At 49.5% G+C, this 64,338-nt stretch overlaps 2 protein-coding genes across 3 annotated transcripts; one reads left to right on the top strand and one right to left on the bottom strand.

Moving 5' to 3' along the window:
- Positions 1-3,661: 3,661 nt before the first annotated feature.
- LOC144164708 (ELAV-like protein 1-B) lies at positions 3,662-4,309 on the top strand. The gene has a single exon (XM_077695011.1). It carries the CDS (start codon positions 3,662-3,664, stop codon positions 4,307-4,309), a length of 648 nt encoding a protein of 215 aa, XP_077551137.1.
- A 21,865-nt stretch (positions 4,310-26,174) lies between these two features.
- LOC144164705 (uncharacterized) lies at positions 26,175-34,993 on the bottom strand. 2 transcript variants are annotated; one of them, XM_077695008.1, is made up of 4 exons: positions 34,904-34,993; positions 33,616-33,702; positions 33,275-33,371; positions 26,175-27,558 (listed from the first exon to the last, which is right to left on the bottom strand). In XM_077695008.1, the coding sequence occupies exons 2-4, from the start codon at positions 33,683-33,685 to the stop codon at positions 27,336-27,338; spliced, it is 390 nt and encodes a 129-aa protein (XP_077551134.1). In that variant the 5' UTR covers positions 33,686-33,702; positions 34,904-34,993; the 3' UTR covers positions 26,175-27,335. The 2 variants fall into 2 exon arrangements, with proteins under 2 accessions (XP_077551134.1, XP_077551135.1); XM_077695009.1 differs by lacking the exon at positions 34,904-34,993 and having other exon boundaries at positions 33,616-33,944.
- Positions 34,994-64,338: the final 29,345 nt, after the last annotated feature.

Here is a 64,338-nt window from a genome sequence, read left to right as displayed (position 1 = left end):
AAGAAGGACTGTTGGTACGCTGACGTGTTACAGCGAGGCACGTTGACCTTTTGTGAATGATCACGTCCAGATGATATGAATCGCGCAGGTTCAATCCAAAGCGAACGCAAAGAAATATTGTGATTGTATATCTCGTGGAAAAGAAGAATTCGAGACGGCTTTTGGCGGGTAGCAAGCAATAGAAGATGTAACGTCGCTTTCATGACAGTTACGCTAGCTAACTCCGTCTAAGCCTTTCCGACAGATCGGACAGCCACGATACGCCTGGGACCCATACAATCTGACCTATTCCCCACGCCGGCAAAAGGCCTCCGTCAAGGGACTGTCCTTTCCCCCTTACTTTTCAATATCGCCCTCCTTCAACTTCAAGCCAAACTCTCCAGAATCCCCAATCTCCATCACGCAATCTACCCTGATGACTTAACAATCTGGACCAAAATCGGATCGCGGGACAACCGCAAGACAATACAGCAAGCCATCGACTACATGCTCGAAAATCTACAGCGCCGAGGCCCACAAAATCTGCATCATTTGTTGTCCACGCACGCACACGCGGCCGTCCTCCACAAACAACCCCTGACCCATCCGTCACCATAGCCTCTGTTCCTGTCCCGCAGGTGGCCACTCTTAGAATTCTCGGCATTCCCTTGCAAGCCGACATTTCGGCAGCCGCTGTTCTACCGCAACTCCATCTGACCGTCACGCAGCTTACGCATCTTCTCCGAAGAGTCCGCAGCTAGCACCATGGCGTCCGAGATAAAGACACCTTCCAACTTATTAATGTGGTCCTGATATGTCGCATCATATATGGGGCACCGTACGTCCAACTGGAAAAAAAGAACACTCGAAATTCAACGCACTAATTCGCAAAATATACAAAATTGCTCTTGGACTCCATGCATTCACTCCAACCACGCACCTACTGTGACTCAGCATCCACAATACACTGTCTCTCCTATAAGCACAGCAAATCGGTCAGATCGCTCGCCTATCCCTCACCGCCACGGGCCGAACCGTTTTGACACACCTGGGTTGTTGCGTTCCTACTTCATTGGACGTACCACAACGCATATGTCCCCCAAATCCCCACACACATCGAAGTCTCTCCAATTCTGCGCCATATGCACCCTACCCGCCGCGGTGGCAAAGTGGCTAAGGCGTTGCGCTGCTGAGCACGAGGTCGCGGGTTTGATTCCCGGCCGCGGCGGCCGCTTTTCTGATGGAGGCGAAAAGCAAAAACGCCCGTGTGTACGAGATTTCGGCGCACGCTAAAGATCCCCAGGTGGTCAAAATTAATCTGGAGCCCTCCACTACCGCGCGCCTCATCGCCTGCGTTGCGTCGGCGCGTTAAACCCTACAATCAATCAATCAACCTAAGTGAGGCTAAAACGGGTATTAGTTGGTTATACATATTCTTGAACCGCGCTGGCTATCAACTGGTTTATTTTCCACAACACACAAAAATGTACATAAAAAGACACTGGTGCGAATCAAGGTTATAAATAGATAACAAGAAAATGCCAACCCGTCAAAAACACCCCTCTCGTCTCAGCGCCTCTGCGTATGTGTAAGCAATTATACCTCACAATCTGTGAGGGTGACTGACGGCATACTTATGCAAGCGTCTGTTTTCATGATGGCGAAGGCTTCTAGAATCTCCCTTTCTATCTCCTCTCTGCCTCGGCCGATGACACTTGTTTTGGGGAAATCTGGAACGCTGGGGCATTGGCGGCAATGATGACAATGATCGCCAAGCCTCCCTGGGTAAGTGATGTGCTGGCAGTTGTTACTGTGCTCTCTGAGCCTAGCATTGACGCAGCGGCCCGACTGTCCAACGTAGAACTTTCCGCATGGTAGTGGTAGATGATAAACAATATCTTTTTGGCATTCTACAAACTTGGGCTCCAACAATTGGAGCATTCTACAAACTTGTGCTCTAATTATTGTATTTACGTGAGAAAATGGGACGTTTCGCAGCGGTAACACATCTAGAGCTTGTATGACGCCCGTGGAGCCTTGAATATTGCGCTCAATACGAAACGGGCGCCGAAGATCGCGTTCGATTTCCACGCATCTTTCACTGCAACTCTCGAGCTTCCCGCTTCCCGTAGATGCGAAATATTTGGTGGAGGTGTCCCTAGCAGTGTACAAAATAAAGATAGCACCGATGTTCAAAGAGTGTTGTTTCAGGGGACATTAAAAAAGTTTTACGTCCTTATTCCGGGAAGCATAATTTACGACGTCGAAATCTGGTATAGGCAAGAAGCTTGGGAAATTTCCTGGTGAAGTACGTTTCTGGGAAGGAAAGTTCCTGGGGGGAGTCAAAATATTTTCGTTCCCAAAAATTTGTTTTACCACCACTAAACGCGTTTCCCGTAGTGATGCAAGGGAAGAGCGATTCTTATCGAGACTATCATCTTCATCTCAGGACGAGCAGACCGAGGAGAACTATGAGAACACAGCGGGGGAACCTTTACCTATTTCGATTTCGGAATTCTACACCCGCCGCAAGGTGGAAACGAAGTCGCAGCTACGAGCGGCTCTAGGTGTGAAGCGTCCTGACATTCCCTAGCATTGGCCCAGGAAATGGCACACTATCAATCACAGGATTAGAACTGGGCCGGCAAGGACGCGACATTTTCGCGCTACAAGATACGGTGTCGCTGTCTAGATAATCCTTAGTGTTCACATTGCTCAGCGAATAAGAATAGTGCACACGTTCTGTGGGACTGCCCTCGCTTTGCGCACTGTCGACAACAAGCCTTCAAAAATGTTAATGGCAGGCCCACCGAGTCTTAATGCTTGGCTTTATTTACAAGTCTTCTTAATCCAAGCGAAGAACAGCGTCTGCTACGCTCTACGGAACTTCCTCGAAACATCCGGCCTCCACCATTTCCTTTAGCTTCCTACCCCATTGAATCTATGAAACTTTTCCCCCATTTCCTATACCCTACCCCTCCTCCACTAGACACCAAAATTGGCTAAAGCGTAACATGGCGTCACTGTATCCTTGTAAATAAAAAATTCGTGTTACCCCCCACCCCTTATCGCGACTATCATTGTCGCGGAAGCTAGCGCGAGTCAAGAACCCTGTTGAGGCACTAGACCCGCATAAGCAATAGCTGCACAAAAGGTTTTTGCTTACACCTTTAAACTTCCTAATTATACCACTATTTTTCACGCCGATATTCAGTCAAGATGTCAAGATGCGTTTTACCACTATCTTATCGAGACTATCATCATCCGCAGTAGCTGCACCAAATTTTTTGCTTACGCCTTTAAACTTCCTAACTATACCACTATTTTTCATGGCACTATTCAGTCAAGATGTCAAGATCCGTGTTACCACCACCTTATCGAGACTATCATCATCACCAGTAGCTGCACCAAATTTTTTGCTTACACCTTCAAACTTCCTAATGCTGTGAATATTTTTCACGCCGATATTCATTTCAAATTTTGTTTCGTGTTTCTTCGGGCGACGCAGTCATAATTTCGGCAAAAGGAGGAACTGCTGCGCTAATCGCCCGGGTTCTGGCTCAATACCCCTGTTTAGTAACCGCGTCATTTTTGACAGGCAGCCAAGACAAGAAGAAGGACGAAGAATTTCGCAGAGTAGGCGTAGCCTCTGAATCACTCCCAGCCCCCAGCTTTCAGCAGTATGCGGATCGCTGAGGTGGCCCCAGACAGCAAAGACCCGAAATCGACTGGCCCACCGCTACAAGAAGAGGTCAAGCACGACAACGAAGGCAACGAGGGCAAAACTAACCTCATCATCAACTACCTACCCCAGTGCCTAACAGACGAGGAGTTCTGCAACATTTCTGCGACCGGCCAAAGCTACGGCTTCAGTTTCATCGACTATCGGGGCGCCGGCGACGCGGCGCGCGCAATCGAGTCACTCAACGGCCTGCAGGTGCTCAACAAATCAGTACAGGTATCACACGCGAGGCCAGGCGGCGAGACCGTTAAGCGTGCCATGCTTTACATTCCCGGCATCCCCAAATTCTGCGCGCATGATCAAGCCGAAGAGTGTTTTGCCAACGTGGGAAAGATACTACAATTCCGAATCATCAATGACAAGTCCTCCGCTAGCACCGAGGTGGCATTTGTGCTCTATGACTTCCGTCAGAATGCCGAAGCCGCGATGGCGAAGCTGACAGGAAACGCACGACCTGGCGCTACTAAGCCACTGGTGAATCAGTATGCACAGCCAAAGACCCCGCGGAAGGATTCTGCTGGCAGCGGAGTATCCCGACAAGTCGCCAGCGCTCCCAATGGTGCCATCGGCGGAGGGTACCAGCACTAACCTGTTAACCACAACACGCAAGACGCGGTGGGTAGCAGTCCCCAGGGAGCAGGCACTGTTCATCTTTGACATTGGGGTCGATTGGGACGAAAGCTCGCTCCGTAGGTTACTCTCCAACTATGGCAACGTGCGCAATGTGAACATTGTCCGCGACACAGCCACTAACTAGCCTGTCCGGGGGATATGGACTTGCCACCATAGCCAACTACCAGGACGGCGTGGCAGCCGTCGAAGCCCTGAACAGGTCCCGCTAGGCTGCACGACCCCACCAAGCCTCTTTCAAACAGCGCAAATTTTACGGCAAAGAAAAGGCTTCTGGCAGGAGCTGCAAGGGTTTGATATGCCGAATTTGCTTGGGAATCTTGGAAGATCGTGAGGGAAGGAATACATATCTTGTATGAAGGCATAGTGGACATTATGTACCATTTGGAGCCCTTCGCACGCATCGCCGTCTGAATGTGGCGCTGTGAACCAAGCTCCGATTCCTCACCTGTGCCCCCAGTGACTTTGTTAATTGTCATTCTTAAAAATAATTTCCTGCCTTTAAAATATTCATGCCGTGTCTGCTGTTCTACTTTTTTTTAAAGGCTTTGTTGGCTACACAATGGAAGAAGTTTGTGTGCAAAAAATGAAGGGTTGGATAGAGCTGAACAGGGGATAGAGCTGAAAGAATAACCGGACTGTGGAAACTACGCAAGCTTACGTACCCTTCGCTCGCGTTTTCTTTTACGTTGTATTTAGTGAATGTGGCATTTTGTTTTTTACTCTTTTATGCAAAAATGTATGAGTCTATTGCAGGCTCTTGCATATTTGGTGGTTACCTTTATCAAGCCCTGGTGCAACGAGCTCTGGACGCAGCTCGGACTCGCGGCCTCCTGGACTTGGAAGGCTGAGCACATCGTGGTGTGCACAATAAAAGTTGATTCCTCCTACTCCTTATGCTGACGTTTTTATCCTTTCACTTGTGAGGAATGGTTTGTCACTAAGTATAGCACCGAAATAAACTTTTCTTTGGGCACATACCAGAAGGAATGTCAACAATAATCCAGGGTTTACAGAAAACCCATCCGTCAGATAGATTACCTATCGTTCGTTTGCGGACGCACAGCCAATTACGCCCCACGAGCCAAGTCCTGTATCGCTGGCCGGTCGACGTTGAGAAACGGTCTCTTGCAGCAACATCAGCAACGGCAGTGTCCTGTAAAGGCTAGAGGCATGGCGGGTCAATTCCAAGTAGCACAGATAACTGAAGAGCACATGACATTGCAGGCACAATCGGGCTAAGAAGGGCGAGTTGGGTGGTGGGTGAGATGCTTACCACCACAGTTGCTTTCAACACCTATTGTGATGCAAATTGGCCCTGGCCCTCTTGCATTTTAGACAGATTAGACACCAGGTTACAATGGTGCCTTAGGAGGAGAGAATGGTGACAGAGTCCCAAAGATCTTGTATGAAAACTAAAAATGCCATAACTTGCGATATGTCTACGTATTTAGTATAATTATAACGTCTGCTTATAGTGCACGCATGCGTAAACATGAGACAACGTAATTAAGCTACAATGTGTTCATGCATGTGTTTATTACAGTCACGCATACATCCTTGGCCACCTTTCCTTATAAGCAAAACGGACAGTCTCCAATTGAAAAATTCGACCAAGTACAGCAGTACAGCAAGTTCTTAACGTACGGACAATCGGCCAATCTTTTGCCAGAAAATGCGATTAAATGCTTCCCTCCAGCACATGTTTCTTGAACATACATACGTTATATATATATATATATATATATATATAGCAGAACAGAGAGATACGGGACGAGAGACTCGGTAAAGATACATATCAAGGTTGCAGTCGTCATTGCCAGTGCTATTCGGCTTTTTTCGAAATATATAATAGGGCCGAATGACGTGTGCTTGTCACGTTTCTTTGATTCATTTGATAAATAAGCGAAAATATAAGTCGAGAAAAAATCCGCCGTTTTCCGGGAGCGGGACTCGAACCCACATCTCCGCATAACCGGTGCGGTGCGTTCGCCATTACGCTATCCCCACAGCGGCTTCTCTCTCGACTTTAAAGCGGGGGTTTATATTTACAAGAGCTCTGAGGCCGGTCAACTAGCGCCGCCCCTCGACTACCGCGGGAGACGTAGAACGTCTTCTTTCCCAGCGGCCGCCACGTAGAACGTGGTCGGAGGTCGGGGTTAGCAATTGGCATATCCGAACTGCTGGAGCCAGTGCCTCGTAATGCATGTAGCAGAACAGAGAGATACGGGACGAGGGACTCGGTAAAGATACATATCAAGGTTGCAGTCGTCATTGCCAGTGTTATTCGGCTTTTTTCGAAATATATAATAGGGCCGAATGACGTGTGCTTGTCACGTTTCTTTGATTCATTTGATAAATAAGCGAAAATATAAGTCGAGAAAAAATCCGCCGTTTTCCGGGAGCGGGACTCGAACCCACATCTCCGCATAACCGGTGCGGTGCGTTCGCCATTACGCTATCCCCACAGCGGCTTCTCTCTCGACTTTAAAGCGGGGGTTTATATTTACAAGAGCTCTGAGGCCGGTCAACTAGCGCCGCCCCTCGACTACCGCGGGAGACGTAGAACGTCTTCTTTCCCAGCGGCCGCCACGTAGAACGTGGTCGGAGGTCGGGGTTAGCAATTGGCATATCCGAACTGCTGGAGCCAGTGCCTCGTAATGCATGTAGCAGAACAGAGAGATACGGGACGAGGGACTCGGTAAAGATACATATCAAGGTTGCAGTCGTCATTGCCAGTGCTATTCGGCTTTTTTCGAAATATATAATAGGGCCGAATGACGTGTGCTTGTCACGTTTCTTTGATTCATTTGATAAATAAGCGAAAATATAAGTCGAGAAAAAATCCGCCGTTTTCCGGGAGCGGGACTCGAACCCACATCTCCGCATAACCGGTGCGGTGCGTTCGCCATTACGCTATCCCCACAGCGGCTTCTCTCTCGACTTTAAAGCGGGGGTTTATATTTACAAGAGCTCTGAGGCCGGTCAACTAGCGCCGCCCCTCGACTACCGCGGGAGACGTAGAACGTCTTCTTTCCCAGCGGCCGCCACGTAGAACGTGGTCGGAGGTCGGGGTTAGCAATTGGCATATCCGAACTGCTGGAGCCAGTGCCTCGTAATGCATGTAGCAGAACAGAGAGATACGGGACGAGGGACTCGGTAAAGATACATATCAAGGTTGCAGTCGTCATTGCCAGTGCTATTCGGCTTTTTTCGAAATATATAATAGGGCCGAATGACGTGTGCTTGTCACGTTTCTTTGATTCATTTGATAAATAAGCGAAAATATAAGTCGAGAAAAAATCCGCCGTTTTCCGGGAGCGGGACTCGAACCCACATCTCCGCATAACCGGTGCGGTGCGTTCGCCATTACGCTATCCCCACAGCGGCTTCTCTCTCGACTTTAAAGCGGGGGTTTATATTTACAAGAGCTCTGAGGCCGGTCAACTAGCGCCGCCCCTCGACTACCGCGGGAGACGTAGAACGTCTTCTTTCCCAGCGGCCGCCACGTAGAACGTGGTCGGAGGTCGGGGTTAGCAATTGGCATATCCGAACTGCTGGAGCCAGTGCCTCGTAATGCATGTAGCAGAACAGAGAGATACGGGACGAGGGACTCGGTAAAGATACATATCAAGGTTGCAGTCATCATTGCCAGTGCTATTCGGCTTTTTTCGAAATATATAATAGGGCCGAATGACGTGTGCTTGTCACGTTTCTTTGATTGATTTGATAACTACCGCCCCCTCACACGTCTCTTCCTTCACCCTTGGACAGATTATGGCGACAATTACAGACCCATTCCCTCCCCACCAGACACGTCCTCCACCACATCTATCCCACATTATATCCCCGCCCAAACTGCCCGGCATGTGGCGCTCGAGACACCACGCCACACGCCATTTGGGAATGCCCCTCTTTACCCCCGCTCCGTTTACCCAACCCTTCCACTACCTGGCTGGAGGTGACCGGGAGCTCCTCGTCCGAGCTACAGCTCCTGACCGCCACTAGGGCTCAGGATTACCTGGCGCGCCTCCCTCACCTGAGGGACACTCGCTAGGACTGAGCCTCGTCAGAAATAAAGTTATTCTCTCTCTCTCCCTCCACGAACTAGTTCACAGAACGCGCACAGGCTGGCAGTGGCGCGCTAGCGAGTTCTCATTGGCGTGCTGTTGCCATAAGCACCGACTGCTTGCGGGCAGTGGGCACAGGCCAGAATCAACAGACCCTTGGCCTGGTGCGAACACGCTTTTTACGATACAGGCATGAGTGAGGCAAGCTCCAAATATGTGGGAAAAGCGCATGGCATTTGAGCGTCTGCGGGGACGCGGAGGGCGTTCATGCACTGCGTAGGCTTCGGCTAGTGAATGCTACGATTCTAAGCGGTCCTGGGAGGCTTATCTTATGCATTTTACAGCCGACAACATGGCAGAAGCGCGGTATGGTGATTACTGAGATATTGAGAATGCCCATCCAACAACGCCATCGGTTGTGTTTTACAGAACCGAAACCGAAACCGAAACTTGTTTGATTGCTAACCTTGGGCATCTTCAATCACGGTGCCCCCTCCTCCCAACGTGACAGCCTTAGTTGGTGCGGCCGCCGCAAACCGCGCATGGTAGTTTTTCTTCTTTCGCGCTTTGTAAAATAATTACCGATTTGTCAACCGGATGAACGATGAAAAGTGTGCTAATTTGAGCCAGTCTACGCAGTGCAAGCAAAAACGGGAGCTTGACAAATTCACTTCAGTGTCCCTTTAAGAACGCGTTGACTACAAAACGTTGGTTCGTCGGCTAAAAAGTATGATGGGTGCAATGGAATGTTCCGTCTGCACAATTCAGGGAAATGTTTGTGTCGTGTTGTGTCAAATGCCTTGCATGTGATTAGTATGTGGACTACGGATAGGTCCCTTCCACACCTGCTACACGTGCGTCGCGAAGATCCAGTGAGCAGGTGGGAGTGCGTTACATGTGTGTGGCCTATCCGCAGCCTAGCCAGGGTGACTTCAGTGTATCTGTTGTGCGAGTCAGTTATGTAGCGTCCCAATTGTGGTTTTATTACGTGCAGTTTGTTGTCTGTTGACTCCAGTGTAGTTGCCATGTGTTACGAAGCTGCCGTCTGATGTGTTGCTATAGGTCGATGTAAGTTACGGTTGTTATGTCAACTGCGGAGATGAGAGCAGCAGCACCGAGCCATTTGATCAGCGGTCGCATTGCCAGGGCAGGGTTCCCACAGTGCCCTGGTACCCAGCATATAGTTATTTCTAAATTTGAAGCATATGCAGTCATTATAAACTTTAAAAGAACAATGATCACATAGTTTTCAGACGCCTTCCTGCCTGTACAACGCTTAGAGAATCTGTGTACACGATGGACTTGGGAATTTTATGTTTGATGATGTGATTTGAAACAAGATACCATACGCTTCTGCCGTGTAAATACTGCTATGAAAATTCATTGTTTTAGTAACGCTAAAATTTCGTCCGTGCGCTGGACAAGAGGCAGTAGAATCAGTTTTCGACGCGTCGCTGAAGAATTCTGCGCACCTATACTTGTCCTGCAGGAACAGGAAGTGCTGCAGAATCGCACTCCTGGGTACCATATTTTTTTCTAGTTGCGTGAATGACAGGTCGCATGGTATAGGACGAAGATGCCATGGTAGAATGAAATTATGGATGGGTGTCCTGTGCGTGTCTGAAAGGGGGGCATTGAGTGCAGAAGCCTCCTCCCTCACTCTGAGAGAGAAAGGTAAGAAAATAGATGGCCTGTTTAAAAATAATTGCAAGTTTGATGTATCGTTCATGATAGGACTCAAAGGATGGTTGGTGAGAGACATGATCTTAGATGCATACAGCAGTTGAACATACTTTCGCTAATGCCCTTGGCACCATTTGTCCCACTCGACATACAGACTCTCGACAGGGCTAGTGCGGAAAGCGCCGCATGAGAGACGATCAGCCAAGATGCAGCACTGAGTCGAGCATTTTCAGTGCTGTTTTTTAGCCGACCCATACAAGACACTGCTGTAGTCAAGCCGAGACCCCACCAAGGCTGAATAAAGGCGCAGCAGGAGTTGTTTGTCGGCTCCATATGATTGGTTTGAGAGGACCTTAAGAATGTTCATTGTTTTTGAGCATTTGCATTTTAGCTGTTTGATATACAAAATGAATGAAAGCTTTTCGTCGAATAAAATACCCAAACACTTGTGATCCTTGTTCACAGGAATCGACACGCTGTTAAGAGTGATGTCTCGGTCGAGGTGGACCCCACCCTTCCTGGAGAACACAACACCAGAGCTCTTCTTTCCAGGATTAATTTTAAAACCATTCTTGTCTGCCCAGCCGGCAAGTTTCTTGAAGCCAAGCTGGACTTGACGTTCGCAGATTGACATATTACATGATTTAAAGGATATCTGGACGTCATCTACATATATGGAATAAGAGATTGTAGGTGGCAATGCTTTTCCAAGAGAGTTCATCTTTACTATGGAAAGAGTGCAGCTCAACACTCCCCCTTGTGGCACACCATTTTCTTGCACATGAACCTTTGACAGTGCAGAACCAACTCAGACGCGAAAGGTTCTCTCTGACATGTAACTAGCAAGGGTGTTAAACATATTACCCGAAACACCGAATGACTTCAGGTCACTGAGTACCCCATAACGCAAAGCTTTGTCATATGCCTTTTCTAGGTCGAAAAACACAGTTAAACAGAACTGTTTTCGAATGAAGGCATCCTTGATGTATGACTCTAGTGCAACAAGTTGATCGTTTGTGGATCTCCCCGCCCTGAAGCCTGCCTGGCAGCTCTCGAGAAGGCCGTTGTACTCCAAAACGTACACGAGCCTCCGGTTTATCATCTTCTCGAGAAGCTTGCACAGGAAGCTGGTCAGGGCAATGGGTCCGCAGCTAGCTGGAGAGGAAGGGCCCTTCCCTACTTTCAAGAATGCTACAACTATGGCCTCCCTCCAAGACTTTGGAATGTGCCCCGGAAGCCATATCTTGTTGTAAAGGTGAAGGAGTGTTACAAGAGTGTCTGCATGTAAGTGCTGTATCATTGTATATGTGATGTTGTCTGGGCCTGGAGCTGAGGTTTTACAGGTACTCAGAGCCCCCTCAGCTCATGAAGCGAAAGCTCGGCGTTATAAGTGGAGGCTGACTTGTCGTTATCAAGTAAAGACTTCTTTTTGGCCGATTGTTTGTGTTTTATGAAAGTGTTTGTGTAGTGTGCTGAGCTGGACCCGTGCTGAAAGTGTTGTGCGGGTGTTAGCCTGGTCTTCCAGTGTGTCTGTCACGTCAATTAGCTGGGCAAACTGGACGCAGAAAAAACGAGACGTTTAATATGCAATGAAAATAACGCGCGCGACTCCACACATTACAGCGCTCCTCACTGCAGTAGCGTAAAACGTTCGGGGCACAAGCACTATGCACAGTTAACTTCTGCTCACTTTCCACTTGATGTCCGTTGCTGGTTGCAGCTTTAGTCACTAGGGTCCGGTAGTCGATGACCACTTGAGGGGCTTGCCGGACACGCTGCCAGAGACCAGGGTGCGTAGCCCTGGGTGCGGTGGGGACCTTGTTTCGGGTGCGCAGCCCGAGCGTTCAAGCCAGGTAGCCCCGCTGGTGGTCGTCTCTGAAGCCGCCAAGGGTGCGTTGTTGCGCTCAGGATCGTTGCCGCGCACAGGAGGCCGGCTGGGCGCCTTTCCAGGTTCGGTGCCTAGAGCTTCCGTGCAGGCGTCGCCATTCCTCGCTCTCCTCTGTCCACGCGCCTCTCTTCTTCTTTTCCTTCTTCCAGTCCCCTCCTTGAGGGGGTTGCCCATGACATTCTCCATGTCTCCTTTTTCCTCCTCTTCTTCTACTAGTCTTCTTCGGGGAGTTAGTCTCTCGGGGGGATTGCTCATGACAGTGTCCCTGTTGTACTAACCAGGGGCAGGCTGTGTGTTTGTTGTCCTTTGAGTTTGCGTATTCGTGTCCATACTTTTCGTGTGTCTGTGTAGAAGTTTATTGATGTTATGAATAAACGCCAACTATCTCGTTTTGCCTCACGGCGCACACGTTTTCCTAACGCATTTGCCCTTTTGAACGAAAGAAGGTTACCCGACGTGGGGTACCAACGAAGGATACCCCACGCCTTGTTCTGGGTCTCTCGCGCCCGCCTACAGTCCTCATTCCACCACGGCCTCCTCTAGTTGCGCGGGGCACCAGAGGCGTGGGGAATGGACTTTTCGGCGGCGTCGAGGATGTGCGCCGTCAGGATTTGGGTAGCTTCTTCAACGTGTAGGTGTCCTATGGATGTGTGGTGTAGTTGATGTCTCTGTAAATGTATTCCAGTTAGCTCTTGCTTCATTGAACCTGTTTTGGGAATATGGACTGCGTGGGCCTTTACCTATATATGTTAGTTAGGTGGGGGAGTGTTCACTGCCCTATGGGTCAGTGCCCCCACCCCACACGAGACAAGGAAAGAGAACTGCAGAGCCAATAGCCAAGTCAAGAAATGAGTGTGTGTTGTGTCCTATGGTATGTAGGCTGTTTCGTGTTGAAGAGGCGTGCTCCCGAAGATGTTAAAAACGTCTCTATCAGGCGACCTCGGGCATCTGTGCGGGAGAGCCCCAAAGAGAATTGTGTGCATTAAGGTCGCCTGTGAGGATGTATGGTTCGGGAAGCTGGTCAACCTGCGCCACGAAGTCGAAGCTCGAAAGTGCAAGATCGGGAGAATGTATATGAAGCATACCATTATCAACCTAATAAATATTATTGTGCGGATTGCTGCAGCCTCAAGGGCGGTGTTCAAAGTGATAGGGTGGCATGCTAAGTACTTCCAGGCGATTATGGTCACACCGCCAGAAGAGTGTGTGCAGTCATCCCTGTTCTTTCTGAACACCATGTAACTATTCAAGAAATTTGTGTGTTTGGAATACAAATGTGTTTCCTGAACACACATTACTATTGGCTGATTAGGATGCAGTATTTCGTATACATCGTCAAGATTTTAAGAAGGCCTCTGCAGTTCCATTGGATTATGTTTTCTCTTATGAAGTGTTTGGAGCTACTGGAGTGTGTTGTTTATGTATCGTCTTTCGGTGCTTGGACTCTCGGAGGGGACTTTTTGGCCTCTCTACAGTCTTGGATGCAGGGACCCGTTCCTTCCGCTGCGACAAAGAGAGGAAGGGTCCCACATCCATCTCATCCTCGGAGGTACTAGGTGTGCCCGATGGACCAGGCCCACTGGACTTGGCACCCATTCGGGTGCCTTTTGTTTTTTGAGCCGCTACCGCCGAATGTGTCGAGAGCCCACAGGTGGCACGGGTGGTGCGGCAGAGGTGGGAGCCGATGCGGGATCCCCGGTGTCCATCACCTCCGCAGCCTCCAGTGGAAGCAGGGAGGGTGAGAAAGGTGGGGTCGGAGGGGCATCGGTCCCGACTGTCACTGTTGCCACCATAGCCGCTGCTGGCTCAGCAAGCGCTGTGGTGACGGGTTGGGCTGCCTGAGGCAACCCAGGGGGAGCGGGGGCGGGACCTAGTCTGACTCTCGGTACTGGGTCCTCGCCGAAACCAGAGGCCGCTCCGCCCCCCGGCGAGCTGCGTCGGCGTACCTCCCCAGGGGGAAAGAGGCGAACCTCTTTCGCGCCTCTCGGAAGGTAAGGTTCTCGTTGATTTTCAAGGCAATGATCTGTTGCTCCTGCTTAAACTTTTGACAGATCCTGGAATAGGCAGCGTGCGGTCCCTGGCAGTTTGCACAGGTGAAGTTCTCGGATTCGCAATTGTCAGTTGGATGATCTTGTGCTGCACATTTTGCGCACGTCAATTTACCACGACAAGAGGCTGTGCCGTGCCCAAACCGCTGACTCTTGAAGAAGCGGCGTGGGTTCGGCACGTAGGGTCGGACTGGACATCTCATGAAGCCTGCGGTGACCGACTCAGGAAGTGTTGAGTGGTCAAATGTCAAGATTATATGTTTGGTTGCTATTATCTGGTCATTTCAGCGTATGGTTATTCGCCTCACTGCCGTCGCGCCCTGATAACGAAGGCCCTAGAGCAGATCGGCTTCGGTTTCACTTATAAAATCCCGATCAGAGATCCCACCATGGCAGCTATTAAGGCTATGATAGGGCGTGATCTTGGTGTCAGCATCGACCATGCGTGTTTGTGCAATGAGGTTAGCGGACTGCTGTTGGTTGTCTACCTCAATCAGGAGTTCTCCCGTTTTCAGTTTCTTAGCCTTGTACGACTTGCCGACACGGCTTTTAAGATACTTGGAGATTAAAAACACGGACTGGGAAGTTATTGGCTTTTTCTTATAAAGAGATTCCATGATCAAAAAGCGCGAGAAATTATCGGGCTTTGGGAGCGAGATTGATTGCAAAGGAGGAAAAGATACTTCCGTGCGGCCCCTTTTCAGGGACCGATCATGGTGGGGTGGGGGTTAGAAAATACCATATAGCATAGTATATAAGCAGGGGACTGGGGTACTTTCTTCGCTCGGGTTACCCTGATACCGAGAGAGGTCCCGGAGCTCGCTGCCTGGTAAACAGACAGGGAGCCCATCCGCCGGACCTTGACCTGGGCTCCGACGGCCTGTGTTTGAGGTTTGTACCCTTCACCTTAAAATACATCGCCACGGTTGGTTCCAGCTTATGCTTGGTGGCTCGGGGTCAGCGGTGTCGCCAATACCGCCACCAAGATTACTCAAGGTGCCCCGTGCGGGGAGGTGGCACGTAGCATTCGGCACATAGCCACTAAGGAAAATGTCCACATAGGGCTGCTACTGTCTGCCTTAGTGCTTACAACATTTCCCTCGGGACTGAAGAGGCCGACTCGGGCGCTTATGGCGGAGGCCGGGAGTTAGAAGGCTACAGCCGGGAAACGTGTACAACTTCAGTGCTATGACTACGGCGGTCGGTGACAGTAGAGGTGGGCGTAACGCGGTAATTTACCGGTGAAGTCTGCTCTTGGATAGTGTAAGGGCCTACGAAGCGGGGAAAGAACTTCTCGCAGAGTCCTGGGGTCCGGAGCGGAGTGGAAAGTAAGACCTGATCCCCTGGGTGTAAACGATACAACGCGGTGGGAAGCATCGTAGTTTGACTTGCGGTCTTCCTGTGAGGCTGTCGCCCTGAGACGAGCGAGATGGCGGCTATAAGACAGGCGAGAAATACAGCCATCGAGAATTTTGGATGCAGAGGGCACAGGTGCAGTCAAGGAAGAATTATCGAGAACAGATGTAGGTGGGTGCCCATGAACAAGGATGAATGACGAAAATCCAGTTGTTCGTTGAAAGGCTGTATGATAGGCGTAGGTGGCGAAGGGGAGAATTCGTCCCAGTTTTTATGGCCGGGCTGAATGTAATAGGCAATCATATCGGAGAACGTGCGATGAAAACTTTCGGTCAGACCATTAGTTTGAGGGTGGTAGCTGGACGTAGTTTTGTGTACAGTTTCGGTACCGCGAAAACGTTCTGCAAGCACGGCCGAAAGAAATACCCGGCCTCGGTCACTAAGAAGCACTTGGGGCGGTCCATGCCGCAGGAATATTGTCTTCAAAAAGAATTCAGCCACTCCTAAAGCACAGCCCGTGAGAATAGGAGCTGTTTCCGCGTATCGTGTCGAGTGATCTACCACGGTAATGATCCCCCGATGTCTAGCCAAAGTGACGGGTTGAGGAGGACTGTAGAGGGCTATTCCAACGACTTCAAAAGGAGAGGAGGGCCACGGCAGTGGTTAGAGCGTGCCTGTAGGCCCCGAAGTCGGACGTTTGCGATGCTGACACAATACGCACGATGCAACGTGTTTGGCAACAGAAGTGGATAGGCCGGGCCAGAAGAAGCGGCTTTTGATACGATCATAAGTTTTGTGGAAGGCAAGGTGGCCCGCGGTAGCGTCGTCGTGAAATGTCTAAAATTTTACGTTGGAGGCAGTGCTGCCAACTCTAGGGAAATTTCCCTAGACCTAGGGGATTTGAGTCGTCTTTAGAAAAAAAAAAATTTGCCAACATCTAGGGATTTTTTTTGTGTTGAAGTGGCCTTCAGTCGTGTAATGGTGACATTTATAAATTTTAGCAGTCATTATTTATCATGTACCGATCCATTTCAATTTCTGAATGACGCGCAGATACGTATGTAACAAATGTGCAACCAGAAAAACTATCGCTCCTACATTTGACATTTTACTGCAAAGCAGTAAATGTCTAACCCCCCGGGTTTTCATTCCGGTGTCATAAATTTACTCTGCGCCGCTCCGGGGCTACTCCTCACCACCGCTGACACCTCTTTCACAACTATTTTCCCCCTCGCCTCCACCGATGCCCCTTTGGCAAGTTGCGCAGTCATCAGTTGACGGGGGTAGTGCGGTGACCAGATGATTGAAAATGCACGTAGGTCGTTAGTAAAAGCGGGCGCAGAGTGAACGCCGCTAATGATTCACAACCATCGTAAGACAGGCGAATGCATGAACGCCAGGGGAGCGCTCGAACTACGGCATTTGGGAATGAAGCGCTCTGTATAGTGCCGCGAATCGTGCGAAAGCCCTCTGTGCAGTGATTGCAACTACCGTAACAGAGCAGTTTGAAATGTCCACACTCGATCCTTTCGCATTCACGAGCTATCCCGAGATGTTACAGCATGCCGCACACGTAAACAAAAACCGCGCTGTGCTTATGCGCCAGCGGCATCCACCCCGCAAATATCCCCTTGTAGACAAAAATATAAAACAAAACACCCTAACTCAGTGCGTGTTGGTAAAACGGGGCTCTAGAAATCCTATAAATGCTACCAATGAGCGATTGCGGTGCGAAAACAAGAGCAAAATGCACTAAGAACTGCAGTGAGTGGCCCGAAGCGTTGCGAGGGCGTCTGCGTGGCGTCTGCTTTGAAGCAGCCAACAAAAATGGTGGCACCACCGCGGAGTTAAAGGGACCGCGTAACCGCGTAACCGCGGCGCCGCGGGCGAGGGGAAAGAAAAAAGAGGAGGGCAGCGCAGAAGGAGGGGGCAGTTGGCGCTACCTTAGTAATTTTAGGGACCCTACACACAGTGTACTTACGCTTCCCTCTGTCGTGAGCCTCTGGAAATGCGCTATCTCCGCTACTCTCTCTCTCAGCCACCTCGCCGCGCTGCTGGGCCGCAACCGTCGCCTCCGACTCGCGCTCCCGAGCGTCTGCTACTGGCAGCGCTGGCACGGTGCTCTCCTCGCAACCGAAGTCTTTTTCGAGCAACAATTCTAACTCAGGCTTCACTTCTTCCTGTTCGAGTTAAATTTCGGGCCCTAGGTTCTTGTTCTCCCTTTGGAGTCTCTCTTTTTCGAGCTTCTTTCTTTCCCTTCGGATTCGCTCGGTCTCGAGGTCGTACCATCGCATCTTTTCCTCGTGTTCTCTCTTTCTTTCCTCGCTTTCCTCACGCTGGCGCTCAGCCTCTGCCTCTGCGGCCTGACTTTTCGCGGTCTCCCTGCCATTGATCAGCTCAATGCATTCCGACAGCTCCTCATCGTCAGCCCCAACAGCGAATATAGCCTGTATCAGCTCTGGCTTTCTCAGCGCGTCCGTAACATCCAAGCGCAACTCTTTTGCAAGCTCCAACAACTGCGGTTTTTTCAACGCCTTCAAATTCATGGCCGGTCTGGAGTACTGCTTTCCCACTGCTCCAAAAATGTTTTGCGGAATAAACCACGCGACAAAAACACACGTCCTACCAGCAATCCTCAGAAGCCTAGTAAAACTCAGTGAAGACAAGTCCCGCACTCACCATTGACCGCCGTGAATTCTGCGAAGTCCGAAGCCGCCTCGACGTCAGTGGTGTTGGATCTCGCACCGCTGGCTCCAGGTGTTACGAAGTTGCCATCCGACCGCTGCCAACCAGTTGTTGCGACCGGGGAGGCCGACCCGAGCCGAGCTCCGTCGCCTCCGACATACGTGTGGTAGCGTGGTGTGAAGCGAGCGGCCAGCTGCTGTTGCAGCCGTGAAGAAGTCCAGAAGCCGTAGGCTAACGTACCTGTTTACTTCATAGCGAGAGGTGAGCCGCAGCCAAAAAACAATGCTCCGACGGGCGAGGCAACAGTACAGGACTCGAGCAGAGTGACAGCAATGATTCACTGCTCAAACAGGAATGAAAATACAGCGCTTAGGCGGGGTCTATTTATACCCAAAGCGCTAACGGTCAAAACAGCGTTCCCTCTAGATTGTGCACACGCCACGAACGTCACAGACACATACAACACTCTTTCCAGAGTTCGTGAGCAGTCGGTAGTAGCGGCGCACGCTGAGTCCGAGAGAGAGGAGAGAGGAGGACTCCGCTGCGAACGCGGGGCTTTCGTGTCCTTAGGGCGCGTTGAGACGTGCCTCGCCGGTAACCGTCGAAGTTTGAAACGTGCCGAAAGCGAAGCGTCTGACTCGGGCTTGTCGAGGCGTGAAAACATGAGTCACCGACACTGTGGGGCTTGTCTGAAAGCCGCACGTAGTCGAGGTTTCTCCGCACAGCCGAGGAGTATTGAAACGAAGCCCAACAGCGGGCTCAATCGTAACAGACCCATCTATCTAACATCATGTCAAGGCAAGTTATTAGAACGCATCATCTTAAAAGGTTAGTACGATATTTAAACGAGACGAATTGGTTACCGTTCCAGTGGATTGGCCTCTTGGAACATATTTCAACCCAGGGTGCCCTCATTCAGATTAAAGAAGATGTGATCAACAATCCAAGCGCAGCTCAAAATAAAGCCATCTTAGCGGTCGATTTAGCCAAAGCATTCGATAATGTCACACATAGCGGCATCCTTGACTACGTATCTATCACTACGTGAGAAATTTTTTGAAAGACCACACTCTACGCATTGTCATTGGATCGGTACTGTCACCCATGCTTTTTAACTTAGCGATGTGTGGAGTCGCCAGAAAACTGGATAAAATTCCAGACATAAAGTACACCTTACACGCGGATGACATAACAGTATGGATAACTAACCCGCCGCGGTGGCTCAGGGGCTAAGCCGTTGCGCTTCTGAGCACGAGGTCGCGGGTTCGATTCCCGGCCACGGCGTTCGCTTTTCTGATGGAGGCGAAAAGCAAAAACGCCCGTGGGTACGAGATTTCGGCGCACGTTAAAGATCCCCAGGTGGTCCAAATTAATCCGGAGCCCTCCACTACGGCGCGCCTCATCGCCTGCGTTGCGTCGGCGCGTTAAACCCTACAATCATCATCAGTATGGATAACTAAGGGTTCATTGGTGCACATTGAAACACGTTGCAAGTAGCACTAAATAAAATCAAAGAGGAGGCTAAAATAAAAGGCCTATATTGCTCCCCTGCCAAATCAGAGGTTCTTCTCATAACTAAGCATACCAAAAGAAATGCCCGAGGAAAAGTTAATCTGATCTTAGGAGAAATTGCCATCCCACAAAGAGCGGAAATTAAGGTCCTGGGGCTTCGCATCCAGAAAGGCGGCATGTCTTATATAACAACTCCGCAACTTTTGAAGCAAGGCAATCAGATCATTCACATGATGAAAAGAATCACCATCCATACTACCGGACTGAATGAGAAGGAAGCCCTGAGGCTGAGGGATGCCTTGATAATTTGCAGGCTTATATATCCGCTTCCGTACTTAAACCCATCAGAAGCAGAAAAACGTAAGCTAGAGGCACTCATCAGAACGGCTACCAAGATTGCCTTAGAAGTACCAATCTCGAATAGCAACGTGGCCCTATTCAGGACAGGTGCTCACAATACGATTGAAGAGATCGTTTCCATTCATTTAGCAAACCAAGGAACATCCTCACCAGCATCGATTTCGATCCCACACCTCGAAACGAGTCACAGGGAATCAAGGACCCATTTCTCGACAGCCAAACTCGAGACCTGCTCAAAGTTGCCCCTTTACCCCGGAATATGGATCCCGAAAGGAATGAGGACCGAAGACGGCAAATAGTTAATTTTTTACAGAAACTTGTGAAAAGATCTCCAACAAGCCAAGGAATATACTATGTAGATATTAGTCCCAGCAGTGGCGAGCACAGCATCGTAGTGCTGAACAGAGACCTTCATCCGGCAGTAGCATTCTCAATGGTAGCGCCAACATCACTCAACAGGGATTGAACTCCACGCCATCGGCAGAGCCATTATCCCACTACACCTTCCCACCGTATAGTCCCGATGGTTCAGAACTCCCGGTGATCATTTTCCCAGATTCTCAAGAAACATGCAGGCAAATTATACTGAACGACATGAATAATGATACAGCAGATTTATTTAATAGTCATTGTCATAATCACTACGATATTATTGGACACCTGGCCACGCGGAAATGTTTGGCAACGTTCGGGCAGACACGCCGTCCGTGATTTAAGAATCCGGGCACCGAACATCTCCCTGGAGAGGCCCAATTTTTCGTGACATCACGAACAATACACTAAGAGACCTTCAACTGAACAGAAGGGGAGTACCTCCGCCTCACCCTAACCTTGACAGGAAGCAATCAGTATTACTGAGACAAGCACAGGCCAACACTACATGCACTCCAGCTAGAAGACATCTTTTGTCTAAAGGAAGGGCAGAAGAACGACCATCGTGCAAACACTGTGCTGATATCCCAGTCAACATGTCCTATGGGGACCGGGCGGCCGTTGTATGGTACCACCGTCGCTTCAGCGAACAGCGCCGCTTGTGGCAAACCGCTCGTCAGTGGAATGCCGGTGTCGGTCAGCGCAGCGTTGTTGCGCATGGCTTTCTGTCATTCTGCAGCGGTGCGGCTTGCAAAGCGTATATAACCACAAACACTTTTTCAGATCGGTAAATCTTGAGCGTGGAGGTGACCTCTACGAGGCATGCCATGTGTGTGATTTACGCCCATACTCAATAATTACAAATAGCAGACGACGCTCAATGCGCCAAGCTGGAAGTCAAGCTGGAAGTGCAAGTCCGCTTCTTGGTGCAGTTTTTTCATCTGCATGCAGTTTGGCTTATCGAGGCCCATATTGCAGCTAAATGCTCCTACAAAGCTGGTGCGTGCAGCCGATCCAGAAATGCTGCGGTGCTGGCATTTGGCAATTGAGGACGAAACGGCGTCGTGCACAAGAGAAAGACCAAGTTGGGGGTGCCTTCTAAGATTTACCTCAAAACAGGAATTGTGACGGACGACGCTTCCGTAACTTCATTAACAACGGCAGAGAGAGAGAAACAACGTTTATTCAGGCCTGCGTAAACCCGGTGGGTTACCTACTGGCGCTACTCGCCGGACCCCGTGCAAGGGGTGGTGGAAAGTCGCACTTTCGGCCGCTGGCGTTCGATGGCCGCGAGCGCGAGCTCGGCAGCCATCTTTTGGAGTTCGTAGTTGACGCTGGTGACCGCGTCCCTCACGCTTGGTGGGAGCGGATCATCGTCCTCCTCCGTTGTTGTTGTCGATGGTTGATTGAGGCAACCCCACAGCATGTGCTGCATGGTCGCACGAGCGCTCCCGCACAGCGCACACTCGTCCGTTGGGTATAGTTCGGGGCACACGTGCTTGGCGACCACGGGCGTCCATATCGCCCGCGTTTGGAGCTGTCGCACGAGCACCCCTTCCCTCCTGGTGAGTTTACGGTGTGGCGGCGGGAAGGCGCGCCTAGTCTCTCTGTACCACGCAAGCACATCCTTGTAGGAGCTGACCGGGGTTGCCTCCTCTTCTTCCCTGTAGTAGTCTTCCGTATTCGATGGAGTAGGAGGAGGGGGCAGACTCGCCTCGGCCGCAGCCGCCGCCCGAGCCGCCGCCGCACCCTCCGCGGGCGCAGCAGCAGCAGCCGCGGCAGCGGCCGCACCAACGACGGCGGCGCCATCGTGTCTCGTTAGCACGCGCGCCGCTCGGTCCGCCTCCTCGTTGCGGTTGGTCCCGGTCCCCACCGGTCCCACGTGTGCCGGGAACCACTTGAGGACCACCGGTAGCGTCCGTCGGGGCAGGGCCCCGCACACCCTGTTCGCGCACTCCGACACCGAGTTCCGAGCGTAGCTCAGTATCGCGTTTCGCGAGTCACTGATCACTGTCGCGCACCGTGGATCCACTAGGGCCAGCGCGATCGCCAGCTCCTCCGCTTGCGTTGAGTCCCGGGCCCTGACGCTGCCCGCCGAGCACAGCTTCCCGGAGGTCGCTGCAATCACGGCCACGGCGTACGTGCCCCGGCGGCCTGGGTATTCCGCCGCGTCCACGTAGAAGGCGTTGGTGTCCGCCGCGTGCACGTCCGTCAGGGCTTTCGCTCTGGCCGCTCGCCGCTCTCGGTTCTCTTCTGGGTCCATGTGCTTCGGCAGCGGCGGCACGTGCATGAGGGCGAGCAGCCCGCGCGGCAGCGACCGCGCCGGCTTCGGCATCGGCGGCCGGCTCGCCGGCCACCCCCCGCCTCCACCACTGCGACCACCGCCACCGCTCCCGCCGCCGCACCCGCCGCTCTCGCTTTCGCCTTCTCGCGTTAATTCCGACCGGTAGCCTACCCTACGTAGAATAGCCCTACCAGTTCTCGTCTGCGTAAGCCTCGTGATCTGCGCGGTGCCCTGGGCCTCGGCTATCTCGCTGAGGGTGTTGTGCACCCCCAGTTTGAGAAGCCTTTCTGTGTTGGTATGTGCGTATAGGCCCAGGGCCGTCTTATAAGCTTTGCGTAGCAGAGCGTCCACTTTCCCTCGCTCCGCCACCGTCCAATTGTGGAATGCAGCTACATATGCAACGTGGCTGACGGCGAACGACTGGACCAGCCTGAGGAGATTCGCCTCTCTCATGCCTCCGTGTCTGGACGCCACTCTTTTGATCAACCTCAAGGCCATTCCGACTTTTGATTCAAACTTGGCAACGGTGAAGCCGTTGTGTCCGTGGGCGTCGATGTGTAGTCCGAGGACTCGCAGCGTCTTCACCCTCGGAATGGCCGTCCCGTCCCGCGTCTTCAGGTGGATGTTATTGTTTCTTTCTTCTTCTCCTCTCTTGTGGCTTCCTCTTCTCTTTGGTGTTAGTATCAGCAGCTCCGACTTGGTCGGGGAGCACGTCAGACCCGTGTCTTTTAGGTGATCTTCGACTGCGTCGATGGCCTCTTGCAGGGACGCCTCGATCTCGCCGTCACTGCCGCCGGACACCCACAGCGTGATGTCGTCCGCGTATATGGTGTGTCCGACTTTCGGGACGCCCTGGAGGCGCTGGGCGACCCCGATCATTACGATGTTAAACAGCGTCGGCGAGATCACGGCGCCCTGTGGCGTCCCCGTGCTCCCCAGGCTCTTCTTTGGCAGCTCCATGTCACCGGCAACGATCCTCGTGGTGCGGCCCGAGAGGAAGTCGCGAATGTACGCGAACGACCTCTCCCCCATGTTGAGGCGCGAGACCTGGTCCAGGATGGCTGAGTGTCGGACGTTGTCAAACGCCCCTTTCAGATCTAGGCCGAGCACCGCCCGGTTGTCCATGGAGCCGGCTGGTACAGCAGATGCAGCTCAAGCAGAAACCTAGAACGCTAAAATGAGCGTGACCCATTTCTTGGATGTTGGGAGATTGCATACATTTAATTCGAAAGCAGTTGGAATCAGAGTACCAATTACGGGCACGGCAAACAGCTTCTCTTTCTCTCTCTCAGATTGCAGAACGAGTTTAGGCAGAAGCATGATCATACAAGGCAAAAGGAAACGAAGTTAATACACGGAATAAGCTGGCCTTGCGTATCCCAAACGTTTTGGCGGAAGCTTCAAGTCTGATATGAATGCGCGATTTTTTCTTGCACAAATCATACTGCAGGTAGTTGTTTAGGGCTGGGCGATCAATTGAAATGGCGTTAAAGGCATGAAAGCTTTGGAAAATGGGCGAAAATTTTAACGGTGAGTACAATTCAGGTACACAGGCGGGACATACCGAACACCCCATTGGAATGAAAAAGTATAGTGTAAACTTTAGAATTACTCGGGGCATATCTAGCGGTATAATTACGTTAGTTTTGGCCTAAACAATTTGAGTGTCGAGATAAAATAAGGTTAAACTTCATGATCTAAACTTAAGAACTTATCGAGTTAGTGGCGGTGGAAGCACCTTCTTTTATTCTTTCCTTTTACAAAGTATGCTGAAATTGGCGCAACAGCGATGCTTTTTTTTTCTTGAACCTTCGCGCCTGCGCTTACGTAGTTCGCACCAGGTTTTAACAGGGCCGCGTGAGGTCGACGTATCGGCACTCTTTGGCAGCCGGCTTTATTGCAACTTGCTATGAATGTTCTTTAGTGATATAAGTAGTCCGCACCATAAATGTTCACATATGAGGATGAACGTGGAAATATTTGACTCCTGAGAGGCTGGAACGCCTGTGGAAGAGGAGGGAGAGAGAAAGAAAACTTTATTAGGAACAGATGGGTTAAGGAGACAGGGTGGCCACCAGGCTGGTGGCGACTAAAGCAGCTCGTTCCACCAAGAGCTCTTGGGTGGCCAGGTCGGAGCTGCCCAGTGCCTCCTCCCACTGCTCGCTGCTGATGATTGAGGGGAAAGAGGCCTTGAGGGCATTCCCGCATGCAATGGGTGAGTGATGCATACGCACCACAAAGGGGACATTCGGGAGAGGGGAATTCTGACGGGTGAATGTGATGGAGAATGGAAGAGGAAACCGGTGTACGTGGCGGGACGGGATTTGTTCTAATCAGAAGAAGTCGTAGATTTGATTCGTAGCTCGTTTGAAGGAGCATTACGTTTTCGACGCGATTGTCAGGTCGGGACATTCTGCATTCAGTTCATCTTTTGTATTTACAGACAACGGTCAAGAAAAGGTTTCCTTCGGCACGATCGCACATGACTGCCCTGAATAGGAAGCATCGCATCGTCTACGACACGCCATTCGATGCAACATAATATGGTGTGCCTGGGTCAGCAGCCTTCTGCGTGCTCGGTCTGCGTACCCAAGCGCTGCAACTTCAGACGACGTGGCGAAAATTCACCAAGCGCTGCCCCCCTTCACTGCCGCAATTGGGCCGAGTTCGCTGGTTTAAATTACGACAAGGCTTTTAGTGACGCGACGGGCGTCTAAAATCCTACGTTTCTACTCGAATTGAACGTAGTTCTAGATTTTTTTGTTTGGGCTGTGCTTCACGCACGTATGTACCTGAAGGGCCCACGAGACGAAGCAGTCAACGCGATGATAGAACAGTCGATGTTTTGTCTCGGTGAATAATTTCTCTCGTTGAATATTCTGGCTCGACTGGACCTTCTGTTTCGGTGGACCTTGCGTCTTAGTAGACCTTGAGGCTGTAAGCTTGTTCTTTGCGCAGTTAAACGGGATGGCAACTCTATAGAGCCACCAACGGGGCAGTCGGCACCGTGTTTTTCAGGGTGGCATGGTTGGCGCCAAAGAGTGGGTCCCAATGGAAAGATCACTGTGGACGTTCCGAAGCTTGGAAGCAGGACTGCCGAAGTTTGCGATAGCGAAATTTCGATACAACCTAAAGTCTGCTTTCGACAGAATGGGTCTCGCTTAAAAAAACAAAATTACTGAAGTAACCAATTTTTTTTCTACGCGTCATGAAACGTTAAGCTCGAATTAACGTAATTCGCGCTTGGTGTTTCCGGCTAACAGCCTAAATTTCTTACAGAATGAAACGAACACGAACACCTGATTCGTGCCCCATGGGTTCAACTCGGCACCAGCTTCAATAGGCGAATTTATTAGCACGCACTCGCAGTTCTAGAAGGTGGCGAGTGTAACTGACCCACTTGTTATTCCTTGTTCAACACTGCACGCAGGTACTTTATGCAGCTCTACCGAAATGCTTTTCTCAAACTTGGTACAGTGCTTGAATAAGGCGGCGAAACAGGCTTTTGGAAGAATTTTTATTCGGCCTGTGTTCCACTCAGCCCAAACCATTATCAAATATGGTTTAAAATGCCAGATAGACCATGATAACGTCCCTGCATTTGTGTCTGCAAATCTTGCGGCAGCCTTGAGGTGGTCGGTACTTGAAAAGTGCTCATGCCTGGTCTCGGTGTCAAGTGGTTTGAATCCAGGCAGTGTCCGTCAGTCACGCGCTTAGCAGTTTTAACACATCAGCCGAAACCAAAATATCAAGATCCACTAATTACCTTTAAATGTCAGGGTATGACACTAGGTCAAAGAAAATTTTGTTACGTCCCTTCGCCTTGAACGTACAAGTTCCTAGCACGCCCACTGTCAGCTTCAAAGAGCAACCTTTAAAACCAACCTAAATAGTAAGTAGTGAGCTGAGAAAATGAAATGGAGCCAAAACTTAAGTCAAGTTCAAAATTTTTGAAGTGGAAGTTAGCATCCAATGCCTACAATGCAAGCTCAGAGATAAGAGAACCAGATATCAAAAATATAAAAAATATAATAAAAACATTTCTGAGGGGAGCTAAAACCTTAAAGACAAGCAAAAGGGTAAAATATGGAATACCAATTCGAAGTGTAACAGACAGCTGAAAATACAAGACCAAGGTAAAACCTAGAAGGCGGGCGGAAGCTAAAAGAAGAGTTTAAGACCTAAAATCAAAATTTATAACTTTAAATAGCATAAAAAATAAAACCAATACACAAATTTACAAGAGCAGGAGTTAATAGCTCAAACCAAGTTAAACTTACAATGCCAATAAAAGCCTTGGGCAATTTGACAATACCTGACAGGCGAGTTTCCAGCTAAAACGCAAGCGAGAGCCTGTCCGCAACAATGCAAAACTAAAACGAAAATCCGGACACGAAGAAAACCCTTAGATTCTGGAAAATATACAGAATAAAAGTTCAAACCTAAAAATCCGTTCTAAAAAACCGAAAAAACCCGAAAATCCGTCACGGCAAGCCAAAATCTAAAATGCGGTGAAACCCGAAAAGGGAGCTAAAAATCTTAAGTAAAACCAAAGTTGAAGAGGAAACTTAAAAGGCAAAAGGAAAAGGTGAAAGACAGGTCAACTAAAAGCTATGGGAAAGCGGGACTGTTCAGTTGGCGCATCAACCTCGGAAGCAGTCGGGCGGTTCCTCTTCGGTGTCGCTTTCAGGGCACCCTTTGAGCCCAACTGCTGCCACACTTGTATTCACTGAGTGCAGCAGGAGCCGGACTGCACTGGCACGGAACGCCGGCTTTGTCGGGCCCTGTCGCCGTCCCCTGGAACCCACGGGCGGCGCCACAGCACACCCGAGCTGCGCTGGAGGGTAGGACTATGCAGAAAGTTTTGGCCGTACACAAGGGCGGCTGTGCAGAGGACCAGCATGGCACGCTGCTGCGGACGTCTGGATGTCGAACACGTCCCGGTAAAACTGCACAGAGGTAAATAAAGAAGGCGCGGTATTTTTGTTCATCTCTTCGTAAGCGACACTGGCACGCAGGAAAAACGTTGGACAATGAACAATGGGCATCGAAGTGCGTTCGAATCACGGTCACGCCCAAACGCCCGGCTCTGCGGCCGTGAATCGCCCACGAAGGACGCAGTAGTTCCCTCCTGAAAGAAGTTGAATCTGTGCACGGTTGCAAAACTCCCTAGCGCCACCCTACCAATGTCGGAGCAGGGCAAAAGTATTACTAGAACAAAGCGACACAGCCATCGAAAAGGGTGCGCAACTCGTCTGCAGATATCTTCGATGTAAGCGACGGTTGCACGAGAGCAATATGCCGGGACAGGGCAGCCCGGTAAGGAGGTCAAGCGAGGTTTGGAGGACAGCTTTCCGGCCTGTCTTAAATCCATATGCAAGGTGAACCATCGCTAGCTGCAATATTTATCCGGACTGTTCTACTTACAGTCGGTCACATGCGTGAGCCGCTCTAAACGTACACAAGACATGAGCGACTACATGCACAGGCGGACTTCCTTCAAAGAGATTTCACTGGTCCCACCATGTATAAAAGAATTTCGCCAGTGATGCTCTTCTCACGATGTCCTTTGTCAACATGCTCCAATTTTCTGCAACTTCCGTGCTCGGCCCCGTTACCAAAGTTTGAATTTCCGGAACAAAAATGACTGATATATGGCGGGTATAACTTTTGACAAACCGCAAGGGGTGTGGACGAAAAATTTTATTCGTGCTACTACACCTGTTGACCCAGCCAGCTTCTGCAATGTGCTGAACTAGGCAGCGACACGATGTTCCTGGAAGGAGGTGGGGGGGGGGGGGGGCGCAATCGATTGAAACGATCTTACCTGTGAACAAATAACGGTCGACTTCCGAAAGCCACTTTGCGGTCACAAGCGACGCGCACCAAGCCTTTTGGCTCGGTCGTCTGCTCTCAGCACCAAAATCCGCCATTTTCATATCCCACGCAAGCGAAACAAAACGAAAAATCACAGTGAAAGAGTTTTTGAGCACGCTCACTACATCCTCAAGTTTGCATTTTCTGACATTGAGCATATTTCTCCTGAAAGTTTTGTTTTTCCTATTCTTTTTCTCACTCTCTTCTCTATCGGAAACTACAGAACCTATCGGAACTACAGAAATTCCTGCGCTCTACTGCTGGACTGGTCACCTTCCCCCCTCCACCCCCTAAAAAATACCGGCGTAAACCACTGCACAGAGGGGATATCTCGATGTTTTATAACTCGAGTTTGCCCTATGGAGATTCTCCGCTTGATCTTTACCGCTGCGTACGCTTGTGGAACTCCACTGGTGGGATAGTCCTGGACTGCAGGTTGACCTTGCGCAGTCGTAAAGACAGCGCGTCACATCTTACGCATCGAGCGGTGGATGGGCCATTCCGAGTTCCTGCAACTCGGAAGGTTGGATTTGGCTGGTCGATTTGCGCCACGGGCAACCCCTCCCCCTCCCCCTCTGCTCCACTGACTTGACCTCCGCACCCCAACACCAACTGGCAGGCAGATGAGAAGACTGCCCACTCCCATGGCTCCCACTGCCATGGGAGGCATGTTAATACGCCATTTCCTCCCCAGGATGACCGGTCCTATAGTTCATACTAGCGTCACTAAATATTCATACCACCTAGTTCATACCACAAGCTACGTGAATCACCGTGGAGGCTACATTGTTGGGAACAGCCCGCCCACTGAGACGCCTAACTCACCTTGAAGGGGGCTTTGAAAGGACATTTCCTTCTCCCCTCTCGGCAGGCGCAACCGAAAGGCCCCGGCGCCTTTTGTCGTTTCCTTCATGGTGAGTTAGGCGCCCGCAGTGGGAGGACTGGTGACAACAACGTAGCCTCCACGGTGCTGCACCAAGCTTGTGGTATGAACTATAGGTATCCTGGTTGGGCCGACCGGCCTCCGGGGTTCTCCCGGGGTCGTAGAAGTCTCCGCGGACTTTCTCCGCCAAAAATCCCGTACGCTGATGAGTTTCGGGTGAATACAAGTATCTCGCGAAATAGGCGAACAATTTCAATTAGACCTATGCTACCCCAAGATAGTTCCTCCACAGCGTTACCTGCACGCAGATCCCCTTAGCTGATATCAGCTGATCAGCGGAGAGGGAAGCTGTGAAAGCCCAAGGGAGCTGCTGGGCAGGGTGGTGCGTCGTTGCAACACAGTCTACTGACTAATCGTACAGAGAGTTAGTGGCGCCATTGGGCACTAGCTCAGGGCAGAGGAGAACGTGATCACCGCCAGAGGTCGTCTTGATTTGATAGTGGTTTGTATAATGCTTCCCGCAACAATGTCCGTTACACTATAGGAGGATAGCAGTCTTAACACTGCTTTGATGTGCTGAATGAATTGCGAAATTATTTGAATTTGAATGTAACGCATGCTGGCTGGATTGTGATGACAGTATATTTTAATTCGTGTAATTTAGATTGGAAAAACGTTTCCTCGAAGAAGAGCGACCATTTGGCTGAAGCCGTGCTTGATATTTGTTACAGTTTTGACCTCCATCGATTAGTTAAAGCCTACACAAGAATGGAGGGTCCCTCTCTGTCAATCCTTCACCTCTTTCTCGATAATGAGGCAAATACTCCTCAAGCAGGTGGTAAGATGTTTCCTAGAATTTTTGATCGTCATGCTGTATTATTATCTCAGTGACACGGCTTTTGACAAGCAGTCAACATTTTCATCTTTCCAGAATTTTGATCGTGCAAATAAAGGTGGTATTAGAGATCTACTTTCATTTAACTTTGGCGACTTTTTGAATAATGAAACTGGCAAAAAATTTATGGAACTGGTTTAAGGTCATTGTCAGTGCGTGCATTTGTGCCTTCGATAACTAAAAAACCGAAACGAAAGAATCCGTGATTTTTCGAGCTACACTAAGGTTAACGAGGCAAATAAAGCTCCTAAAGAAAAAAACGAAAACTGAACGTAACGCATTCAGAAGAAATCGCTGACCTTTCATTGAAATTGAAAACTCAAATTCAAACAGTTAAGCAGCGTTATTATAACGAGTCCTTGCTGAATTAATTGACCTGATCGCCCGAGAAATTTCACGGTGAAGGTGTTAGTCTCTTCGAAAAATTTCATGTCGTAAACAAAAAACCCATGCAGGACCCGGCAGCTCTCGCCCAAGACGCCGAGCCCACGCGTCTGGCTAGGCAGGACCCAGAGTTTACCGCCCGAGCAGCCCAGCGCTGTTGGTTTGCAATCAGCCATACAGCATAGATCTCGGTATGCGTTAAAAATAACACACAACAAATATCGAAACCACATGATGGATCACAAGACACCTGTTAAAAATGGGAATATACCCCCCCCCCCCCCCCCCCCATGTGCTTCTGGTAAAGATTACGTTTACAGCTTCTCTCGAAAAGAGGGATGACATCATTGCGCCAGGCTTTGCCGCCCGCGAGGCCGAGCACAAGCGACAAGCCCGCCAAGGCGACGAGGAACAATTCATACCCTTCCCCATGAGCATATGTAGTGGTTTACAACAGCTTTGCTGGACATCCACTTTCGCCGGGCGGATTGGCGGCCATTTTTTGGCGGGGCATTTCCCGCCGCGTGTCGAGAGAGTGTGACGTTTTTGAACTTAGTGTTATCCTCACGCACAACAACGTTAAAATTGCAAATGATTTAAACGATCATTTTAGATTAGCTTTTACTCGCGACAACACTGTATTAGTGTTATTTGAAACAATTTCGCCGGAAATGACGGATGTTGTTACTGAAAAGGTATAATGATTATGCTTGCTAACCTTGATACAAGAAAATCTTCTGGAACGGATAATATCCCAAACGCGTTCTTAGGGAGATACGCTGACTGGAGTACCTCTACGTTGTTCGCTGGGCGAGGGCCAGGTACCCGAGGACTGCAGAACAGCAAGAGTCAGGCCTATTCATAAATCATTATTGAAATAAGCAGACTAATAAAAATCATCGTCCTGTATCGCCATCTTAAACCGGTTGTAAGCTTCTCAAACATATCTATAATAGCATTTAAAAATTTCAGGAATAACGTAACAATTTGAACCAACTTTAGCATGGCTTCAGAAATTTTCAACGGCACAATTGGTATGATACACGACTTCGCTACTGCAATAATAAATAAAAACGAACAGATGCATTTTCAAATTTTCAAAAGCTTTTGATTAGGTTTCGCACAAAAAATTGGTATATAAACTAGAGAAAATTATTGGGAATAATTAACTATACAAATGGATATGAGCCTACGTGAGCGACATGACACGCAATACCGTGTCATGCCGCTACAAAACAGCACAGAAACTAAAACATCGTATACACATTCTCGAAATTACAGAATATGCGGAGATTAACAAACTGCACGATGTATTCCTACGATTTCGCCAGTATTGGACGGTTTCTAGGCTTTCCCCTTGCTACGCCAGGCTTCATCACATCAAACTCCATCATCAAATTTCCACTTAGGCTTACATGCTTCAAATGCCTCAAATTTCCACTTAACATAGGCTTAGTTTATTTAGTGACTTGAGGTCAAAGTGGACGCGTTATACCGACATACTTGCGCATCGACGTAGCTCGCCGTAAGCGAACGTAAACTGTCCGCACTTCTGCGGGAGGCCAATGCGATGGTGCGCGCCTTATGCACCGAAGTCTGTGCAATCCAGATGCCAGCCCACTGCACCTGCGCGCGGTGAGTGCAGCTTGCCCGCGCGTCTGAATGGACAGCTTGCCAGGCGGCGGAGTAGGTTGGGAGAATGCTGCGCGGTGTATTCTCTGCGCATTTCTTTTCAGGTTGAAAATGGGTTGTCATTAAAAAAAAAAGCAAGTCCTGATTTTACCGTTTGACGTTAAGAAGATGCAGTTTGTTGGTCAGAAATGGTAAAAAAAAGCGTCGATTGAATCGGGCTCAGTGGCGTTAGGCCTAGGCCGCACGCACAGCCAGAGTTCACTATACACGAGTTGCGAAACCTCGCTTCAGATCTGGGTGGAGCAGGGGCCCCCTGCTTCATTGAAGCTGAGTGGCTGAGTGGCAAGTGTACTGGCCCAGCAACTAGGGGACAAAAACTGGACTTTGCTAATCATGTACCTAATAACACAACCTAATAAAATAAAGCTTACGTTCTTACGGTTTTTTCATGAATAACGGCAGCAGCAAGCATTTCAGTACTATATCTTTATGCCGAAAAATGAAAGGCTAGCCAACTTATCAAGCTCTTTGCCCCAGCCATGAGTCAATGCCCAGCGCAGGGTAGCAACCGTGGCCCAGCTTTCGATACATGGGGCCTATGGGGAGTTCCGCAACTGGCGTATATTGAGTAACAATTCCTACATAGGCCGTCACTTCCCGGCGGTGCAGTGCGTGGAAGCGCGTATGTATACATCTACTCGCGCTTACATCAATGCGGCAGTAGGTCAGTTTTACGCGCCCGTGTGAATTGGGGTACTACTGGTTTGCCTCGCATCCTCGCAGGGCGCTGGAAGTGTTGAGCTCTTGACCAAAAAAATCTATGGTGGAGCATACGCATACAACTCCGTAGCAAAAAGCAGTTCGAAAATACCCTATTGAAAACAGGTTACAAAGAAAGAACGCGCTTACGCGCATCACACCACCAGTATCATCTTATGAAGTTTCAGCGACATATAGTCGACAGCGGGCCCAGCCAGGTGTCCCACAAACTTACGTGGCGGCAGTCTGTGTGACCGTGAGACCGTGTGCTAGACAGTGGTAGCAACAGCAGCGGGGGTCGTTCTCCTGCTCCATCTCGGCCGTCACCAACACTGGAAGACCCGAGGCACAAAACACTGAAAATTAGGGCATTTCAGCACACACGAGTCTCGTGCTATCAAGAGAGGTCTCTTCAACGTGTGTGTTGACACGCTCGCTTTAAGTTCGCATAAAGTAAGGTACGTTAAAATCCTGCATAGGGGAAGCATGGGTATATGTAATACAACTTTCCAAGTTAATCAAGTGGATGCAGTTGTAAGCAAATGAGAGGATAGTTACAACCGAAAAGATAGTTACCAGCTGTTCTTGTGAGACCGTGTGCTAGACAGTGGTAGCAGCAGTAGCGGGGATCGCTCTCCGGCTCCATCCCGAGTATCGCGAATACTGGAAGACGCGAGGCACAAGACACTGCAAATCATGACATTTCAGCGACCAAAAACCTCGCGCTGTCAAGATACGCCTCTTCGACGGGCGTGTATACACACACATTCGTTGAAGCGTTCTTAAAAGGTAAAATTATTCATAAGCAAATATTGAAAATATGTAGTGAAAACTATCAAAGTTCTTCAACCAGATGTACCCATTGTAAATGTTACGTGAAATCGACAAGGTATACAGTTACCTGCAGCTGAGTTGAGGCGAGATATGCCCAGACTCTACATGCAACCAATAAGATAGTTAACAACAATTTGGTTTAGCTGAGGTATCCTTAAAATGCGTATAGTGCCACCATTGCACAAGTAGGTTGGACTGCTGCACAAGTTCTTCGTGCCTCTCCCTACACACTGTTACGATTCACCGAGCCGCTACCCTGTGCGCGTGCTACAAGTTTGGTGTAGTTCGGGGAAGCTTCATGCGTTGCAGGAAATCCCGCCCTCCTGAAACAAGTTACGACAAGCGGGGTCGTGTTGAGACTTGTCTCTGCGAACACACTCCGGTCGCCAATTGCTCTTCTCCCCCCTCCCCCGCCTCTCTGACTCAGTGGGCGGCGGCTATTACGAGACCGGGAAAGGGGGTTTTTGCGTGTGTTTACTTTGTTCGAGACGCTCGCAAAAGACTGGAAGGCCGCAGAACAGTTGCCGCTTCTGTGTATCAATTCTGCGCTCTCGGTGGCTCGTATCAGTCGACATTGGGGGCTGAACTGAGAGCGCCCCTCTGCCCGTCGACTTCATGTTGATCCTATATCGTCGCTGTTCATTATGTCATGCAGTAAATCTTTCAAGTTTTGCTCTAGGCTATTTGTCGTCAAAACCAAGGCAGCTCTTCTACTCGCCGCTCGACCACCACGCTACCACTACATGACGGAGGCGACGGAGATCCGTACGGGGACGCCTTGACCAATGTAACAACACGTGTGCGCAGCTGTGTCAGGCCCTTGTCTGCAGAGTTCCGGCCAAAGATCGTGCTGTTGATCCACATCGATCTCTCCCCTTGCATATCATGTTTGCAGTGGATGGGAATGCAAACATAAAATACTTTACACCCGAAGAAGAGGAAAGTTTAGAAATACACAGTAAAAAAAAACAGCAGGCGCCACTGACGCGGAGGAAAAGGTCTTTATGCCTCACACGTGAACGCCACGTACCGAACCAAAGCCCTCGTAGCCGAGCGGGAGGGGCCACTCCAAGCAGGTGCAGTGGCAGCCCTCTGAGCAAAGATAGAAGAGAGAACCCGAAGCTGGAATAAATGACAAGCAAAATTCAACTTTATCTCAACTCACCCCTGCCCCGACAAGGTGACGGCTCTAACAGAACAGCTGGACTTCAACATATCCCGCGAAGTTAATGAGATATCCACGCAAGTTCAAGTTTTATTACATTTGATTATAGCGTTGAAGCTTCTTTAAGTACATTACCCCTCCCTTCGTTTGGTAAGAATTTATTCATTATCATCAGGCTACTTCTCTTTTCAGGTTGAACGAGTGTAGCACCTTGCCTTCTTACCCCTTCCAATTTATTCCGCCCCATGTTCGCCTATCTGCATCTCTCCTAATTTGTTAATAAAGTATACAATCATATTCACGTAAGGTAAGTCTACCTTATTTAGTGGTGATTCAATATCCTCGTATTATGCTGTCAATAGCTTCATCCTCGTAATAAAATGTTGGTGCGAACGCATTTATTTGCTTTCATGCGTGGCAATCGTTTACATTTAAAAAGCGTCGACACTTTTGGAAATGGTTTAGGATTCCTCCACATTTCCTGATATCTGTTTGCGGATAAAAATACAAGCCACCAACTCCCTCTTTTCTCCATGCCCCCGAAACACCTAATATGGTCTATATGATACTCTTTACCTGAGTTACTCATTATACACCAGTTGCGAAGCTCACCATAAGCCCAAAGTATCAGATACCGGGCCGTGGTTGGCCCTCTGCGCTGGGGACAAACAGAGACAAGCATGGGGCAAGTAGACCAGGTTGCCATCTCTCGACAGAAAGTTGAAGTAGTATTAAGCGCTTCAGGCTTCTGCCGGAAGCCATAAAAAACTGTGGGAGGTGACACTGTTAAGCCAGCAGTTGGCGCGCAAAATAAATTAAAAATAAGAAGCTCGTGACGAAGTCAGCGAGGTGCCGGTGGAAAAAGGAGGTGGACGCGGAGGGGGCAGACGTGGCGAGTCGTGGAGGCAGGTCGATGCAGTGTCTTCCAGAAGCTCTCGGCTGAGAATGAATGGCTAGGAGACCTTTGCGCCGGGCCACTTCGGGTCTCTTTGAGCAACTTCGAGCAAGACAGTAGACGAGTAGCAGTGTCGGCAAAGCCGCTGGTGTTTCTCAAGGAACGAGCGTTTCCAGTCGCCCGACAGCCTCTCTACTGACCAGCGCCCCGCGCCAGCGCACCACTCCAGCCAAGGACATTGACCTCACACGTGAGCGCGAGTTATTTTGAGTGGGACTTTTTCGATAAGGAATGTACAGGCGAGATTAGTTTTAACTTCTATTTCTGTAGTCTGTTTTGCTATTGTTTCTGAATATATTTGTACCCGTCCGTCGCCAAATCGCCTGGATTCCTCTCCGCTAATTCGGCAAATCCTGTTTATCAAACAAACAACAACAAAACAACCTGCTCTACACTGTCTAAGCATAAGTAAACCTGACTTAATTTGGTGTTTTCTAATTTAATGAGCAATCTTTTTTATTAAGTGAAGTAAATATTCAGCAGAGTTGGTTTCTTCTTTAGGTGTCGCGCCGAAACACTTGCCCCTATAGTGTTCCTCGGGCATCAAGGCACCCTACTTGCCCGTCAGCTTCAACGAAGCAGGGGTGTTCGCACGGCCCGTTATCTGAAGCGGAATATCCGAAGTGGTGTATATTGAAGAACTCTGCTCTTTACAGCCCTCACCGATTTCTCCAAACGCCCACTGCCTTATGAAATCCAACTAATGCCTGAGAGCTCCTTAATTGTAACACTGAATCTTGCCTTGCTCAGAATAGTTCAATTATTGCACGTTGGCAGGTTGAAATTCTAGAAGCCGACCGTTCGGACACCAATATTCCTAAAACAACCTTTTTCTATGTTGCTGCCCTGACCACCACCCTGGTAAGGTGATCTAGAGAATCAGGACTGCAGTTTGCTTGCTGCGGGGCTGCGGCCAAACATAACATTTGGGTGTCTAGATACTGTTTTGGTAAGGGAGTGCTGTTTGCGTCCCCGTAAGCCGTCATAACCGCTTGTACCAATCTAGCATATTCTCGTTTGTACACTAGACGTTATTCTCTTCTGGACCAGGCAACCCTCCAAACGTGGCAACGCCAACCACCAACCCTCTACCACCTCTCAAAGAGGCAGATGCAGCAGCAAGCGCGACACTCACCACATTCCGCTCTGCACCCTGGACGAGGAACAAGGGGCTGATAACAAGGAAGTGGTGTTTCAGCTCCTCAAACATGGGGCCCTCGAAGCGTTCGTGTGGGAACACTGTGCCGAGGTCGCCCAGGTACTCGCTGCCGGTCTCGATGAACACCACTGGCGGGTCGTAGCACTTGGTGTCCTTCACGATAAGGATCATGATTTTATTAATCATTACGGACAATATGCTGCTTGCTATTACTCTACTCTACCAAAGCCCAAGTGACGTTATCCTTCTCCTTTTCAATGTCACCTCTCCCTTCTTGTCAAGCTGAGGACGCTCCAAGAGCATTAATCATTACGGACAATATGCTGCTTGATATTACTCTACTCTACCAAAGCCCAAGTGGCATTATCCTTCTCCTTTTCAATGTCACCTCTCCCTTCTCGCCATGGTAAGGACGCTCCAAGAGCCTTAATCATTACGGACAATATGCTGCTTGATATTACTCTACTCTACCAAAGCCCAAGTGGCATTATCCTTCTCCTTTTCAATGTCATCTCTCCCTTCTCGCCATGAAAAGGACGCTCCAAGAGCAAAACGCCCAACCCCTGGCTCGCGCTAAAGCCCTGGAAGCAGAACGCTCCACTTCACCCCCTCCCGTCCCTCCTCCCCCACCTGCCCCTCTGCGACCATAACTACAGTCCAAATGGAAGACATCTTAAGCGCATGACTCCACTAATTCATCGAAGCGCGACTCAATGAATACGCCGAGCTCCCCAGGTAGAACAAATGAATCAGCAAGTCAAAGCCCATTTCTCCAAGATGACGACGGATGCCGTAGAAGCATTCCTTCGCACCTTCAATGAACGCATCGGACAACTAGAACACATAATGAACCCCGACAACCCACAGCCAACCATGAAAACACGGATGCAATGATGGACAATAAGCTACCCGCCCAAACCCCTCTCGCGGTATATCTGCGGAACTGCCGACCCTTCAAAGGCAAGACGGTGGCACTCCAACATTACGTGGCTACGCAGTCGGTGGGCGTAATTGCTTTCCAGGGCAGAGATACACCACACCCTCCGAGGCTTCGGCACGTACACAAACCCTCCACACTACCGTGCAACCATCATAGTTGCACGCACACTCACAGCACAACTGATCCCAGTCGTGTCATCGAGGGACCGCGTCTTAATTTAACTTATCCCACGGAACCTTTCAAGTTCCAGCATATTCGTTTTGAGCATCTAAGCCCCCCAATGTACTCCCTGATGGATATCGAAACCTTATTTAATACAACAGCAGGGCCCTACATCGTACTGGGCGATTTCAACGCTCCCCATATCACTTGCGCCTGCCATTGAGCGAGTAAAAGGGCACAGCGCTCCTACACCCCTCGCAGGAACACCATTTTACAGTGCAGAACAGCGTCACGCGGGACACCATCCCAGACCTAACGTTCACGCGTCATACCAACCAAACAATCCAGAGATGCGCTTCGAACGAACACAACGTCACAACATGCGTTGCAAGTCTGACCCGCCGCGGTGGCTCAGTGGCTAAGGCGTTGCGCTTCTGAGCACGAGGTCGCGGGTTCGATTCCCGGCCGTGGCGGCCGCTTTTCTGATGGAGGCGAAAAGCAAAAACGCCCGTGTGTACGAGATTTCGGCGCACGTTAAAGATCCCCAGGTGGTCAAAATTAATCCGGAGCCCTCCACTACGGCGCGCCTCATCGCCTGCGTTGCGTCGGTGCGTTAAAGCCTACAATCAATCAATCAACATGCGTTGCAAGTCTGAACCGCGATTGACAGGGGATCGATTGTTCCGCCTGCCCGTCGAAAATTCGGCACTCACTTCTCGCTCGTTTTGCGGGGACGAACAGCAAGTCACTTAACTCTGGCGTGCAAGCCGAGAAGTCTTTTAGCCACGCGCACGCACGCACACACACACACACACACACACGCACACACGCACGCACACGCACACACGCGCCCGCACACACACACGCACGCGCGCACACACGCGCACACGCACGCGCGCACGCGCACACGCACACGCACACGCACACGCACACGCACACGCACACACGCACACACGCACACAGCTTCGGTCGCTGGCTTGGCTGCAAGCTTCGTTCGGACAGTCAGCGATGTTACGACGATACAGAGCTGCGCGAGGGCGACGTGCTAACCACTCGACGTATACAAAAACACCGGAGCAAAGAAATTGGCCCATCGGAAGCAAATTACTGTCCACAGAAGAGCGGAACCGGGGATGATTGTCGCGCTACTTGCCGCCATGTTGGAAACGCAAGCGGCCTCACGTACGCACGGTATTTTACTGAAATACCGTCCGCTATTCTTCCGTACACTAAACTCAAAAGCGGCTTAACATACGGCGCATGCGCAGTGCGAACGACGCAAAAAATAGCGTTCGCCAACTGTTTGCGTACGGCTGTGTACGTTATTCTAAAACTCTTTATTATCAAGATGACGCTTCCCTCTACTCATTCCACCGAGTCGGGGTAGTAAACTGACCGAGTGGAAAGCTTTCCGCAAGGACCGCCTCCTTCGCCTGACACCCGCGGAAAACTTGACCGCTGGTCACAGAGCCTCCTTGAAACTCAAGTCTCGGCGCACCAAAAGCATTTACATCACTCCAAACACGCGGAAGTTGACGCCCACCCGGACCACCTCTGGGAAGCGAGACGTAGCCTCCTAAATCGCTGGCAACGCAACAAACATGTCCGAAACCTCAAACGTCGCATAACACAACTTTCTAAAACCGTTCTAAGACGCTCATGGCCAAACGAGCATGGCGCACTCTCCGAAGTCTCATGGTCACCACCACCTCTAAAACAGCCACCAACCACACCATTTCTCGACTTATCCGTAAAGGTGCCCAGCCTCCCGACAGACTATTGGCCTTTCTACGAAACGGGCTCCTACCAAAGCCTTCAACACCTATGTCGCACCCGTATTACACCCCCCCCCCCCCCCCCCCCAACGAGGCCGTTGACACCTATTTTCCCGTACCGAACTTCAAGGGGCGCTCTCCACCCTCACTCGCAACACTGCCCCGGGCCACGACCACATCACCTACAAACTCCTTCGCAATCTGGACGAAAACCACATCGACGCCCTTCTTGAATACTACAGTCACCACTGGGTTCATGGCACCCTACCTCCCCAATGGCGCCATGCCGACATCGGCCTACTAACCCAGCCGAACAAGACCGTCAACCTGGGCACCCCTCGCCCAATCTCGCTATCATGCGCAGGCAACCTACTAGAACACCTCGTCACACGCTGCTGAACTGCCCACCTTAACGATACAGAACGGCTCCCACACACCGTGTTTGGCTTTGGAACGCATCTATCCGCTCGAGATATTCACCCACAACTGAAATACGTTACCATCGCTAAGTTCAGCAAGACGCACCCAAGGACTATTGGCATTGGACATCAAAGGAGCGTTCGACAACGCGTCCCAACCCCGCCTTTCTCAATCAGCTACAAACTACAGGCTGCGACCAGTACATACACCTACAAGTACGTCCGTGGTTCCCTAGCCGATCGTAAGACGATAATAAGCACTGACCCCCATCGATCCGATCGCTTTAGCGCACCTGTCAAAGGCACACCCCAAAAATCCGTAATCTCCACCTTGCAATTTAATATTGCTATAGCCGGACTCCCTGCCCTGCTCTCAAACATCCCAAATATCTCCCACGCACTCTACGCAGACTCCAAACAAGACAATCTTCAGCAAGCTACTGACACCGTCACCTCCTACCTCCGCACGTGTGGAATTCACTGCGCACCTGCTAAATCGGCCCTCCTAACACTCCGAGGTAGAACGCGGGGCCGTCCGCCACAACCAACCCCGGACCCTGAAATATCAATCGATGGCCAGTTAGTCCCCATAGTACCCGCACTACGTATCTTCGGGGTGCAATACCACCCCGATAAATCGGTGGCAGCACACCGCCCATTCCTGCAGAAAACAGTGGCTCAACCCACACACCTCATACAACGAGTCCTGTCGCATACTCCAAGTCATGCTCACAAGTCTCATCACCTACGGGGCACCCAATCTGGCATTGAAATCGCAAGAAACAGCAAAGATCAACATTCTCACACGCAAAGCATACAAGTCAGCACCTAGGCCTACCTACCTGCACATCCACAGATCGCCTCCTCCAGCTTGGGCTCCACAATGCCTTGTCAGAACTCATTAAAGCCCATTCTACCACCAAGTTTCAGTTTCAACGACCTCAAATCCCCGCTTACTCGACGGAACCTCTTTGGTCGCCTGGGCCAGCCTACTCCTCCAACCCCCGAAACCTCCTGCAGCCTTTCGACACAATCCAGAGAGTCCATTAATGCCCTCCCAAAACCCATACCCATGCACCGCGTCTGCAACACAGGGCGCCACCAAAATCACGTCAAATCTTGACCCAACTCCCTTCCCCTCTTTTCTGAATAAACGTTTTCAACATCAACTCTATCTGTGAAACGGCGGGGCAGAATTTAGCCGACGTGTCCCAAATATTGCTTACAAAAAAGTTTCATCCCCTGTGATATGTTTAAGTGTCAACCGTTTTTTAAAGCAATTGCGGAGAAATGCGGAACATTTTTTTTTCTGCAGGTATCCACTCAGCAGGCGCAGTTTGAAACAGGTGGATGCAGCAGCAAGCGCCGCACTCACCACATTGCGCTCTGCGCCCTCGATGAGGGGGTTGAGAACCACGAAATGGTGTTTCAGCTCGTCAAACAGTGGCCCCTCGAAGCGTTCGGGTAGGAACACTGTGCCCGGGTAGTCCTGGTACTCGCTCCCGGTCTCGCTGAACACGACTTGCAGGTTGTAGCACTTGTCGTCCTTCACGATAGGGATCATGATTTTGTTGATCAATTCAGGCAATCAGCTGCTTTCTCCTACTCTACCTACTCTACAGAAGTTCAAGTGGCGTTGTCCTCTTCCTTCTCAGTTTCTGGTATTTCATCTGGCTTTTCACTACCATGGGGAGTTATCACCAGTGGTATTATGATCCCGCTACTCACATAACTAAGACGCAGACACTTCACAACTTTCCACTGGCGACTGGCCAGCGGAAAGTGGAATTAGTAATATTACTAATATTACAGTGGGGCATGACCTCCCATTGGGTTTTGCTGCCTCATGCTTTGTATTGCGAGTAGTTTAACAGAATGAAACTCAATCAGCACCTCGTAATTTCATATTTCAAGAGACGAAAGAACTGCGCATCAAAGAAAAGACGACTGCAAAGGGGAGAGGACGGGCGCAGATCATAATTTCATGAATTGCGATGACATGTTTTTACGAAAACACAATTATTGATTCCACCCTTTTGGTAGTGTTTACAATGCAGGGTCATTACATGTTCATAATCTACCAATAATTGCAAAGCGAAACATGGGCTGGTCAGCTTTACTGCCTTAACTAACTTTATGCCTTCAGTCTCAGTAAATGCACAAAGAAAAGAATGAGAACACGGTAAGGCAAAGCAAAATATAGCACGGTTAGTTGCCGGCAGTGATCTTAAGCTTTTTCCGCCCTTTGCTTCGAGCAGTTTTTTACGGCGGTCGCTTTGCCATCATATCGTTTTTTGCTGGGAAGCAGCAGCGCCTGCGTCCAGGCTCTCCATCCTCCGACATCTCGAGTGAGAACATCTGGGCCTCGATTATCACCGCCAGCCCCCTCCCACGACTGTAAGTTCGGGCGAGCCCTGTATGTTCGAGGGACTGACCTTTCGGGCGGTTGGCGACACCTTCACAAGCCGCTGTGGCCGTGTGGTACTGGCTCGAGCCGGGAGGTGACAGACGTGGCTGCCAACGGGCGACGAGCTCGGAGCATGGGCTGGGTGTACGCTGTCTGCTGGGCTGGCCTTGGGACGTGCATTCAGGCCCGAGGAACGGCACTGCGGGCCACCCTGGCTTGCAGTTTTCTCGTCCGTGACCGCGAAGAAGCGCTCGGGAGGACGGGCGCCCAGGCTCGGCACCATAGCTTCCGAGGAAGGCGGGTCGTAGCTAGTATTGGGAAGCTGGTATTGGGAAGGCTGGTATGGGGAAGCCTTGAGACTGAAAAAAATTGGTGGGTGTGAACACTACCCCAGCGTAAAAAAAGTGCGCAACAACCACAAGCACGGAAGATGCGAACATGACTTGCAAGAATCAGGCACCCCGTATGGCAGCATGGCATGAGCGGTGTCGAACGGGGAGGGGGAGGGAGGGCATCACAGTTCTATTTTCGACGATGTCTGTGTACGCAGTCACGCAGTCACACGCATTCGTCAGGCAACTGGACCACCGGAGATGTACGAGACAGGACGTCGCGTGGGTGTTTTAATGCCACCCTTATCCCCAACGTGTGTGCATCAGCTGAAGGCAGGAATCCCATTGGACAAGAATAACAACTTTATTGGACCCAACTTACTTTCGTGTCCTGGTGTATCTTCGTGTGTGCATTGCGCATTAATTTCTAAGGGAGAGGGGGGGGGGGGCAGGCTGGAAGGCTAAAGGCGTCCGCGTCGTCTGGTCCAGCTTTGTCCGCCACTACATAGCCATTTTTTGTGTCTCTGAAATAATCAGCAAGAACAACCTGTTCATGTCCCTTGCAGGACGACGGCTTCCCCGGACGTTTCCAACCTATACAATCCTACGTGATCAGCATGCATTCTTTGTAATCTAGTTTTCTTGGCGTCCCAAAAAACCATTTTCTCCCTTCCCCTAGTTCTCACCTGGCCGCTCGGTAGACGTTCTCCAACTTCGATTGTTCAACCAATATGGCCAGGCGAACTTCAACTATTCTTTTAATTTAAGGAAGGAGGCCTTCTAGGCTTTTCCTCCGGTACATGAAGTCCACATTGGCATTTTGAACAATGAAACGGCGTTTTAAACACCTGCGGCGGCTGAGCACGCGGTCGCAGGTTCGATACACGCCTGAGCCTCGAGATTGCGGATCACGTTAAAGATCCCCGATTGTATAATTTCATCCGTAGTCCTTCACTTAGGCGCACCTCGTACACCAGGTATAGCTTCGGAGCTTAAAACCCGCAAAGAGTATTTGATATTGGAGATTTAAGTACGGAAGGACCACTTCGCGTGTACGAGTGAAAGGCTTTAGCTTCAGCCCTAGTGGAAGGCTGAAGATTAATTTAGACCACCTGGTGATTTTTAACGCGCACCGAATACTCCACAAGCGGATGTTTTCGTTTTTAACTTCCATCAGAAAAAAATGTCGCTGAGGCTGCGGTATAACCCGCGCTCTCCCTAATGCATGACTCTCGTTTATTATATACCTAGGTGCCATTTTTACCATCCAGCTCTTTGAGCTGACCTCGCTTTTCTGTACGCATACGTAGTATAACGTGAGCTTTTGTCTTATTAATTGGCACCGTAAGTAGGCATCCGTTGTTTTCAGTCTTTAGAGAAAACTTACCCTTCATTACGTAAGAGTGCTGGCTGATTGCGGCTACTTCACTCTTTCCACGGCTAATTTCTTCTGCGGAGTCAAGATCCGCGGTGAGAAGTTGTTGAAGGTAATTGTGGTCATCCATCTCCTGTCTTTCATTATCTAGGCTGAAGAGCCGGCTCAAGGTTAGGCTGCTTGCCATTACTTTGGATCTATTCATACGCTCCTTTAAAGGAGCCATGAAGAGAAAACACAAGTTTGGTTCATTCGAAAGATTGCCTCGTTAGAACCATAACGACACCACTTATAACGCAAACTTCGCTCAAATAAGCTACATAATTACGAAAAACGGGAATGGTCATGCGACCCACCAGCTCATTTCCCGCAACAGAACCTATGCCGTCACATGGGCTAAGCTCTGCGATTGGCGGAGGCCGGCAAAAGCAAACGCATGTTAGGCAGGGCTTACAGCTTGCATAGCGAGCTAAATGCCCGTGAAACATACTGCACATTCTTTTTATGACAAAGAACGGTGGAGTAAACGGTTGAAGGTCCGAACGAACTCGCAAGCGTGTGCGCCAATGAGTACGAAACTAGCGCGCCGGCCGAGCTCGACATCTCGCCGTCGCGCAGACGAATTTTCGGGTTCGAGGCTCTTCGGGGCCAACGAACCGTTCCAGCACGCACAGCCGCGACCTTGCTTCGTATCGTAATCCCTTCACAGGAGGTTGGCCGTCATATCGCCAACCAGCAAAGGTAAAAATAGAAACGAGGGGAGTAAGGAACAGCAAGAAGCGACGAGATAGTACCAGTCGTCGCGTAAGTTTCGAATGGTGTTGGTTTGCTGCTGTCGTTACGAGCTCGTTTCCAGTTTACAACCACTGAAAACTTCAGTTTGTTCAGTTACGGCAGGGACCCTTACGTTAGCTCACTCCTGGAACATGCTGGCGCTCGTTGCCGACTTCGTCAAATCGCTCTGACCTTGGGGAAAAAAATGCCGTAAACACCGCGCATTGACGCTCGTATCTTACTGGTCGAAGCAGAGAGCTCGCGCGAACGGCTTTCCATACACGACACCGGCCAACTGGCATAAGTGATACTGCTACTGAAATTGAACTATTATTAACCGTAATCAAAATACGGCACATACGTACCAGTCTATATTCGTCCGTCGCGACGGGGCTGACGAGGCAGCGGTGCCGACGGCTGGGCGTTCGTCTGTTGTGGCTATCGCGGAATGGTCGCTTTCACGTCCACCGCTTTTCCCACAACTCTTGCCGCTCGTGCACTTAGAAGCATTGAGCGTTTTTGTGGTGTGAGGTTGTTAAATGCAAGCCCGAGCTCCTCGGCGAGAGTTTTGTTCTCCGGATCAGGCGATTCCATGACTAGGGCTGCGGGTGCACTAGGTTTTACTAGTATTTTTAAAATGGCCGCCGTCTCGATCGACTCCCGCGTGTGGGTGCTATATGGAGTCGACATACTAAGTATCTGTTTCATGGACCGGCTCTATGACGCCATTGTACACGTCACGGAATGTTCAATTTTAGCGGGAGATTTAAAATTTTGGCTTAAATTGCCTTATTTATCAGTGAATAAAGCATCATTTGCTTCCGGGAAAGCGCTTGGGGTACTATGAAACACCTAATCTTTCGAATAAAACAAACTTTTGTTTTCTCTTCATGGCTCCTTTAAGTCTATCACTGAGTTATCGGAATCGTGTTTCCTGATAAATTTCCGCACGTTTTCTCCCTGCTGACGTAAATCACGTGCTTAAACCTACAGTGCAACAAGATTCCCGATTTACTCTTATTCCTCACTCCTCGGGATAAAGCCTTTAGATTACCCCTCTATACACGCTGTAAATGTGCAAATGTCTTTTGAGACATAATGTCCCATTTCCTGACGCCCCCCCCCCCCCCCTCCTCACAACGATCCCTTTTTTGATCAAGTATTCTCGTACCCGTAGTGTAAATGTATACGCCCTCCAGTAGCCTGTTCTGTGGTTTCGGTGTATGTTCAACTATTGCGATAGTTTCTGCTGAACCCCATGTTTCATAGCCTACAAAGACTTCGTACAGGGACTTGTTATATACCGACAGTTTATCGATTAGTGGGTGGATGGCTTAAAAATGCGCTATCAATCAAGTGAAATGGCATCAGGTCGTGTCGGCCTAGCGGCAAATAATCTACGTTAAGGCAACTAAAAAGTTTGAATAAATGGGCAATCAAAAATTATTAGAGCAACGATTATCTCGGTGCATAGCATAAAACCCTAGCCATATGAACCATTGCTTTAAAACGCTATTCCCCCTTTATGGACTCCTTGACCCAAATCGCGAAACCACAATTAGCCAATTGGGGTAGCTTTTTGGCAATAGAGCGATTTGTATCAGCCTTTCGTGCCGTATTCAAGTGTAGTTCTGTTCTGAAAAATAATTAACTGGAAAAATAATTGGAAATACGGTTGAGCAGGGTGCTTAGCTCAAGCATCAGAAAAAAGCAAAAATAGAGTGCGGTTGGAATTCCGGGGCTTATGAAAATGCAAAATTTTTGAGGTTTCGATTTCAAGACCAATATAGCTCCTACAATGAATACACAACCCGAGAGTATATAGACCTGTCCTGCCCGGAAAGATCCGAAGCCACGAAAGTTTACCTTGTGTTTAAAATCTAAGTAAAGAAATTCTACGCGCCAACAGCGGCACTAATGTGCACAATTGTTCCAAATCAGTTTGGACCGAAGTACGGTTTTTTACTAGCCAATCAAGGTAGCCGCAGCCCTCAATTGCCAAAACATTCGGGAAAATTTTAGTTGCGATACCTCTAGCGGTTAATTATTTTATTCGAATCCCTTATTGGCTACATTAAATAAGGTGTATTGACAGAGTGCTCATTAGTCTCATTTGAAATAACGCGAAACTGCAAAGCTGCCACTAGCACTAGTTTATTTCATGCCCACACACCTCATGTGCACAATCGTCCGCCCCGAGAGGAATGTTTTCAAACCCGTTTTTTCCGGGAGTTCTAACAGACCATAAAGAGCAGCCAAACGTGATATCACCATCTTCTGTGTCGGTTGGTCAAAAGGACGTTTTCTACAAGCGTATACACTCTCCCAAGAGGCCCGCGACATGAATTCGGCTCCAAAAACAGTGGCGCCGGAGAGGCGGTGCAAGAAATCAACGCGAAAAAAAAAACTTTCGTGGTCTGCCACGATACGGGCAAAAAAAAAAAAAGCTTCTTGATAGGGAAGAGAAATATTCTCGGAAAGCTAGGCTAAAAAATACCGTGGGTTCACAATTTCTTGCCAAGCTTGAAGCCGGCCACCGAACCAGATACGCCACGATAGGCTTAAAAAGGCTTGTTTGGCGCCGAAGAAGAGGCAGCTCGTATGAACGCGGTCTGCGACATTCCAGGCCACTGTGGGTTCGCTCGTGGTACTACTGCCTGGGTAACGCTTCCGCTCACCTTTCGCTGTGGGATTCCAGTCAGAGGAACAGTGGGAGGATGCAGTCGCTTCTAAAGCCTCTCGCTGAAGAAGGTCCGGGCACCGAGCGCGAGAGCACGCGTCGCAGTCGCCGCCGCGAGGCTGCTATCTGCCATTCGCGCACCAACCGAGGAAGAAAAAAATCTGGTAGGCTAAAAGCGCTAAAGAATACACAATGATACGTATTGGGGTTTCAGTAAGCGAAATTACATTTCACAGATTTTTGCCGTGGAATAAAATAGCAGTTTAAAGTCCTATCGCAGTACAATCAGTGAATCAGCCCTGGCCAATCCCCCTGGTGGGTACGTCCGAAAACATTGAGGGCATCATCATCATCATCAAAAGTGACTGTGGAGCTTGGCCTCGTTCAATGTGTACAATAGGAGGAAGAAGACGAGCAAAGCTTTATTATTTCGGTGCCGTTTTTAATGTTGTTACGCTTACAGAACGACGGCACGCCCACACGGGCGGCTCAATAAAACATCTCTAGCCGCTGTATCCGCGCACGGCCAAGTAGCCGTGACAATGGGCTTTAAGTGGTTTGAGTAAGAAGGACCAGTGGTGCTGTTTCAGAAGGCCCGAGTTTTAGCGAAGCTCGGGCGAAGCCGAGCTGGGGTAATAATATAAGATCACGAGAATATTTCGACGCGGGGTTAAAATGCTTCAAAAATGCGATTCATGCTATTTGCTTAAGAGAATTTAATCAATCTAGTAACAGCTAGGACCCGAGTTAGATACTACACGGGTCGACAGGACACAGGATATATGCAATGTGCTACTGAATAAAGAAAATGAACAGCACACAAGTTCACGTAAAAAGAGTCGATCGTGCCAAAAGCTTTTTAGACTGATGTCGACGGCACCAGGTTCAGTCAGCAGAGTTCACGGGTGGAACTCAACATAAAGAACACAACTGTTCCCACACATCAGATCACATCTAGGACTATACATCGAGGCGTGTTCAGCCAGACTTCCTAAAGGCAGCGCCGTGGCCTCTGAACATACTCCTCCCTTCCCTAGAAAACACACAAGTGTTACACTTTAATAAGGGACTGCACATCACTGCATGGTGTTATTGGCAACCTTTATGAAACGCGTCGACCACCGCAGGAGGAAAGCCTCTTCCCCAAGCGCAATGAGCTCATGCTGCAAGTGCTCTATTGCCATTTTACGAACGCGCCACAATAGGGGGTACATCGCGCGCTGCGGTCGTGCCTGCAAGGCGGCTGCACCTCGCTGGCCCCAAACAACAAAGGCACCCATACACAGCAGAAAGCTCCCAGCCTAAGCTCAAACATTCTGCTGAGTAAAACCCAGAATGTGGCGGCCACCCGACGCTCAAAAAGAGCATGCTCTAAAGTCTCAGTGTGTCCGCATTGCGGGCACCGGGCAGAGCGAACCACACCAAATGCTGCAAGGCGGTCATATGTCGGCAGGGCTCTCCAGCCACGCAGCCACCCGAAATCACGAACGTCTGCAGGAAGCGCCACTGACGCTAACTGTTGCCAGCGGGCCTCGCGATACTTCTCTTTTCGCCGGTCATCCAACTGTCCAATAGCCATTTTTTCGCATATCTCAGTTGCAGATGTAGCTCTAACATATTTGCCGATTATTGAGGTGACGTAAGCGGTCCAGGGAAGCGCGCTCCGAGGACGCGCGACTCGGGCGTGGCGCATTTTTTCAATGCGTTCGTTCGCTCCACTGTTGCACCAGGGGTTACTGGGGGAAGCAAATACAACTACTTTATTTTACTGTGGTTTTTACCGTGGCTTTACTGTGAACCTGCTTTTCACTACCAAGTTCACTTTTTTATTTGAAGCGTTCATATGAGCTTTTCGCTTGAAATTTTTCGTCTTAAGAAGCAGTTTCTGCCGTCGGTGGCAGACAATGAAATCACGTGACTATGGCCGACTGTCAAAAAAAGAAAGCGGGTGATAAAATCCCGCAAAATTCAAAATAATTGCTGCGCGTCGTTACATTATCGAAACCCTCGGCTTTTCGATACAAAATTACCTCGGGGCACTTAAGTGTGCTCACGTGCTTTGAAGGCGAAAGCTTTGTCATAGTTACTTGAACGTTTTTACTGGTACATTTTACTTGCGCCAATTTTTCCTCGCTTTCGTTTCTTTGTCTTTTGGGATGAATTACTTCGATCGGCTTCTTTTCTGCCATACCGTGTTTGCGACTGTTTCTTCTTTTCATTTGTTAGTCTTATAGAGCGTACATTACGTCAGCAAGCAGACTGGAACACGCCACAGCCTCCCTAGAATCGGGTTCTACGAGGGTGGTGTGCGCCTGTCCTACTCCCGTGACATCAAGTTCAGGTGTCACGCGGCACACACTATTCTACAACTTTTATTTTTCAATTCACAGTGTTATGAATTTAGCGAGTTGGCCACATGAGCCCCTCAAAGCTCCCGATTGCGGGCCAGTCCCACAAGTGGCCATGTGCTACGAAGGAAGGAATAGCAACAACGACAACTACTTTCAGATTTTTTTTGCTTCATTTGCTTTGCCCTCCACAGTCGCTTTTTTTCATTCAGTTCAATACACTCACTCCCCTCTCTTCCTTTGCGGCCTTTTCACTCCCGCTAACCCTCCCTCTGGCGTCACGCGGTCACTTTAATTCTCAACTCTCCCCTCTCCTCGCTTTCCATGCTCTGCTTCCAGCCATACGACGGTGACGCTAAACAAAACCCGTATAGATGTGTAGAGATCGCCTCTGAGAATAGACACGTGTCGTTAATTGTATATTTATATACGTATAAGCTATCCTGTCAGTAACGTTTTCACGATAAATGTGCGTCCCGAAACTCATCAAGCGAAACTATCTGCCGCGCTGACGATAAATGAAGTGCGCAGTTATATAACGCCTCCTTCGAAACAGTTTTACGAGCAGACGATAACTGGCGCGCACGCTGCGGCTGCAGACAGATAGGCGCATGGTAGAAACGGCGGAAGCCATGTCGGGCGAACCACTTTAAAGAAAGGTGAGGTCAGGGGAACACGTGTCCAGCGATCATATTGCGCACACACCGACTGGCCAACTGACCGGCAGTCGACTGGTGGCGGTCGATGTTGCGGTCGCTACCAACGCTTCTGTGGAAGCTGCCCGTCGCGTAAAACCGCCGCGCACACACATGCTCCTCGGCGGTCATGGAGCGGAAGCCGCCTCGAAGTCGTCTCAAACGGGGGTCGGTCGCCACATGACTGCACAGCCAACGCACAGTACTTTTTGAGAGATAAAAACAAGCTCAAAATTCCTCCTCCGTTTAAAAGACCTGCCGGGGTAGAAGTATGCCTGATACGGCGAACATGAACAATTAACCACGACGAAGCAGCGGCCGCCACGAGCGTCACGAGTTCAACACGGCCGTGCAACACGGCCGTGCAATTGAGTTCTAATGTTAATAAAAGAAACCCAGCCCATGCGTGGCGCGACGTAGCGACCGAAGCCACACCCACCCATGGCGTCGACTTTATCGATGGCGTAGCGTCGTAGCCACGAAGTCGTCATATGATGCCCGCTAGCAGCGACAAGGTCTTAGCACCAAACAAAAATGAAGTCCCCAGGCCACCTTCACCTAATGTTGCCACAGTCGCTGGGGTACTCGGAAAGAAATGGAGTTCACTCTTGTCAGAGCCGATAGGAGCGGCCAAGACGACAAGATTTTCCCACGGGAGCCCCTTTTATACCCCTTAAAAACGCAGCCCATTATAAATGACACTACAACGTCTAAAACGCACTCGCCAATCCTCAAATACGCTCTCGACATGCTGAATTGTGATGATTACTCACAAGCACTGGCCATGCACATTCAACCCAGCCGTAAATTAAAGTCAAATTTGGCGGTCGTAGGAGGGCGCGTTCCGTTCGCTACGGTAAACCCCTTTGCTTACTTGGTTTGTGCTTGCACAGAACTGTACTGGGTCTACCCTCAAGCCACATAGTAAACATAATTCAGCGGAAGAACAGAGCGTTAAAAAAAACGGAACGCCCCGCGTCGGGCGTGGCCAACATTCAAGCTGTGGATTTGAAAGCAGTAGTGGAGTTATCTAGTTTACGCTAAGCATTGAGTATCGTAGCTCGATTTCAGATGCCGTTGCATGCGGGTTATAGCACAAGCCGCGCTTTCTGAACGTAAGCGGCCCCAGTACGGTGCGCTGATTATGCCAGTCATGCTGCACGCGATTGCGCCGATTTTGCTCGAGGTGTCGGATTCTCCTCTATCACCACTTTCATAGCCCGAGCAGCTGGAAACTCGGGAGTACGCAGAACTTTGGCCTTCTGGAATAGTGCCCCAAGACGTGGTACAATGCATTGTTAATTGATGATTTGAAGTGATAGGTAACACCTTGGAATGTGATGAAAGGGCAATTTATAAACAAGCACCCCCCCCCCCACACACACACACACAGACACAACACATTTTAAAGCGAGAGCTTTTTAATGGGACCGATAAACGTCTTGTCAAAAAACTAATGTATTACCCCATAGGCCGAATGGTCAAGCGAAAAGCTCTTAAAATATCTCTGGACCCTCTGCGCGTGCGTAAAACCGCGCTTCCAATGTGTCAAAACAGTTATTTCAAAATCGCGGAAAAGGAGCGGTTCTATATAAGACAGTACACGCATCCACCACGAAGAAAGAGTACAATATTACACTTTTATATCATAAACCACGCATTGGTATAAATTTAGATCGTTCGTAGATGCGTTTACTGAGTGCACGAAAAATCGTCGCATGGGTTCATTCTTCGTTTGCGATTTGGGTCTTTCAAGGTTTGACGATCGAGTTTACGCACTTTCAGCGCAGGTTGGACTCACTTCCAGCTTTCAGGCTTCTCTCGACATTTTGTGGGGAAGGGAAGGCAATTTTTTTACAGGGACGGTGTACAACCCCATTCCGTCGTGGTAGCGTGGACGGCCGGCGGTTAGCAGGAGAGTTGCCTCCATTCCGCGAAAAGCGCCGTTGTAGTTTCTTTTTTGTTGTTGTTGTTGTCGTCCGCTCAAGAAAATGGCTGCCACTGTAAAGAGTAAATAAGGAACACGTGTGCGAACCGATGGGATTTTAACCCCGGGTCCGCACACTAGCAGGCCAGTGCTCTACCAAGTACGTTTAGCTTTTTTTTTTTATTGAATGGAAGATTATCCCCAAAAGCTTCAGAATCACACCCTAACTACCATGACAGTATACGTTCCCTGACACATATTTTAATAGGCAGGCACACGTACGCCTCACGAAGATGCAAACTGTCCGGCTGCTGCGATTTCTCCGCGAAGACACTATCCACAAGCGCGCATTGTTCGCAAAAAATTAACACAATTCCCCGAGGTTCCTCCGCATGACGATGAATCACGCGACATTTCCATAGGCTAAACAATCCGATCAATAATTTAAAAAAAATCCGGTACTTTAATTTAAAAAAAAAATCTCCAACGACCCAGGTGAAATCCGAACCCACATCACTTCAGTAGTATGGGCGGGAGTAACACGCTCCATACCACTCGCCCAACGGGGAACCGATATAAGCGATGGTTTCAACTAATTCCGCACCGCTTCGGCCGTAAAGAAGCAAAATTAATGCTGTTTTCGAATTTGACGTCACGTATCGTAGAACAGACCATTGCAATAATGTTGCGTGGGTAAAATTGAACGTGCGTGTATTTGGTACCGTCAGCGGTAAACTTTATTGTAAAGCGAAGCTTTAGTGTTCCACTAATGCCGTCTGTAACGTAAAAACGCTGAAGTAAAAGGAAAGAAACGCTTCCCGTAGCCTGAATCGAACATGGGTCCCTCGCGTTATGAAGCCGGCGTCTATCCGATACCTGCATTTCGACATGGCCGAAGCGGTTTGGAAAACTCAGGCGACAACCAAAGAATCCGTCACGAGAAAGCTTCGCGTTCAACCATCGTCGCGGTTTGACGAAAGGTTGCATGACTTTTCGTTCCACCTGACGTCGAACTTCGCTTTAATTTCCATTTCGGATGTCGGAAGTAACTTTAATTTCATTTACAGGTTACGCCGGACGTAACTCAAAACTGTGGCCTTCAGTTCCGTAGGGTGTAACTTTATACACCGAGTTTTTTTTTTCTGGTGTTATTTCGGGCGAGGCGAGATAGATCGATAGAGAAGGAGTGTAAACCTGCCACTCACCTAGAAAGTTCTAGTTTGGTTGGCAATGCTCTCGACCTGATTGGATATTTTTAATCAGGGCTTCGCTCCCAGATAAACGAGCGAAGACTAAACCCCGCGGCATTCGATTCGTCAACGCTCGACTATGAACGTCACTTTGTTGACTGCAGTTTCTTCAACGTTTGTATTTTTTATAGATGGTTGCGTAGAACAAGTTCGCTCCAACCAAGCCTAATCGCTAGAAAAACATTGCCTTGTTATGATACTGTGAGAGTACAAGGAATAAAACCAGGAAATGTATCATACCATAAATTTATAATGACGTCACTCAAAAAATAACATTTCTGTTTTGCAGGCTTCTACTGTAAATATATATTGGAGAACAACACAGAAATAAGGTGTCGATGTTCACGGAGAATTGTAAATGCAGCTTGGAATAAAATTTTATCAGGATGTAATTCAAGGGAAATAGATTCCCAGTTGGTTAAGGGTATTCCCAAATCATACACTCAAAGAAAATCATTTGGTTCCGCTTCCCCGCAAATGCACTAGACGGACCAATCAAGGCAGCCAATAATAACTTTTGGGCGACTGAAAATGTCAAGCATACGATATGATTTAAGATTTTTGAGTGAAATGCAGTCAATCGCCCAAGTACCTTCCATGGCGTCACAAATTGGCCACTCGATGGATTTGTGGGGAAGCTGAACCACTGGCTTGCCTTAAAGAGAACGGATGGGGTGACCACAAGAAATCTCTGAGCGCAACCAATGGGAATTTCGGTGCCTTTTCGCTGCTACAGACAACATCTAGCCCGGTATTTTCCTTCAATAGACCACTTATTGCCTTCTCATTAAAACTGTCAGGCCATTGGCTTCATCAGAACAATAGCTTCACAGGAAGCATTTTGGTATGTGCTTCCTGACTTAAAAATGACTTTTTTGAGGGGTGAGGGGGAGGGGGAAGCTGTGGCTATTTCTTCCAATTTTCGTCGTGTGCTCTGAGAGAGACCGTTGTGGTATGGAGACGCGCACAACCATACCTCTGCGTATTATTTCAAGAAATGTTTCTAGCACATAGAAACGAAGGAGCGGGAGAGGTGGTTATATTTATAAGGACAATTTTGTGCGAACTCTGAGGTGCTTCATCAGATTCATGCATCAGACCCTGTGGCTCAACACAATGCAATGTAAGAAACGTTTTCCGGCATTGAGATTCCAAACTGAGTACCTTGGGTTTGAATGCAGGCATTTCACCCACTACACTACAAGTTCGTTTACAGTAAAAAACATAAAACTGCTCTCCGTGTATCCCGTTTCGCAACCAAAGCAATTTGTTTCAATCTATTTTCAAACTATTTTGTTTCAATCGTCAAAAAACGGCAATTCGATAGCAGTGCTAACGCTAAAGCCCCGTGCAGTAAGCTTTGTTGCAATAAGAGTCTTGATGTGGCAGTACCCTTTACAGGAAAGAAACTTCAGAATAGGTAGGAAGCTATTTGATAGCGGATAGTTTGGGGAGATCGCTTTGAGGTTAAGACATGATAACCTCCCAAATAACTTCTAGGATGTAAATAGTCTGTGTGCGCGTGTGTGTGTGTGTGTCCGTCCGTCCGTCCGTCCGTGGCGGTCCTCTGGCCCCCGCAAATAGGTGTCATGAGGTACACGGCGCCATTGCGTAGCAGGTGCCGAACCAATGGGGGTGTGTATGAAGGAGGTAGGTGGGTGGGTGAGTGAGTGGGTGATGGGTGATCAGCTCTGAACTTTATAGAAAAAAATTTCGTAAGTCATCCTGTTTCTGTACTGCAAAAGGCAGTCTTAAAGGTAATGAGCGCAAAAAAAAGAAAAAAAAAAAGAAACTCGTCGTTGGTTGCTTTTTGGAAACGTGATCGGAATCTACAAACCGAGCCCTACGGGAACCGTAGAGATAATAGAGAGTTATAGCAGATCGGAAAAATGGTTCCGGTACGGTATCGTCTACTGTTCGGACGCCACCGCACATGCGCAGAACCCTACCGTAAACCGGAGCTACTTGGAAGGATGGTACCCAGACGTACCGTGTCCGTCCCAAAGCGTACTGCCGCTTTGGAAGAGTTTGACAGACGTACGCTTGGCTCGCGCCTACTCGAGCGAAAAAAAAAGATTGTAAATTTGAGATCGTTTGAAAAAGATGAGGTTGCAACAAGCGAAGTCCGCGCGATTCTGACAGCTCAAGCCGAAAGCGAAACACGGTCCCGACCCAACTGCCATGGCTTGTGTCACCGAGGTCGGCATGTACGATAGCTTCTTTTGGCTTAAATAAATGCGATCCGGTTACATAACTGGTATTAACAGCAACACGGGGCCCGTATGCAAGATCGGCGAGTGAGGATTAGGCGGTATCGCTGTGCGTGCCTCACCAATACAACAAAAAACTAGAAGCAGCCAGCCGTATTTACCGAGAGCCCAGTTTGGCATGCATGCATGCATGATGATGATGATGATGATGGTGATGATTATTGCCATTGTTTTCCCCTTTGTAGCGGGGTGATGACGTGTCATCTTGCTCACTAGCGCCATCTATTGAGGTGGACGAGAAGTAAGATGTCCGCTTCATGTTTTCGGAGTCGCTAGTTCGAATTTTCCCGGAGAGGTTCGTTTTTAAATGCGAATGCATTTCTTAGTCGAGCCATGTCAGGCGCCGTGCGGCGTCCACGCGCCCGCAGGTGTTATCTCTCCGCTCTCAACCCCTCTCCCATAGCAACAGCTGCGAGCGCGCACGCTCCTCCTCTCCCCTAGAAACTGGAGCAGGTGGTGCGGGCGGATCAGCGGCGAGGGAGTGGAGAGGAGGAGCGCGCTCGGGCGTGTGAGGGCGCTCGCATCGCGGGAGCTCGCCGGAGCTCCCGCGTGTGTGGGAGAGTGTAGGCGAGGGTAGGCGCGGTGCTTCGGTGCTTCTCCTCTCGACGCTCGCCCCACTCTCCCGTTCGCTCGGTCGCAAGTATATATAAATGGAATGTCTGCCGGCAACGGTACCTCGAGCAAGAAGTGTAATACAATCCAGTTCGAGCATTACACCTCTCGCTGAAGGTGACGTCACTGTAGTGGCTTCAACGTCATCTTCAACCGGAGGAGAAGAAGAAGCGGAAGACAAGGCTGCATTCGCATTTCCTCACGATTCCCTTCGGGGAGGTGGGGTGAATTTTTGTTGTTGTTTTTTTCCTACTGGCTTTACCGCGTTCGAGAAATAAAAGCCAATATTTGAGTACAAGAAACGCCACCGACTCACGAAGAATTGCCAAATGACGTAAAACCCACGTGCGAAGCTCCTTCACTGGGTCGCTTTACTGAACGCCACCGTTGATTCTGCGTACGGAGGTTCATTTAGCCACACTATGGTACCTAAAAAAATCTTCCAGGTGTCATAGCCACACTGAGAGCAACCCAGCAGCGACGCGGCGGCGGGTGCCGTGTCTTTGCTCCATGTAGTTCGGCCCGAATAACATACGGCGTCCTGCTGCGCCAGATTTAACACCGCGTGAACTTCGTCGTGAAAGTTGGCTCCATGTATTCTTGCCTTTCCGGTAACGTGAGGTCGCGAAGTCAATTTGCCTGCCTTGGGTAGGGTCGGCTTAGTGCACTCCTTCAGCAGTCAAAATAAGCACGTAGTACGGCCGTAATGCCTTAAAGTGGTTTAAAAGTTTCGAAGTTTAGAAATATCCACTTTTTGAATCCCAATATCTGGAATCATTGCAAAAAAAATGCGCTTTGATGCTTCATGCGGCGCGTTAACCCAATTCAGCGCCAGGCGGCTCCAGAGGAACTCTACGTATAGGTATACGGTCCGGTAGCACGTCCGGTAGTTACGGTCTGCTATAACTCTTGAAACGTGCTTTCCCGGTACGGTCCAGTAACGGGTACCGCGTACCGTGCCGAAATCGTTTTTACGATCTGCTATAACTCTCTGGTGATGGCATGTATCTGGGTGCACAATGAACAGTGCCTGTAGCAGACGCGCCGTCGTGAACTATACTTACGAGGCTACTTACGTTCCACAAACGATACCGTCATGTAAGAAGTCGGGGGGAGGGGGGGGGGTACCTTTCCGCTAACATTGAAGGCGGAAAACGGCAGATCAGGCTATCGTGAAATAAGTGCCTCGAATCCCTGGGGATGCCATTTTTACCCAGAACACATCCCTGGGCTTTGCATATGTAAGACATTCCTAAGCTACGGCGTTGCCGCCTGACGGAGCGAAACGTCGTGAAACTTCCGGGAAGCCTTAGCAACAACAACAAAAAAGCACGGAAGGGAACAACCTTGACTGATACATCTGGCCTGTTCGCGAAGCATCTTTCGGTATTTGATGTCGTCGATAAACGTTTGCATAGCTGTATATATTGCCGTATAAGAACCAGCGCTGGAAATCGTTTTGGTTTTTTTGTTTCTTTCGCGTAAAATCTGATACTCCCAATCGATAATTAGGCACCAACAATTCCCACTTTGAAGATTTCTTTACAGTATAAAGACACTTTGTATACGTGAATGGCAACTGAAAGCTGCCTTCTTTGCTAACATGACTCAAACGTAGAACTAGACATATGCTTCTAAAGATTCTATTAGGGTTCTATAGATGTTTTGAAAGCGTTAGCTGTAACTTCAGCTTTATCTGCACGCGTCTCATGTTTGGCTATCCTGTTAACAATTTTCCACCAGGAAAAAGTTTTTGTAGGTTATCAGGAAAGGAGGGAGGGATATATATATATATATGTATATATATATATATATATATATATATATATATATATATATATATATATATATATATATATATATATATATATATATATATATATATATATATAGAGAGAGAGAGAGAGAGAGAGAGAGAGAGAGAGAGAGAGAAAGGGAGGGAGAGAGAGGGATGTTTATTATGTGAGAGATCCCAGCGCATGCACGTTTTGGACTGAATCAGTTGCTTGCACGCAAACTGCTTCGTCGCGCGCTGTAAGCAGGTGGATTATATGTTGGAAAGCGCTCGATCGGCACTGCTTTCAACTTCCTTGTCCCAATGCAGGCAAATTCATGGCCTTCGTGACGCCCTGCTAGTCTATGTCCACCGTCCTCAGCAGGGTGGCGCTGTCATTTACGTCCATCGCCACGGCCATGGTTTTCGATGGCCTCGCCTTCATCTTATGCGCCCTGCTCGTCTTTCCCATCGGGCTGTGTTCCGGGTTCGTATATCTAATACCCGGTCTATTTACTACTCATGGCTAAACTTGTCCTAGTATGCAGCGAAACATATCATGGAGTTGTCACAGTTCAAACTTCAAGCCCACCCCCTCCCACACACAAACACACGCGGAAGAAGGAAATAAAATAATTACCAGCAGAGTTTATCTATCCGATATTTTTCTTTGATGCTAAACATTGTTTGGCTTGGGAGAATCGCTCGAGGAGTTTCTTGTAAGTACTTGGAATTCTTCCAGAAGATTTGGCGATAATTTCTTGTGATTATTTGCGGTATTGTAGCGAAAGAAATGTTGCAGAAAACGCCGAACTGATTTCTACAAAACGAGAGGGTGTACGGTGTGAGGATCACGTTTGAATTTCTTACGCGTGAGCAGTTCTACTGTACCTATCTGGGTTCCGAAGATGTGCGATGGAGCCTGAACAAAGACGTCAGCGTCATTATAGGAGCCACCTGAACTGCTGGCGGTGCAGATGGAGGGCGGGGAGGGAGACGCGGGTATGCGCCAGCCTGACATTAGGCCTGACGTTAGGTCTCACGTTAAGCCGCGAATATACTCCGACTTTCCCGGCGCACGGGCGCGCGGCCGTGCGGTCGGCGACGTCACGTCTGCTAGACTACGCCAGCAGAAATTTCTACCAGTGTACACTCCAGCTTTTCCGGCGTAGCGCAGCCAGCGTAGCTTCCGGCTGGCGCATGCGCAGATGGTTTTGCGATTAGTGCGCCAGCTGTCGTGGAATGCGCGAAACGCTCGGCCTAGAACAGAGGCGCGCATTTTTTTTTTTGTGCCTCCGTTAACCCGGCCGTGTGCCGCGCTTTTGCAACAGTGCGCCCTGAGTTCCATTGTTTGAACCTTTCTCCGTGTCTTTTTTCTGTCTGTCCGTGTATTTTCGCGCACTTGTGTCCTGACCATGGCTTGGGCGTACCCTGCGTGCCATAAATTGGCCCTGGCATTACTGGTTCGTCGGCTGCGGCGTAAGCGGAAGCGGTCGATGTATATCCGCGAAATATTTGACCAACGCCACATATAAGCTCCATTCGATTCAGAAGGGGTGCACGGCACCGTTGCAGAGGAAGTTCTGTGGTGCCGGTGCAGTGTAGCAGCGTGGTTCCGCCGCTTCCGCGGTGCCGTGCATCACGGTTGCACCGTCAGTAGCGCCCCTGCGTGTTTACAATCGAGCGAGGTGCAGGCATAGTCGTCTGCTAATCATCCTCGCCTGTTGTCCTCTAAAACTGGATGTTTACGGCCATCTAGGTTGCGTCGTACGCATCAGCGGCGACGCTAAGTTTGTCCCACGAATCTTCGAGCTCGACGGACATTTTCACGCGGTCGCCGCAACTGCCGGTAGCCGCCTGCCAACCCGCAACGCCCCAACGCTCACGGCACCGAATCGCTGCACCTCCCCCGTAGCAGGTGCAGCGGTTCTCTGCACCGCGGCGGCACCGCTACAGCACGAACGACGCGGTGCAAGGCACCATTCCTGCAGCGGCGAATCGAGCGCTTTGGTGCAGCGCACCGTGCAACGGTGCAGGCGTTGCAGGGAATCCCGTCTGAATCGAATGGAGCTATAGTCGCGGTAGCCAATCCGTTTTGTCATAAACACAGGGGTGCCGCAGTATGGCTTCGATAAGGGACTCCACCACGGCATTGGAGACGTCGCTGTGGTTCGAAGCTTCCATTGCGCACTTGTCGAGCGGTCGGGCACAACCAAAAAGAGCGCGCCGGGAGAACCGTCGAGCAAACGGACGCGCGCGGGCGCTGTACGGGTGGTCCGGACGGGTTGGCGAGGTGCATGACGGGATACGGAGCCGCCGGCGGCCCGACGCAGCCCGACGTTTCCCGCGTGGAATAGAGACATGTCCTATCCCGACGCCCGTGCCGCGGAACCGCGTCGAACTCCGTCCGACACGCCGGCGGTTATCTGACGCCGGAGTGTAGAGGGACCGGCATTCGCCGACGTAGCGTAACCGTGCCGCGCGCGCGCGCGCGCCTACGCTACGTCGGAGTATAAACGCGCCTTTAGGTCTAACGTCGTCAAACGGTACAGGCAGCTTGCGGCCGTCGTACGAACTACCGCAGTGACGTCACGCGGCTTCCCAATGTGTTTTAGAGGTATTTCAGCCTTCAAAATATTACTTTCTCACCCCTTTCGGGGTTTATATCAACTTTTTTTATTCAAGACAAGTGTACACGTTAGAAATGCTGCAAACCCGATAAATTTAGCCCTGCGTGCACTTAACAGGGCGTCGTCATGGCCGACGTCACTAAATCGACACTCGCTGGGAGGGGCGAGAGAGTGCAAAAGGAGCCTTTCGAACGCACTTTTCTCTATACAAAGGCACAAAAATTGGCCACAAAAGTTCTGAAAGTGGAGTACGCATTCTAGACACACATTGCTTAAATCTCACTTTAGTGTCACTTTAGCTCCAGACACCAAAATGAACCAAAGTGCATGCGGCATGGCCCAATCTGGATGATACCCGCTATTCGTTAACTCTAGGAAGAGAAATGTAAGTGCTACCCGATTCTTTTTTTTTTTTCAGAAGATAGAGATGACTTATGGCTTTATTTTGAACCGTGACAGCCCTGATCACCCAGCCCACAAATTCCGACAGGTTGGTGGACGCCGGGCTAATATCCTGTTGTCTGGGTGCTATCGGTAGGGTGGGACACCGACTGAGCCCTACTTATTGCGGAACCCCCCCCTCACCCCCCCCCCCCTCCACGATGCCAACACAAATCACTCATCCTATACATTAAAGTTAAGTGCCAGGAATACAGAATACAACTTTGCTGAAAGAAGTTGAAAGAACTAGCCTTTTGTAACCCACTGTTGTCCATTCCAGCCGCAAAAGACGTTTTATAACAAAACAAAAAAAAAAACGCAACGAATATTGAAAACCTTCCGGGCACCAGCAGTGACGAGATAGGTGGAATACCAAAACATGGTTGTCAGTATGCTGACTGCAGGTTAGCGCTGAAGTGATATGATTGAACGAAACTAATCGCCCAGTCACGTTTCTTGGCGGTGGCTTTGGTCGGCATCCACCAATCACACAAACAAAATCCTGTGGCGTCATAAGAATCCGGCCCGCAAGTGACTGGTCAGTCACCGCTTCTTCACCCGTTTTTCCTAATATATAAACTACTTGATTGAAGTGCGGAAAAAAAGACGGTTTCATTGTAATGGGGACAAAGAAGTCTTTTTTTAGGGAACCAAACTCACATTTTGTCTGCATGGTCTGCAAGCTGTTTCATCGGTCGAGCTGAATTTGAACCAGGATGCCGTTCTCTGTTTATCTGCGTACGACGACAGATTCGCCATCTTTGACTAGCAGCGCGCTGACGCCAGCCGATGAAGAAGCGCACGTCGTCCATGGCGGTGGAGCGGCCAGAGGAGGCCCCTCTGCCATCCGTGTCCTCTTCCGGATGAAACTGCCGTCCTGGCAGGTGGCGCCCGGCCTCCAGAGCCCTGGACACATCTGCGTATCCTGGTGTAGCCCTATGCAGTACAGGAGCCGCTGGTCCGGGCCTTACAGCACCCAGGGCGACAGGACCCCGTACCGGACCCCGGAATGGCCCACGCTACCCATGGCACGCGTGAAAGACAAGAAGAAATATTTGTTGTTCTTTGAGCGTGGCGCGGATTTAGATAAAATTAGGTCATCCCCAGAAATGTTTTATTTCCCTAGCGGAAGAGTTCTAGCGTAATGAATTGTTCGATGCGCCCCTGGTCGATTGTGCAAGCGCTGTCCGTTAATGGGTACGAACCCAGACGCTGTTCTTTTCTCGCTGTCTGCATAAAGATCATTGTAATGGGAAATAAAACGAAGTGGGGCTATTGTGCGTCACCTGTGTGTTCAGTTCAACGTAGTCGAGTTACTTCAAGCCTACTTGATATTATTGAATGATATTTTTATTTGAGATTTGTGTGCTTGTATAGCTGTGCCCCTCACCTCTACAGTTGCTTTCACCTTTCCTGAGGTTACAATGAATAATAGCAGTGCATGGAGATACATAGGGCGCGAGATGATACAGTCAACTGCTCGGCTGCAATTTCATCAGATTCCACTGCACGAATTTATATTTTATACGCCGCATAAGTTTACGAGCACATGAATGCAAGGGCGGGACATGACCATAAATGACCATACGAGTGAGGATGAACATAGGTATCGACCTAAGGAGAGTAACATGTAGCCACGTGAAAATGCAAAGGATGCATTCTCGCCCATGGTATTCAGCATCAAAAGTACATGAGCAGTGCGTTTTATCATCAATCAATCAATCAATCAATCAATCAATCAATCAATCAATCAATCAATCAATCAATCAATCAATCAATCAATCAATCAATCAATCAATCAATCAATCAATCAATGAAAGTTATTTATCGAAACGGGGTTTTTCTGAAAATCCTCCAAAACAAGATTCACCCATTTGGCATGGGAAATCTTCACCGACTCTCGAGCAGCCCTTCAGCACCTCATGGTGCTGCCACAAGAGCAGCTTGCTCAAGAAATAAATGGCTTGCACACGCAGGCAATAAACAACCACCACGTCGTTGTTCTACAGTGGCTTCCATCTCACTGCGGTGTGGCTGGCAACGACGAAGTCGACAGAGCTGCTGCATCAGCGCATTTCAGCTCAATTATTACTCCAGTGCCTTTCACAAGGCGAGACGGAGCGACTCTGGCGTCATCGCTTGCCAAGAGTTCTCACCGATTGCTGTGGACCGACCCAAATAATACCTACGATCCGTTGCACACAATAGACCCAGAGTGTCGATTTCGGATTCCAAGCGGTCTGTGCAAGCGAGATGAAGCTGTCCTGCATCGAATACGACTGAATGTGGCATACACTAACCATTTCCTTTTTAAACTACGTCGAGTTTCCTCACCTCTGTGCCCTACCTGTACAGTTCGCGAGGACCTGAAACAC

This window comes from Haemaphysalis longicornis, unplaced genomic scaffold (assembly GCF_048455015.1).
Source record: "Haemaphysalis longicornis isolate Haplotype H1 unplaced genomic scaffold, Haemaphysalis longicornis Haplotype H1 scaffold_135, whole genome shotgun sequence".
In the NCBI taxonomy this organism is placed as follows: domain Eukaryota; kingdom Metazoa; phylum Arthropoda; class Arachnida; order Ixodida; family Ixodidae; genus Haemaphysalis; species Haemaphysalis longicornis.
Note: the sequence above shows the minus strand (reverse complement) of the source record. Positions and strands in the feature narration are given on the sequence as shown.

Coding starts and splice junctions, on each gene's coding strand:
- LOC144164708 (XM_077695011.1), top strand. CDS start 3,662: ATGCGGATCGCTGAGGTGGCCCCAGACAGCAAAGACCCGAAATCGACT.
- LOC144164705 (XM_077695008.1), bottom strand. CDS start 33,685: ATGGAGCCGGAGAGCGATCCCCGCTACTGCTGCTACCACTGTCTAGCA. Junction 33,372..33,615: donor CGGTCTCACAAGAACAGCTG/GTAACTATCTTT, acceptor CGGGTCTTCCAG/TGTTGGTGACGGCCGAGATG. Junction 27,559..33,274: donor GTCACACAGACTGCCGCCAC/GTAAGTTTGTGG, acceptor ACCTCTGTGCAG/TTTTACCGGGACGTGTTCGA.